The 72,089-nt window shown below is 32.7% G+C and overlaps 2 protein-coding genes and 1 long non-coding RNA gene across 3 annotated transcripts; 1 reads left to right on the top strand and 2 right to left on the bottom strand.

Annotated features, from left to right (window-relative positions):
- Nucleotides 1-38,424: 38,424 nt before the first annotated feature.
- On the bottom strand, nucleotides 38,425-39,401 carry LOC124897561. Its single transcript, XR_007054312.1, has 2 exons — nucleotides 39,001-39,401; nucleotides 38,425-38,919 (listed from the first exon to the last, which is right to left on the bottom strand). It is a non-coding gene; the product is annotated as an uncharacterized LOC124897561 (long non-coding RNA).
- A 4,623-nt stretch (nucleotides 39,402-44,024) lies between these two features.
- Nucleotides 44,025-45,544, top strand: LOC107869601. The gene is made up of 2 exons (XM_016716108.2): nucleotides 44,025-44,357; nucleotides 44,564-45,544. Exons 1-2 carry the CDS (start codon nucleotides 44,213-44,215, stop codon nucleotides 45,358-45,360), a joined length of 942 nt encoding a protein of 313 aa, XP_016571594.2. The 5' UTR covers nucleotides 44,025-44,212; the 3' UTR covers nucleotides 45,361-45,544.
- A 515-nt stretch (nucleotides 45,545-46,059) lies between these two features.
- On the bottom strand, nucleotides 46,060-51,946 carry LOC107869600 (early nodulin-like protein 3). The gene is made up of 4 exons (XM_016716106.2): nucleotides 51,556-51,946; nucleotides 51,349-51,464; nucleotides 50,523-50,918; nucleotides 46,060-46,410 (listed from the first exon to the last, which is right to left on the bottom strand). The coding sequence occupies exons 1-4, from the start codon at nucleotides 51,692-51,694 to the stop codon at nucleotides 46,348-46,350; spliced, it is 714 nt and encodes a 237-aa protein (XP_016571592.1). The 5' UTR covers nucleotides 51,695-51,946; the 3' UTR covers nucleotides 46,060-46,347.
- Nucleotides 51,947-72,089: the final 20,143 nt, after the last annotated feature.

The raw sequence follows: 72,089 nt of genomic DNA, 5'->3' as shown, positions 1-72,089 counted from the left end.
TATTACACATTTCCATTCATTTAACCACATTCCACATTAAGGCATGCATTATTGGTATTGTCATACCAACTACACTTGCAAAGTAAGAACAACATGCCAATACAATTCCCATTAGCTTGAAAGAAATAACTCCCTTTGTTCATTAATATACGGAGGGGGTCACCTACTCCCTTTGTTCATTAAATCATACCATTGTATTTCAAATACCTCTTTATATTATGCAATAGTTCAAGACTAGTTCAATTTCACAAATTCCTACAGTTCTCATAATTAAAACAAATTTCACAAGTTTGGAAAACTGTCAATTCCCTAGTTCATTCACCATACCCATGCACCCACAAGTTCAAAACATATTTAAAGCATGCAAATTATATATAAACCATGAGAAACATTATTCAATTTATAAACATTTAAAATACCCAACCTTTGTTTTAAAATCCATATAAACATCTCACGAATAATACTTTAAAATCGTGATTTTACAAAATTAACAATGAGGAAAAAGTAACATGCCTGTAATAGTAAGATGTACGAAGAGATATGACCCTTAATAGCTCTAATTTATCAACCTCTTAAAAACCCTAAGTGTTCTCGACCTTGAGGATTTAGGAGTATTTGAGAAGTTACTTAAACTGTTTTTGAGAGATAACGACACCTTAAAGAGGTTATAAGATGTGGGTTTCTATTTTGTTTAGAGGAAAAATGTCCAGAATACCCTCAACTTAAAAGCTGAAAAAGTGTCGCCTTTGACTATAAGTCAGCCCTTTGACTCGTAACCACTTCTAATGACTCGTCACCACAAGTCGTAACCAAGGCAGTACCACCAAGACACCCTACATTGTTATCCTTATGACTCATCCACATGAATTTAATGAGACCCTATGACTTATAGGGTCCAGTCGCAGTCAACACAGAACCTAAATTAGGACTTACACTGGACACCCTACGATTACACCTAACAACTCATAACATATCCTTATGACTCTTAGTGAGTCACTCATACTCAGAGCATAATTAATCCATAAACTTACTGATTTAGTTATGCCTTATCCCAATGACTCATCAGAATACCCTACGACTCATAGCGTCCAATCGTAACTACAACAGTGTGCTCAAAGCTCAAAAAAAAAAATTAAGGACCAAATTCTAGGGTGTTTCAGGTGCAAGGGGTGAATTGAGTATAAAATTAATGGGTTTTGCTTATTTATTGTTATTTTATCCTTGCGGGCCATTGATTCACTAAATCACTCGTGAAATTTATAGTTTTAGGTGAATTAAGGTAGACAAGCCTGAGAATGGGGAGGAAATAATCATGAACTTGGACTTAACGGTTGAGTGAGTAATAATTATCATATGACAGGTTATTTCATTAATTATGTGTTTATATGCATTTTCTAGACCGGGATCAAGCGAAAACTGTATGGAAGGACAAGGCTCTAGCTTAGTGGAATTATGCGAGCTTGGTTCGTAGTAGGTGATGGTATTGTAGTTTAATCTAATTTGTACTCTATGTGCATGTTAACTACTTCTTAGTGTGACTTGTTAGTACATGGAGTTTGGTGTTGCCAATGTAATGATCTTATTCTTGTTATATGATTTTGACCAACCTTACGGTTAAATGAGAAATGTTTTGATATTTTGAACATTCTCTCGGCTTATTAGTGGAATAAGATTGGCAGACACTTGTTTCTGGATTTTAGTACATGGACAAAATTTGGTCCCTTTAGGTCATGGCTATAGGATGCTTATTATACCCATAGCATGTATGTACGAGGTTCAGGTGTGTTTGACGGTTTTGTGAGTGAACCAAGGAATACATTTATATATTTAAGAGAAAATACACCATTTCACCCTTGAACTTATCCGCATAACTTACTTTACACCCTAAACTACACGGAAAATTATATACCCCCTTAATAACTTTCAAGTGAATTAAATACCACCCTAAATGCATAATACCACTCTCACAACGGACAGTGCATTACACGTGCTCACACATCAGCGCGACGTGAATACCACGCAAGAAAAATATTTTTAAAAAATAATTTCATATATACTTTAATACTAATATATATATATATATATATATATATATATATATATAATTTATATATAAATTTTAAAAAAATATTTTGTTCTTCACCCCCCTTCCCACCTCCATCTGCAACTGCCCCACTCACCCCCAACGTGTTTTCTTCTTCAATCCCCCCTCCCCCTCCCTCATCTGCAACAGCCTACCCACCCCCAAAATGTTTTTTCTTCAACCCCCCCTCCCTTCCCCTTGTCAGCAACCCCCTCTCCTACTCTCTTTCCCTCATCAGCAACCACACACCCACCCCCAATAAAAAATTTCCAATCTCACCCTATTTTCTTTCTTCTGCATTAATTCAGTTTTCATCAAACATACACCATTTTTTCTTCATCTATATCATTTTCGTCAAAGAGGTGAAGCATAGACGAGGCATCGATTCAATTGACATTTTGATAGATGAAGAAAAAAATACTTAAAATGCAATTTCTTAATTTCTGTATTTTAGCAATTAATAGAAAATAAATAAGTCAATGATGCACATCTTTTGTGATGAGTTGATGATGATGATGATTTTTTTTTATAATAGGATGTATCCATTTGAAGAAATTAAATAAAGGTGGGAAAAATGAAGTAATGAAAGTACTTAAAGATTTTTGTTTTTTGAATTTTTGGTAAACTTTGCTTTTTTTGTTGTTGAAAAAACATAGAGAATGGATTGTTAAGGTTTATAGAGATGTTATATGGAGTTTAGTAATGGTGATTTTCTTGAAAAAGAGATGATGGAAAATTTGATCGTTGAGGTAGTGAGAGGGAGAGGGGTTAGAACGGAATGGGGAAAGAGGGGGTGTTAACTTTATTTCTTTTTTTGATATATATATATATATATATATATATATATATATAGAGAGAGAGAGAGAGAGAGAGAGAATAAAGTGGGACCTATTTTTTTAAAAATAAAACTTACATGTTTTTTTCTTCTTTTTTTGTCTCGTCAGCCTTACGGGTTGAAATTAATTAAATATAAAGTTGTTAAGGGGGTATATAATTGCCTGTGTAGTTTTGGGTCAAAAGTAAGTTATACAGACAAGTTCAGGAGAAATGATGTATTTTCTCTATATTTAATTATTGCTAAACTTGTCTTGACCGGTTTTAACTTAGCATGATTTATTTGACTTGGTGGTAAATGAATTGGCTTGTTGCTTGTAATCCTAAACTGTTAATTAATACTTGTTATGCCAGGGTAGGTTAGAATGAGCATGAATTAACTTGTTGTACTATGCTTTAGTTATATGCTCATATTATTATCTTGGGTTGGCCAAATGACCGTATCAGTACACTGTTGTTTTCATGTTGCTCATACTACTCTACTCTTACTTTGTTGCGAGCAACGTATTCCAAAAGATCCTACCAGACCTAATTTGTGATTTCAGTGGGTGATTCAGATTTCAGGGTGAACAACACAAAATCTTTCTCTTATGACCTTGTCCTTTATTTTGAGTGTTGTTTTACGGATACAAAATCGTTCTTAACAGTATGAACCTCTACACTAAGTTCAAAAATAATTTCAAAGACAAGTTCAAATAATTTATGAACTATCAAAATGAAGTTTCAACTATTTTCTGGAAAATTAAAAAATCATAAGAAAGTGATGAAGACAGAAATGATAAAATCAAATTCCCTGTGTGTCCTTAAGGAATTTATTCCCTTCAAGTATCCAAGTTTATTGAATATATCCTCTCAGGGTATAATGATTCACTTTAGAAATTAGCAGTACCTCAAATTTGATGAATGTCAAACATACTCAACGATTTGTTAATCACACTAGATTTTTTAGAAATAAGATGTTTTTTACTTCAAATTTTTGTGCATTTATCTGAGAAAAAATTTAGTTACTTATAGCTAAAAGATACTGTTTCAAAAAAGAAGCAATGTTCTTGAGAAGACACAACTTTTTAAAATATCGCCGACGTATGAACCCTACCTATGCATGCAGGTACTCCATATACAACCGTATATGGAGTACGTTCGCCGGTGATAATCTATGCCCGCAGGTCATCCTTTCTGCTTTGAAACAGTGCTTTGAAGGGTCACATTTTTTCGAGGTGCATTGTGACATGTGTCCACATGTGCATCGTAAATGGAGAAAATATTTTTCATCAATTTATTTGTATTTAAAACTTCACTAATTTTCAAGTTTTAAATAAATTTTGTTAAAAAAATAGTCTCTCGATCGATCATTTGATAAATTAAAATTTGAAGCTAAAACTGATGCCAAGCTGAGAGAGCAACGGCCATGATGATGTGAGGATTGTCTTGTTCTTGCTTGACTATCCTCATGAAGTAATGTTTCTCTATATAAGCATAAAAACGTTCCTTTCCCACTAATGTGGGAGAACTTTACTTCCTTAACGTAAAAATACAATTCACTTTGTCGTCCATTTGTTCCCTCTATTCTATTCACATTTTCACTTGGAACTCAACAATCCCCCATATAAATGGGTAATATCAATTTTATAAAAACTTTACAGACAAGTATGTGATCTACAAGCAAGGACTAATTGCAACTGGATAAGTAGGTTTACCTTTGAACTTTCCATAGTGAACTTGCATCAGATGTACTTAGTCAATCGGTAGATATGATATTTTTGAACCCTCAAACTTTAATGCATACTTAATGAACAAAAGTTACACAATTAGCTTTTTACCAATTATGATTCTTACAATCTTATTTGTTTCAGTCATGAACACGACCTGATTTCATGAGAGCTTAGATAGTAGGCCTTTACTATCATTCTTCTTGAAACGGCTTCCATTTGACCCTCATATAGGTGATTCCTAAACATTTAATCCCATGTCAACCTTTGTGGATTTCTATGAATTCCTATCCCTAAGATCACATCGGCAACTTAAAAATCTTTCATATCGAACTTGCTCTTAAGCATTTATTTCATAGCATTTGTATAAGAAATATCTCAATTGATTATCAATATGTCATCCACATACAAACAAACAATGACTTTGTGATTTGGAGTATCTTTTATGTAAACAATTTATCACATTCATTTATTTTAAATCCATTTCTCAACATGGTTTGATAAAATTTTCATGCCACTATTTGGGTGCTTGCTTTAGTACATATAGTGACTTAACAAGTTTGCACATTTTTTTTTCTTATCAGAAATCACAAAACCCTCGAGTTGTTCCATGTAAGTTTCTTCTTCCAATTATCCATTTAAGAAAGTTGTTTTCACATTCATTGTATAGATTTCAAGACATATGCCAACGCTAATACAATCAACATCCATATGGACGCTATTCTTGTTACTGGCGAGTATGTGCCGAAATAATCAAGGCCTTTTCTTTGTCTAAAGTATTTCACAATAAGTCTTGCCTTATATTTTTCAATATTACCATAAACTTTCATTTTTCCTTTGAAGATCCATTTAGCACCAAAAGGTTTATTTTCAAGAGGAAGATTAACCAACTCCCATTGCCCAAGATTGAATCAATCTGACTATTGGTTGTCTCTTTTCAAAAGAATGAGTCCATAGACGTTACTATTAACCAACTAATTTTCAGTTTCAATTTTATATTACCTAAATATTTCTATTGTTTCATTCTTATGATTCAGCCAATAAACATAACAATATCTAGTGCAATCATCAATAAAATTTATAAAATATTTTTTCCCACCGCGAGATGGTGCTGACTTCATATTATAAATGTTTGTGTGGATTAAGTATAAGGGATTGAAATTTCTTTTCAATAGACTTATAAGGATGTTTAGCATGCTTAGATTCTATATATGTTTGGCATTTATTGCACTCAAAGTTAGGTAAAACTTCTAAACTAATCAGTTTTTGCAAGATTTTATAATTGACATGTCCTAAACGTTCATGCCAAAATTTATTTGACTCAAGTAAGTAAGAAGAAATAAAACTTTTATCCATATAAATCATTACATTGACCTTAAAAAGGCCCTTGGTAAGATAACCTTTACCTACATACACCTCTGACTAACTAATTACAACTTTGTTAGAAACAAATACACATTTAAATTTATTTTTAATCAGAAGTGAAATAAAAACTAAGTTATTTTACAACTCTGAAACATGAAGGACATTTTTTAGTAGCACCACCTTTTCCGATGTCATCTTCAAGAAAATCTTGTATGTTTCTTCAACCTTTGTCGTAGCGAAGTTCTTCATGAATATCTTTTCATCAGTTTGAGATAGAGCATATGATGTAAATAGTTCTTTATTGGAGCACAATGGAGGGTGCCACCTGAATCAATCAACCACTCTCTAAAATTTCCAATCAAATTGCACTTCAAAAGCATAACACACAGATTCTCCACATCATCTTTGGATTCAATCATATTTGCTTGATCTATTTTCATATCCTTTTTCAGAGTCCGACAATCTTCAGACTTGTTGCCAACTTTTTCACAATTAATGAAACTTTTTTTAAATTTTTTTAGAAAGATTGTCTTATTTTCTACATCATCTGATGTTTTCTTTATCTTCTTGATTTATAGGGGTTATCTTCCACAATGCTCTCCTTACTTATTGTAGAATTTTCACGAGACCACTTTTCTATTGTGTTGTTGTCCTCTTCAATCCTTAAACTCACAATATGGTCTTCAACAGGCATCTCCTGTGCTTATGCTTTAAATAGCTTTTGTGGTGTTGTATCCCTGTTATTGTATCTTATTTCTTGTTATATGATGATTTTATTTACTGTCATTGTGTCCTGAGCCGAGAGTCCATTGGAAACAACCTCTCTACTTCTTCGGAGGTAGTGGTATGGAGAACGTACATTCTACCCTCCCAAGATACCACTATGTGGGACTATACTGGGTTTGTTGTTGTTGTTGTTGTTGTGTCTACAAAGGTGGTAACATCTAGATTATAGCATCTACTTAAAAAGCCCCGCTCACAACCAAACCTGCATCAAAGGCTATGTGAGTATCAAGAACATACTTTATTTGTTCAATAAAGGTATTAACTAAGTTTATACCTTCAGTTAGAAGATCATAAACTATGACTTGCAACTCTTGGAATTGGGTAATTATAGTTTTACTGTCTACCATCTTAAAGTTCAGAAATCTTGAAATAATGAATTTCTCCATTCTAACATCTTCTGTTTTGTACTTCTTTTCTAAAGCATCTCAAAGTTCCTTTGAGGTTTTCATATTATTGTACATATTGTACAAGTCATCTTGTAGGCCACTTAGAATATAATCCTTACAAAAAATTTGTGTGCTTTTAAGCTTTCGTTACTAAGAAGCGTTCTTCTTTCGGAGTTTCTTCCAGTAGTTTAGGAACACTTTTCATGGTGAATCTTTGTAGACTCAATGTAGTCAAATTAAAGAACATCCTCTGTTTTCATCTTTTAAAATTCATACCAGAACATTGTTCTAGTTTATTTCGCCGGTGTCATGGCAGGAGCACCATTCGTACGACTTGAAGTAGCAATGTTCGTAGCTTCAATATTCGTGGTTTCATCATTGCCTGAATTACCTATAGTCATTTTTCTGTCACAAATAGACAAACACTTAGTATTTCAGAATACTAATAACGAAAATTTTAAAACTTTAAACCATTTGTTTCTAGTTTAATGATGAATTTTTTATTTTTTTCTAATTTCCAACTGAAGGAACTTTAACTTGTGATGAAGTTTTTATATATTCAAATCACTATTAAGTTCACACAGAGTAGAAATCTAAAAATTTTAATCTCCAAAAATTTAAATACAAATTATGTTATATTTTTTAAGAATGTTGTTTAATGGGTACAAAATCTATATTAACAATACGAACTTCTACACTAAGTTCAACAACAACAAAGAATTTCAAACAACTTCAAACATAAGTTAAAATAATTTATGAACTATCAAAGTGAAGTTCAACTATTTTCTTGAAAATAGAAAATCATAAGAAAAAGATTAAGACAGAAATGATAAAATCATGTCTATCAAATTTATGGTGTGTCCTTAAGCAATTTATTCTCCTCAAAATATATCCTCCAAGGATAGATGATTCACTTCAAAATAGTGGTATCTCAAATTTGTGGAACGGCAAACTCACTCAATAATTTGTTAATAACCCATAGTTCTTTAGAAGAAGAAGAAGATATTATTTACTTCAAAATTTTGTATCTTTACCTAAGAAAAAATTAGATATTTATAGCCAAAAGGTGGTGCTTCAGAAAAGAAGAAATGGTTCTTGAGAAGACAACTTTCTAAAAGGTTGCTGACCTGCGCACCCCACCTTCATGCACATGTGGCCCATATGTGCCTGCAGGTAACTTATTGTCCATGACCCAAAAGCTTCATCTCTTCTGCGGACCTCACCGACGTTTGCAGGTGATGACCTACGCCCGCAGTTCATCCTTTCTGCTTCAAAATAGCTCCTCAAAAGGTCACGGCCCTTGATGAGTGGTGATTTTACCACTTATTTGCACCAAATATTTGTGCACACTACCATGCTTTGTATAAGAAAATGAGACATCATTATGATTTAAATGCACTAATCACCACATTTTGAAGGTATATAGTTGAGAAGGTAAAAAAATATAGATCGAAGCTAAAAAGGGATCAAATGGAAGCATAAGGAGTGCAGCTGGAGACCTGGAGTTGTTCAGCCTCAGTTACCGTGATCGCGGTCCACAGGACGCGGTCGCGGTCAGTCAATATGGTCAGCATAATATGATCACAAAGCACAACCACGGTTATGTAGACGCGTCGCGGTCAAACCTGCACGATCATGGTTTAGCGGGAATGTGACCCAGGGCAGTTTTGAAAAATTGTATAGACGAATGCCAAATCATATATAGGCAAAAAACCTTTTTTCTTGGGGTATTGTTTACCTCATATATATTTTTGAATTAAAAGCAAGAAACCCTATTTGGGCAAGTGTGTAACTACATTTGGAGGCTTAATTTCTTAGTAATTTTGTGAAGAATGAATGTTTTGGATAATTCCCAAGGTATATCTTTTTTTCTTTCTTCATGAGAAGCTAAGTAATTTAATCTTGGGATTATGTTGAACTAAAGAGTAATTGCGTATGGGTGTTGTTGTGTTTGCATGATTTTTAGTTGTTGAGTATGGATTTCACCATTGCTTGGGTTAATGAGTTGGAATTTAATGGGTGAAAACCCCAAATCTTCAAATGGGTTTGATGGACGAAAACTCCAAACTCTAAAAAACCTTTATCATCCTTGAAAGAGGGATGGAGGTGAACTTAAGGTAACCCATAATATCTTTGAAAGAGGGTTATAGGGGGATAAAGTAATGGTGGACAATTAAGTCTATAGTTTACTACCTTTTGCAATCTTAGAAATAAGTGTGGTTGGAGTGTAAGCCATTTCAAGTGCATCATCCTAGAAATAGGGATGCTTGATTGAGGTTTTGGTTGATTATGAATTGCATACTTGTTAGATGCTCGAAAGGGCCAATGGGTGAAATCATTGTAGTTTTATTGAAAGATTGACTACAATGATTTTCAACCTAGCCTATCCTTTGATCAACAACTAAACTTCATGCTAAACTATCATTAACCTACACATAACTTTATATTACACATTTTATGCAACTTACAAGCAATATAGTGCACATAATATATAAACTTTCCACTAAGAACTGCTCTTTTAACTGACTAACTGGCGTCTTTGATTGACAACACAATTTTTGTTACACATTTTCTACAACCTACAAGCTACATAGTGCACATAATATATACACTTTTTATTGTGGACTGCTCTTTTAACTGACTGACTGACATCTTTGATTGACAACACAACTTTATATGACATATTTGTTACCTACAAGCTACACAATGCACATAATATATGCGCTTTCTACTGTACATTCCTCTTTTAAATGAATGACTACCGTCTTTGATTGACAACACAACATTATATGACACATTCTTCTACCTACAAGATACATAGTGCACATAATAGATGCACTTTCTACTTTACATTCCTCTTTCGGATAACTGACTGGCATCTTTGATTGACAACACAACTTTATGTGACACATTCTGCTACCTACAAGCTACATAGTGCACATAATATATGTGTTTTCTACTGTACATTCTTCTTTTGAATGAATGACTGACTGACATCTTTGATTGACAACACAGTTTTATATTACACATTTTGCAACCTAGTTGGACACATAGCGCACATAATATATGCGTTTTCTACTATGAACTGCTCTTTTGACTGACTGACGTCTTTGATTGACAACACAAATTTATTGGCTCAATTTATGTAAACTTCGTACCTTTGTTCTTTATATTATAAATAACACATTATAAATATAAACAAAAATATTACATCTTACAACATACTACACAAAGCGCCAAATAAAAAATTGATTTGATATTAAAAAAATGAAAAAATGAGAGAATTTAAAAAAATCCTGCAAAAGTATTTGAGTGCTATACTGATTTCTTAGGAAGAAAAATGATATGATCGTATTCGTCCATTAGAAAATAAATTTATTTCTAATTATTAGGATTTAAAAATTATTGGACACATCATTGTTGGAGAAACATACTCCTCTAAAGCTGAAGATTTTATTATTTGGGGAGAAACACTTCAGTGGAATCAACTATATTCTAAATGGTGTGATTATGTGGTGTTATGTTTATGGCATGGTTTGACTGATTCATGGGCAATGTCCACGATATTTCAGATATGTAAGTTCAGTAATGAAGCACAAGTTATTGAACACTTGAATAAGAAAGTACTTGAAGATCAGAGACTACATCGAGACTCTATCTCTCTGGTGTATCCAATTATTAATGAATGGATAGACCTTCAAAAATAATTATCCCATACATTAGATTTTGGAGTGCCATATTATTTTATAAATCAATTGAGTTTAGCTAAGCCAACACAATAAACTAGTTCAAATTGATTTTTAGATCCTAGTAACAAACACGAAGTCGCTGTAGCTTCAAACACTGACGAAAAAGATATGTAATTATTTACATTGTATGTTATGTTGCACTTTGGTGTCATACAAAAATTTTAAAATTTCATCTCACAATAAAATACATACACCATCCATTAACATACAAATACGTAATATAATAACATATAAGACATATTATTAAAATCATCTCGTAGAAGTACTAGCACCATCGGAGATATTTTCTTCTCGATATGCATTAGCATTACGCTCTCTCAATGAAAAATTGCGCTTATCATGTCCGGATTTTTTTCAATTGAAGTATTTTCGGGAGAAATTATTTTGTGAAACATCCATTTCATAGGAATACGTGTGCTGGACGTGACCTTTACTTTGCACAAAAAAATTTCATTTGTAATCATGAAAAATAGATTTCTGGCAAATAGTTCTTGTCACCAACTGAAATCAACTAGCCAGAGTAAGCTCTTTTGTACCAGGTCACAAAGAATTTTGATGCAATATAATCCCATGTAGGATTTTTAATAAATTCAAACACCCTAATGGAATGAGAACATGAAAAGTGGCTTGATTGTCATTGACCTCACGTACATGTTCTTTGCGTCTCATTAACAATTTGTTTATGATCATTTTTTTTATTATGGGAGTTGAATATTCTGATTTCAATTATGTTATCTGTCATAAGATAATTTTAAATACTGTGCGTCGATGTTTTTTTTCTGTATTCCTCAAATTCTTTAAATGAATTTCGCATCCATTTTGTTTGTCAACCAATAGTTGTTTTGCATATTTCGATCTTTGAACAAAATGATCCACAACCATGCTGTAAGATGTTTTTATCATTGCGGTCACTGGTAGGCCTCTAGCAGACTATAGGAGTCCATTGAATGACTGGGAGCTATTCATTGTGAGCATGCCCCATCTCCTCTCGTCATCCTTGTGCATGGTTCATTTTTCTAAGTCGAACGGTCCGTTGCAAATCTTTTTTTGACTTGAACAACATTTGGCTAGAAAGATAAAAATCATCATTTAGAAAATCAATCGATTCACGCCACACACCTATAGGGACAAAATCATTTTCATGCATATTCTTAAATATATCAGATTCTTCCTGAATATGATCAAGAAATAAAATTTCATTAGGATAAAAATGGGGTCTATTGTTAGACTGTGACATCAGTGTCGGCCTTTGCATTGATATCTATGGAATTGATTATTGTTGAGGATATGAGCTCATGGACATGGATCTTTATTCAGAATTGAACCTCACACCATTATCACTTGAAGACGATTCATAAGGGCATTCACCTCCATCAGCATTATTAGCAGCACTATCATCACTTTGTGATAATTCGTCATAATTTGCTTGGTCATCATTTTAATATCTTTTGAAACGACATGTTCATCTCGCGGTACATTATCTCTGTATTTTATAAAATTAAATATTTTTAATATATGTCAGCAATATAAATAAATATAATAACGATTATATTTCACCTACTGATAATAGTTGGCAGCACCAAAATTCAATGACAGAGGAATATTTAAAAATGTTCCAGCACTGTCCACCTATTCAAGGTGTGATGATTCACCACAATTATAATTTTGCCCCAAAAATTCATCATTATTCATCTCACGCAGAGTTAATCCCCTGAAAAATATAACAACAATATGGTATAACAAATAAACACAAAGCTGTTAAAATAAATATTACTAATAATAAAATGAATTCGTGGACATTAACCAATTGAAATTGAATACTTGACTTTGCACTTGGGAGAAATACTATAATATATTGTATTACCCTTATGGACAATTTCACCATTTAAAAAAAGTGCAACTTTGATATATTCACTATTCATTCTTTCAGACTCAAATGAATAAAAATTTAGCTGAATCATAAAAATCTTTGAAGATATTGAAGTAATGAAGATGATGTATGCTCTATACATATTCTCTTTATACAAAAATTTTAAAGATCTGTTGAAGAAATTGAACATTTGATATAGTGCACATATCAGATGTGTCATAATGGATAGTGCACAAAATAGTGCACTTGTACCATTCACGGAAAATTAATTCATTGTACACTTTTTTGCACTATCTATTAAAAATGGATAGTGCACAAAAAGAGTACACTTTGCACTATTCGTAGAAAAATAATTAATTGTATTTTTTTATGCACTATCCATAAAAAATAGTGCGAAGTGTACTTCTTTTTGTGCACTATTCATCATTTTATGGATTGTGCACAAAAAATGCACTTTGCACTATTCATGAAAAAATAAAATTAATAGTGCTATTATAAATGTATTTACATTATAGTGAATGTCTATCAAGATCTACTTTGATATCTATCAGGATTTGATGTATTTGTCTTTTAATGTGAAACTGGGAGCAAATTTCTCCTATAAATAGAAGGGCTTCCTTCATTGTAAATTCATCCCTCAAGAAAAAAAATAAGAATTAATCTCTCTATTCTCTCTACTCTTCTTCTTTATTCTTTCTTATTTTATAACACGTTGTCAGCACAAGACTCTGCCAAACAAGATGAGATTATAAATCTAAAGGTAATTTCAAGGTTAGCAATTTCTTATGTTATCTGTCTTTTGCTACTAATAATATAATTATTGTTGGATTTGAGGAAAAATAATTGGTTTGGAACCATTTATGTTTTAAATTTATTCCTCAAGAACAATATTATCAAAAGGGATGATAATATATTAGGTTTAAGTCCCATCAATTTATGCCTAAGACGTCTTTATATGGATAAGACGTTGAGATTGGATCTCAATACATGTATTGATGATATTATGATGGCTAAGGCAAAATAATGGGTATTTGATGAAAAGTCATGAAATATATCCCATTGATATGCTCTATTCCCTGAATTGGATGTGGTAGCAATAAATCATATGTATGCCTCAATTTGTTTTTGTAGTAGCTATCATAATTTGATACGCTTAAGGAATGATTATATTTCATTCTTGGGTAATGAGAAACTTATTAATGCAAACGTGCACTTGATTGTGATGGTATCACAACTCACCTCCGAATGAGGCAGAATAACTGAGAAGAGTTATTTCGAAATCTACTTCTAAGGTAGTAAATCTGAAATTTATTCAAGTAATAGTAAATCTGAAATTTACTAAAGAAAAAAGTACATGTCATGGTAAACTTGGAGTTTACTAGAATAAAAGTTCATAAATTGAAGTGAACGATTGTGACATCTCAAAGATGTGCATATTGAGTATTCGACATATATTGAAGAACTAGAAGATTCTTCTAGAATTGCTTATGTTGCTTGTTCTCATGATAATTTGGTTGGACCAACTAATGTTGGGATTGAATTCCTTAAATCTGAAAAGTATAAAAGGTGAATATGGACCCGTTCACCTGTCATGTGATCTATTAAGGTGCATCGATATAAGAGATCACATGTACATTTATTGTCAACCTGCCGTTTGATATTCATAAATGTTGTTTGCTCAGTAAAATTGAGTTAAGAGAATAACTTTCAGATTATGTAATCAAGACAGTTCATCTTGATGATGATGGTTTAGCATTGAATGCCTTCGATAAATAGCTAAACCATTACTAATGAGAACAAAGCTTCATGTGTTGGTTTGAAATATGATATGTTGCATACAATAGCACTTGTATGTATTAGACCAATAAATTATGATTATTTCTTCTCTCTTAATTAGTTCAAGGTCAGGAACCAACTATTCCATCTAATAATTTTTATGTGCGGTATACGATTAATGAATATACCAAGATGCACAAAGATGAAATCCTCAAATAAAATGGAGGATGTATATTAGTTTTCCCAACATAAGGGGAAGATTATATGCAGCTATGAAATATGTTAGGAATTATCATCAGATCCTCATTCAAAAGATAATTCAAGCTAAATGCCGAAAGCATCTCATATTAAAGCTGCAAATACTCCTATTTTGTGTTCCTAAAAGATAAAGTCCTATGCATGTGTGAAGCGTGGTAGAGTAATCGATTCCAAATGAAATAATCCTTAAAAAGGAAAAGGTGCAAATAATCATAATAAAAAGGCAATGAGCTCTTGAAGAGCTACGACATAACACTTCATGAAACCTTATGAGAGGTTCATGTACTTGAAAATAATGAAGTGATGAGATCTCAAAATGTTATGTCGCATTGTGAACCGATACTAAATGATATATCATCAATATCTTTGACACAATATTGACATAATATTGTGAAAGATTACGAGGATCTTAAGTCTACGTTAATTTAAGCATGCTGACATAGAAACATTTATCAAGTGAAATGAAAGGATGCATCTTGGTAAGTATAAAACTTATTTGATATGCAGTCCAGATATTTGAAGATGTCACTTATGAAATGTTGAATATTGTCACTTGACAAAACTTATGTGAAAAACTTTTAAGGATTCAAAATGCTTGAAGCATATAAAAGTTTTTGGGAAACTTATTTATAATCCTTATATTGTATAAGCTTATCGCTTGAAAATCATTAGAACTCTTGGAGAGTTTTCAAAGCAATAGATTATTTGCTGTAATTCGAAATTTATCGAATTGGATTGGTTATGAAGTACCATATCTTAGTGCAATTGATGCACTCATGTACCTCGCAAATACTACAAGGCCTATAACCTTTTCGGTTAATATGTTAGCAAGGTATATTTCTACTCCTACTAGGAGACATCAAAATGGGATAAGATACATGAGCTTATTTTAATCTAAAGATTGCAGTCCCGATCTTACTGGTCATGCTGATGTTGGGTACTCATCTAACCCGCATAAATCTTGGTCTCAAACATGCAATGTGTTTACATATAGGGATACTGCCATATCTTGGAGATATACAAAGAAGTCTACCATAGCCATCTCATTGAACCATGAGAGATTATAGTTATTCATGAAGCAAATAGACAATGTGTGTGGTTGAGGTCCACGATACACCGCATAAAGCTTGGTCTCAAATAGGCTATGTGTTCATATGTGGTGGTACTGTCATATCTTGGAGATATACAAAGCAGTCTATCGTAGCCACTTCATCGAATCATGCTGAGATAATAGCTATTCATGAAGCAAGCCGAGAATGTGTATGGTTGAGGTCTATGATACATCTCATTCGAGAAAAATGTGGTCTGAAATATGACAATCTACCCACAATTTTATACAGAGATAATTCAGCATACATAGCACATCTTAAGGAAGGATTCATAAATGGAAATGGAACGAAGCACATTTTACCAAAGCTTTTCTACATACATGAGCTACAAAAGAATGATGATATTAATGTGTAACAGATTCGTTCAACTGACAATGTGACTGATTTATTCACCAAATCTTCTCCAATTGCAACTTTCAAGAAGATGATGCACAAGATCGAGATGCAAAGGTTCAAGGATGTTCTCATTAGGGAAAGTTAATATGCGTTGTACTCTTTTTCCCTAACGAGGTTTTGTCCCACTGGATTTTCCTTATAAGGTTTTTAATGAGGCAGCCGATATGCGTATTGTTAGAAATGTGTACTCTCTTTCCTTCACTAGATTTTTTTTTTCCTACTGAATTTTTTCTAGTAAGGTTTTAACGAGGCACATTATCTATCTAGACATTCAAGGAGGAGTGTTATAAATGTATTTACATTATAGTGATTGTCTATCAAGATCTATCAAGATCTACTTGATATCTATTAGGATTTAAAGCATCTGTCTTTTACTCAGACTAGGAGTAAATTTCTCCTATAAATAGATAGATTTTGTTCATTGTATTCACAATCTTATGATCTCTCATCATTCAAGAGAAAAATAAGAATCACTCTCTCTATTCTCTCTACTCTTCTTCTTTATTCTTTCTTGTTTTATAACAAGTGTATTTTTATAGTGCTATCCATAAAAAAAAATGAGTAGTGCACTTTACACTATTCATAGAAAAATAATTAATAATGCACTTTTTTGTGCACTATCCATAAAATAAAAAAAAAGAAATGATGCACAAAAAGAAATGCATTTTGTACATTCACAGAAAATTAATTTATTGTACATTTTTTTATGCACCATCTGAAAAAAAAAAAAAAATGGATAGTGCACTATCTAATTTCCACGACGTTTGCCTCTACACTGTTGAAATAAAAAACATTGTGCACAAAGCCTAGTTGTGTCACTTTCCACTTTCATGACATAAATTGGTCATTCTTTTAAAAAGTAGGCATATTTTAGTTTCGTTCTCTAAATTATCTGATCTCAGTTTATGTACATAGTTTCTTATCCATTTCCTTTTAGATCAAGAGTCAGAGACTACAGATATTTGTCTCTGGATATTTCCTCTTTTAATATGAAGTGTTTTTGTCTTTGAACCATTAACATTTTGTTGTTTTTGTCATTATTATTTGACTGAGAATCATGCTACTAAAACATGTTAGTGTAAGATATCTATATTATTTTTAATATTGTTTAGACACACCAGATGTGAAACAAAGAGAAACAACTCTAATCAGGATTACTACCATAGATAATATAGTTACACCTAAGTACAAACTTGGGCATGTAATCCAAATCCCAACAAGAAGAATTCCAAATGTTTGGTTTGAATTTTTTTAAATGAAGACATCAATTGCTCATTCATTTGTCAACTTCAACGATCACTTTTTTACTTGGCAAATTTAACATCAAGGAAAAAGAGATTTAGTTGTAAAAATTGAATTAGTATTAACGTAATGAATTGACCAAACATAAAGAAACATTTTCATATTGTTATTATTAACGTTAGAGGCTTGTTGTGGCGGCGAGTTTCGTAGAGTCTATGAAAATAATGTTGAATAAAATGTATTAGTAATGTCAAAATTAGTTATATTGATATTAGTTTTATCGATTGTTAGTTTGTTGTATTAAAATGAATATGATCTATTAGGATAAGAATGACAATCCCGTATTGCTGTTGGCTTTACTATGTAAATAACATGTACTGAATAAGGTGTATATATAACTAATACATGTACATAGGTTAAAAAGATTATCATATAAAAGATTAAATAATACTAAAACTAATTAATAGTACATATATATTTTCTCTATTAACTTCGACCAAACAACCCCTTGGACAATGATATGATATACAGTTAAACCACTACCGCTTTAGAGTGACAGTGTTTGTGCGAAGGTTTCCTGGTTGCTATAGAGGTATTGTTATATATGTATACTGACATTCGATATTTATATTTAATTTAGCTATTATAAATAAAAATATACAAAATTAGAAAGTGAACATATATAAAAAAAAAGACAAATGTTAGTAGCCTTTTCATCGTGATGTTATGATATAATTGATGTGTACCATTTAAATATAATTTTTTCTTTATATTAGATATTCGTACTTGTAATTTACTGTGTGCATGACATTAATAATGATTACCGTAAATATTTTTGTACTTTATTTGATACATAATATATTTTTTTATAAAATATTATTACATAATATTTGAATATGCTATTATAGATAAGTAATTTTATAAACTGTATACCGCTATAATAAATGTCATTTTTTTTATAGGTGAAATGTTATTTTATAGAGAAGTAAAATATAAGATGAAAAATTAATTTTGGAAAAATCAAACTTGTTATAACGGATTTATGTTGTAATACTTATTGAATGTATGATGATTCAATCGAATGGGATAAGATATACAGAGGTATATATCAAATCACAATAAATGCAATTGTCATTTTCTAAACCTACCAAAAGTATATGAGAGGCCAAGATAAGAAAAGGTCCCACCCCTCCTGCAACCAGTTTTCATTATGCTTTAATTACCAAAAGTTGGTTTCTCTCTCTTTTAGTACTATGATGATGACAGCCTTTTCCTCTTTGATTCTTTATTTATTTATTATTAGTCATGATATCAGGAATCATCGAATATGAAAAATTCCACGTGATAAAACATACAGGAGAGATGAATTGAGTGTCTATTGATTTTTCAAAAAAAAAAATAAAAATTGTGGAATCAAGTGATTATTTTTAAACTTTAAGTTGATCATGAAACTAATTGATTCTAGGAATTCTTTTACATACGCAAGAACTTCAACAAGTGAGTGATAGCAATGATCTATACCATTGTTCAAATAGCGGAGCATGAAGAGAAAAATGATAACTCAGTTTTACTAGTTTCCTTCAATGTAGTTGTTGCAACTAGTTTTTTTAGAGTTAACTAAATTAATTTGCGGGACTAAATTTGATTAAACTAATTCTGTACTTTAAAAATACAATTTAGATCTTCATAAATTATATAAAAAGTACTAAAATGTACAATTCATTACTTATTAACACGGTGATAAAATATACTTTAAAATATTGACTCTTAAAAAGTATGTAAAACCTATAACAACTAGAATATTTTGAAACATTGGGGTACAAAATAAGCTTTTTTGACTTCTCAAAAGCTTGGCCAAACAAATCCGCCTTGAGTAGAACATCTCAGACTGCATAACCCAACTGAATTCCATCAGAAAATTGATTGATGGCCCAAGAGCATACAAGAGTCAGTTAAATCCAACACAAAGCACATCACATGGATTTGGAAGCCAATGTCCAAGTCTGAGCTAACCTAATGGATCATATATAACTGACCTATATAGTCTTATCATTGATTGATCTTCATCATATAACTTCTAAGTTGGGGGCCTGTCACTTCATTCTTCAGTTTGTTACATCCACAAGTTTAGAAAATATCAATATAGTAGTATTCAACAGTTGGTGTTAAAGAAAGTATGAACCCATTGCATGCCCAATTAAGGAAAAATGTACAAGCTAAGGCCAAGATATTGGCCACAACTGTCTTGGATATCTTGATGAGAAATTGGCATGCATATTCCGGTCGGATAAAAGATTGGCACAAATAGGTCTTTTTTTTTTTTTTTTTTTTTAGAGAAAGCAACACTCTATAACACTTTTTAAAACAAATAGCTCAATATTAAAAACTTTTCAAAAAGTGATCAGTTTGATATACTATTTCCGCTTTATAGTCATTTCCTAATTTAGGTCATTTTGGCCTATATAATTCATATACAGTCCATATACAATACTGATACATTATTCAACTTGGCAATTCGGTCCTTTTAAAAATATTTTAATTTTTTTTTGCTATAAATTTTTTAACTGGTTAAATATTCTGTTTTTTTTATTGTTTAGAAATAATAATTAAATTATATAAAAACGATGTATTGTAAAATAGAATATATATCTATATAAGATATATGTATAGAAATTGTATAGTTCTATCAAATATGTATATGTATAATATATATATATATATATATAAAATATATAGAAAGTGTATGAAAATTATATAATTGTTGTATAAACCGTGTAAAAAAAATGTATAGTTAATTGTATAAATTGTGTATCAAAACTGTATAATTTTCGTATAGAATATTTATATGTATAAGATTTGTATAGAAATTGTATAAAAGGTGTGTAAAAATGGTATAGAACAAGACAGTAAATTGAAATGGTTAGAAAGTGGAATTTAAATTCCATGGTCATTTTCCTGGAAATAGTTTAATTTAAAGTGTCGTTTTTATCCTTTCCCTTTTTTTTTTTAGTGGGTGAGTGGGTTAGCTGGGTAGGAAGAGAGGAGGTGGGGTGGGGTGTATATTGTGTCCCAATTTGTCTTAAAATTGGCATCCTATAGTCACCCTCAATCAGCCCCATCAATTATTGAAAATATTGTTTTGAGTTTGAAGAAAGACTTGAAAATACTATTAAGGATGATTGAAGTTTGATTTGAAAATTTTTAATTTGCCTAATCGTGATCTGTTTCCACCGAGTGATATCAAACTTGTTTGAAACTCTTAAAGGAGCGTGAATATCAATTTTAGAGTTGTTTGGAGACAATATGAGGATCTGAGCTAATTCTCAAATTGAAAACTCTGAGGTTAAAGATAATTTCATTTGTGTATTGTGGGTGATAAAATTTTATTAAATTTAAATTCGTACAAAATTTGGATTATATTAAATTCAAAATATATTAGTCCTAAATAAATATTATGAATTAATATAATTGAATTAATTATTTAAGTTCAAACACGTGGATTTAAATAAGGTCCAATATTTATTGGGCTAGCCCATTAATTTGGTTTACAAATGATGAGCCATTTTGCAAAGCTCAAAATGTTATCTTATTCTAGAGGCCCAAAATGAACGTCATGTGTCAAATGACGTGGCAAGCCAAGTCAAGTGAAGGACCAATAGGACCATGCCACATGTCAAAATGATGCAGTAGGCCTAGTGAAATCAAAAACCCATAAAAGGCGCCACGTCACTTGAATTTGATTGGTCAAAAGAAGTCCATCTTCATCATGACGCTTTCCTTTTCACAACTTTAAATAGGGGTCTCATAATTCAAAAAAAGGTCCAACAACTCTAACAAGAAGCAAGAGAAAGCTCGTGGATCAAACACCACAATTTTTCTGCAAAGCTCAAGCAAGATTCAAGATCAAGACCGCAAGATTCTAGAACAAGCCAAAAGCCCTTGAATTCAAGCACAAGTCAAGATCAAATTCGTCAAATCCACAAATCAAGTTCAAATTCAAGATCAAGCCCGAAGCCCTTGAATTTAAATTTGAAAAGGCGAATCAAAAGATTCATAGAAATTGTAACACTCACATATTGAAATCAATAAAACGATTGTTGCAATATTTTTCTTGTCTCAATTATTTATTTTGGTATCAAAATTTTATTGTCCAACAAATTTTGGCACGCCCAGTGCGACCATCTCTACCTCTCATCTCAGCTTTTCCAACATCAAAGTTCAACAATACTAAAATGACTTCCAAGAAGGTCAATTCTCAATCATCTGCTTCCAAGGCTGTTGATTCAAAATTTCTGTTGAAGTAAAAAGCATCCTTGGTGTTACTTTTGGAAGCTTTGGATCTATCACGGGGAGCAAGGCGAACAAGCTAGGACAAAAAACATATCAAGTGTCAAGTGTCATCCACGCCAACTCCAATTTTTGGATCTTCAACCCTAAAAGAAGCGAGATCCCACGCAATTACTTCAGAAGGAGGAAGTGATGTGCCAGAGTCACTTAAGAAAACTCTAGCTCTGCTTGAGCACTCTGGTTCTAAATACTCTGGATCAAAGAATGATGGTTGTTCAACCAATACGTCATCTTCATTTACATCGCGTCAGCTGAGCATTTTGAAAATCAACTTACATGATAATCTATGCTACTCTCTAACATCTTCAGTAATTATGCAAGCAATAGTGCTTGATGCCTCATCTGTGGAGGAGCAGGTTGCAAACCTGATAGGGCGATTGAAGGCCTCACTAAGTATGTGCAGAATCAAAACGCTTGAATTGATAAATTGGCGGACAGAATGGATGGCTTAATAGACAGAGAGTCTAGCCATGCACTTGGAAAAGCTCCAAAGGGTCACGAGATATAATATCCTGGAAAACAAACACCATCAGCTAAGGAGGTACAAGTCTCTTCTGAGAGAATGATCCCAATTGATCAGTTGAAATAATTTATTGAAGGGACCCTCAAAGATAAGTATGATGTTGTCACGAAGTCTTCCCTGACATATGTCAAGCCTTACACTGCAAGAATAGATAGCCACAAAATGTCTGCCGGCTATCAACCCCTCAAATTTCAACAATTTGAGGACAAAAGGAACCAAAATAATATGTCACATACTTTGTTGAGACATGTAATAATGTTGAAACTTACGGTGACTATCTTATGAAATAATTTATTTGTTCCCTAAAGGAAAATGCCTTTGATTGGTATATGGGCCTCGAGCCTAACTCCATCGATAGTTGGGAGCAACTAGAGAATGAGTTCCTAAATTACTTTTATAGCACAAGACACACAGTGAGCATGGTAGAACTCACGAATACTCAAAAAAGAGTATAAGCCAGCCATTGACTTCATCAATCTATGGAGAAATGTGAGTCTAAACTATAAAGACAGACTTAGTGAAAACTCAGTAATAGATATGTGCATCCAAGGAGTGCACTGGGAGATTCACTACATCTTTTAAGACATTAAGCCTAAATCCTTTGAATAGTTAACTACTCGTGCTCACGACATGGAGTTGAGCATGTCTTCTGCGGGAAAGGGAGTAGCGCCTATCCATGACCCTCGAAGGAGAATGGGTAAGAAGGAACCCAAAAGATGGGGCAAGTATGTCCCTAAAAATGACAACAAGGAATTTATGAATGTTGACATGTCTCATGTGAAGGTCACCACGAAGATAAGTAAGAAGCAAAGCGTGAAGACGACTTCTCGAGCACGTCCAAATTAGAACTTAACTTTGAAGGAGATTTGAGAAAAAGAATATCCCTTCCTTAATTATGATGTTTCTGAAATTTTTAATGAACTCTTTGAGCATAAGCTCATTGAACTCCCAAAGATGAAGCGGCTCGGCAAAGCTGGAAGGACCAATGACCCATATTATTGTAAGTATCATAGGCTTGTGAGTTACCCTCTGAAAAAGTATTGTCTTTAAGGACAAAGTCATGCAATTGGCAAATGCAAAGAAGATATTCTTCGATGATAAGACTGGTAGTTCTCATCAAATCTTTATCACTTTTAGCTCATTCGATCCAGTTCAAATATGCATTAAGGAATATAATAAGGAACCATTAGAAAATGATAAGTCTTTGGTCGACGAAGATGATGTTGAAGGTTGGAATCTGGAAACTAGGTGCAGACGCAACAAAATGAGTCTATGAAAGAAGTCATCTGAGCATCCAAATAGAAGGAGGATGGTGAAGAAATCGATAAAAAAAGGTTGGTTGAGCTTCCAAAGAAAACGAGGGTAATAGAGATTCACCGCCAAAAACCACAGCGTCCGGTGAATTTTAAAGAATACTTACCAAGTTGGTTTCGTACAAAAATGTCTCAATTCAACCTTGAGGCATCTTGTTTTAATATTGGCAAGAAGGAGGCAAAGGGTGAGAACCTACCCACGGAAGTTCCACCATATTCTGAAAAGCCTACTGAAACTCTTAGCCAAGAGGCACATGTATGTGATACAAAAATTACATTTACAACTAACGATCTTCTGCTTGGTAAAACCCTACACAACTATTCCTTGTACATGGTGGGTCAAGTTCTAGGAAAGAAGATCAATAGAATTTTGATAGACGAGGGATTCTGAATCAATATTCTGCCTATTCACACTATGAAGGAACTTGGCATCGCTACTGATGAACTTTTTTAAAGTCGTTTGATGATCTAGGGCTTCATCCAAGAGGGTTAGAGGGTCATGGGATCGATTAAGTTAGAAATTCATATGGATAATTTGCGGTCAAATGCTTTGATGCATGTGATTGATGTCAAGACTTTATATAATATATTGCTTGGTAGGCCGTAGGTACACGAGAACAAAATTATCTCATCATCTTACTATTAGTGCTTAAAGTATCTCGAAGGTGCAGTGAAAAGAAAGGTAATTGTTGATGATAAGCCATTCACAGAAGCTAAGTCACACTTTTACGATACGAAATTCTACTTAAAGAATTATGTTGTGAATGAGAAAAAGGTTGAAGATGTCACCAAAACCAAGTGTGATGATATTGCATCTAAGAAGGTCACAGTAACTGTCGAAAAAGTCGCCACCAATAAGCCTCTCTTCACTTCGAATAAAGAAAGCATTGCATCTATGAAAAAGAAGGCAACGCCTGTTCTTCGCTATGTAAAAGGATCATTCATCCGATACTAGAGATAATGTGCTAGGAGGAAGTTAAATCTACCTATCAAGCGGATTGGCGTAATGAAACCATCCTCAAGGATACTGACGCAATGAAGTCCTAGGATACATGCATCCACCTCTAATTCGCATCTCCATAAAAAGGGCGGTTAATAACTATATCACTGTAGAAGAGGAGTCTACTGCATCCAACAAAAGGCCTTTTGTCTTTGACCAACTGGGAAAACCAACTACAAGAACTTCTATTTTAAAAGGTTGGGTCCACTAAATACCAATAAAAGCAGCAAGCATCGAAGTAAATATCTAAACACGGAAAAACACTCTTTAACTAAGATTCAGAAAGATCTCCAAAGTTTGATTCCTTCTAGAATGAGGCGACAGGTGAAACTGGTGGTTTCATACATTGAGGTATTAAAATATAAGGCTCGCACTGTAGTTTATACCAACAAGCATAAGGAAGATAAAGAAAGTGTTGGCTTCTCATATCCTGTTACAACCCAAAATGAAAATAATGTGTCATCTCAAATTAAGGTTGATGAAGAGATGGGAGATACTTTCTGGTGTTATTACATATCCATCAATGACGATGATCCTCAAGAAGATGAATATAACGGAGATGCTCCATCACAAATTAAAGAAGGAGTGAAAGCCACAACAGATCCTTTAAAAAAAGTTAATCTTCGAACCAATGAAGACCCAAGACCAACTTACCTGAGTTCATTTCTAGAAAAGGAGGAGCAATCGCTTATATAGATATACTCAAAGAATATGTGGATGTTTTCTCTTAGAGTTATAAGGAAATGACTGGATTAGATCCAATAGAAGTAGTCCATCAGTTGACAGTCAAGAATGGTACTCGTCCTGTTAAGCAAACCCAAAGACGCTTTAGGCCAGAGTTAGTTCCATCGATAAAAAATGAGGTCAACAAACTCATCGAAGCTAGCTTTATTCGTGAAGTTAAATACCCCACGTGGATTTCAAGTATTGTTTTGGTACGAAAGAAGAATGGCCAAATTTGAGTATGTCAACTTTCAGAATCTCAATAACGTCTGTCTTAAAGATGATTTTCCAATCCCCATACAGAAATTGATGATTGATGAAACCACTGGTTATGAGGCAATGTCCTTTATGGATGGTTCATCCAACAATAATCAAATCTGTATGACACCAAAAGACAAAGAGCTCACTGCATTCCATATGCCCAAAGGTATTTATTGCTACAAGGTGATGCCTTTTGGTTTAAATAACGTTGGTCCCACTTATAAAAGGGCTATGCAGAATATCTTTGATGACCTACTTCATAAAAATGTTAACTGGTATGCAGATGGATTAGTGGTGAAGTCAAGAAAGAGGAACAATCATTTAAAAGACCTAAGAATGGTATTCGAGTTGCTGTGAAAATATCAACTAAGGATGAATCAATTGAAATGCACCTTTGGAGTTACTTTTGGAAAGTTCCTTGGCTTCATTGTACGACACTGAGAAATTAAAATTGATCGAGCCAAGGTCAATGCGAATTTGAAAATGCCCGAGTCTCAAAATATTCATGAATTAAAAAGCCTTCAAGGAAGGCTAGCACATTTAAAGAGGTTCATCTTAAACTTGGCCAGAAAATGCCAACCATTTAGTTGTCTCATGAATAAGGACACTCCCTTCGAATAAGACCAAGCTTGTAGTAAGGCCTTCAAAATCATCTAATCATACTTGAAAAAGTCTTTGATTCTTGCGGCACCTATAACTAAGAAACCATTAATACTCTACATCGCGGCAGAAGACAGGTCAGTTGGAGCATTACTGGATCAATAAAATAGTGAAGGCAAAGAAAATACTATTTACTATCTGAGCAGAATGATGACACCAAATGAGCTAAAGTATTCTCCAATTAAAAAGTTGTGTTTGGAATTGGCCTTCTCAATTCAAAAGATGAAATAGTACTTTCAAGCTCATGTTGCCCGTCTTGTGTCTAGGGCAAATCCCATCTAGTTTGTAATATAGAAACCGATCCTTTGTGACCGACTTGAAAGATGGTACCTTCAATTTGAGATTATGTATATTCCCCAAAAGGCTGTAAAGAGACAAGTATTGGCTAACTTCTTGGCAGACCACCTAATACCTGATAACTGGGAACTGAGCGATGAACTTCCTGATGAAGATAAAATGGTTATTGAAGCAAAACCCCCATGGAAGATGTACTTTGACGATGCCGCATATCAAGATGGAGCTGGTGTTGGTGTGGTGTTCGTCACTCAACAAGGAGAGGTCATCCCATATTTTTCTACCCTAACAAACTGTTTCTCTAATAATATTAATGAATATCAAGTGTTAATACTTGGACTTGAGATGGTCGTTGACATAAAATAACTGTAATTACAAGTCTTTGGTGACTCCCAATTGGTGATCAAGTAGCTTTTGGGAAGCTATGAAGTCAAAAAGCCTGAGCTACCACCATATCATGATTATGTGCAGAAGTTGATGGGGTGGTTTGGAGAAGTAACCCTCCAGCATGTGCCAAGGAAAGAAAATACGCAAGTTGATGCCCTAGCTTCTTTGCCTAGGCCCACAAGAGTATAAACTATGTACGGATAAAAAAAATATCTGCTGGGTTAAAAACCTCGAAAGAGGCGGTCTATCCAAAAGTTAGGATGCAAATATATATATATATATATATATTAAAAAACACTTACCTAGAACTACGTTGTAACTTGATTCTCTTTACTGAGGTATGTAGGCGCTTGAAATTTCATTCTGAGTTTAGTTACATGAGTGTCAAAAAAATACATGTCCTCGCTTGATCCGCCATATGAAAGTTAAGCATTCTTACATCTCAATTAAGTTTTGGACTTTTCCAAATACTTGTGGCTCAATGGAAGCAACCCATCAAAACGAAAGAAAGCTCTTTTATAGCATTTGGAATACCCAAAGCCTACAACTAGGAGCGAAAATCTACCAATCCTGTAGTTTGAATTCAAAAAACATATCAAGTCAACATGCTGAAATCTCCAAATCTACTGAAGACATCAAATCTACAAGGTCTGCAAGTAGATATCGTCAAATTTACCAAGTCTGCAGGTTGAAGTTTCTAAATTCACCAAATTTGAAAGTTGAGCTGCCCAAGTCTCCAAGTTTTCAAGTAGAAGTTGACAAAATATCCAAATCTTCAAATTAAGACCTCTTAAATTCCCATGCCTTAAGGTGGACAAGATTTGTCCCTTTGCACCTTAAGCAGGCTTCTCACGGATTTATCCTCAAAACGATCTAAAAATTTTCATGCCTTAAGATGGACAAGATTTGTCACTGTTGCACCTTAAGTTGGTCTTTCATGGGTTAATCCTAAAAAGGAGCTCAAAATTTTCGTGCCTTAAGGTGTACAAGGTTCATCCTTTTGAACCTTAAGCTGGTCTCTTTCATGGAATTATTCCTATAAGGATCTTAAAGTTTTCATTCCTTAAGGTGGACAATATATACCCCTTTGCACTTTCCACTGACCATTGAAAAGGGGCCTATACTAAAGAAGACCATTGCTTAAGTGCATCGGTAAAAGGGCCCATACTTAAAGAAGACTATTGCATAAGTGCATTAGCAAAAGGGCCCATACTTAAAAACATCATTGCATAAGTGCGTCGCTAAAAGGACCCATACTTAAAGAAGGACATTGCATAAGTTGTAATACCCCGTATTTTTGTGCTAGACTTTGAAACGTCATTCTTACATGTTTTAACTCTATTTCTTTTGAATTCACATGTCATGATCTTTATCCTAGTGTGTGAAGTGATTTCAAAGTAAAAAAATATTCATAAGAATCACTTATAACAAAGTTGAGCTAAGAGCTTTTGATTCCCCCAAAGTTCGGTATTCGATTCTACAAGGATCTACTTTGAATGTATATAACTTTTTATATACGTAGAAATTTGCAGCTCAAGACCAAATTTTTATATAGTTGTCTCATGAATAAGGACACTCCCTTCAAATGGGACCAAGCTTATAGTAAGGCCTTTAAAAGCATCAAATCATACTTGATGAACAGTTTTGTTCTTGCGGCACCTATACGTAGGAAACCATTGATAATCTACATCGTGGCACAAGAGAGGTCAGTTGGAGCATTACTGGATCAAGAAAATAGTGAAGGCAAAGAAAACACTCTTTACTATCAGAGCAGATTGATGACACCAAATGAGCTAAAGTATTCTCCAATTAAAAAGTTGTGTTTTGAATTGGCCTGCTCAATTCAAAAGATGAAATAGTACTTTCAAGCTCATGTTTTCCGTCTTGTGTCTAGGGAAAATTCCATCAAGTTTGTAATGTAGAAACCAGTCCTTAGTGACTGACTTGCAAGATGGTACCTTTAATTTTAATAATTTGATATTATGTATATTTTCCAAAAGGCTGTAAAGGGACAAGTATTGGCTGACTTCTTAGCAGACCACCTGATACCTGATGACTAGGAACTAAGCGATGAACTTCCTGATGAAGATGAAATAGTTATTGAAGTCATATCCCCGTGGAAGATGTACTTTGATGGTGCTGCATATCGAGATTGAGCTAGTGCTTGTGTGGTGTTCGTTACTCAACAAGGAGAGGTCATCCCATACTCTTTTACCCTAACAAACCGTTGCTCTAATAATACTGATGAATATCAAGAGTTAATACTTGAACTTGAGATGGTAGTTGACATAAAACAACTGTAATTACAAGTCTTTGGTGACTCCCAATTGGTAATTAAGCAGCTTTTGGGAAGCTATGAAGTCAGAAATCCTGAGCTACGACCATATTATGATTATGTGCAGAAGTTGATGGGGTGGTTTAGAGAAGTAACCCTCCAGCATGTGTTAAGGAAAGAAAATAAGCAAGCTGAAGCCCTAGCTGCTTTAGCCTCAACCCTAACTCTTTCAAATCATACAGGAGTTACTATCCACCAAGAATGGGTGGTACCGCCATCGAAGGAGGATGAGAATGTAACAAATAAGATTGAATACCTCGTCGCCATGTCTGAAGCTGTAAAGAAAAATTGGCGACAACCTATCATTGACTATTTATGTTATGGGATATTTCCAAAAGATCAAAAGAAAAGGACTAACATCTGTCGTCATGCACCTCACTTACTTTACTAAAAGACATGCTATACAAAAGATCGTTTGAGAGAGTACTCTTGTGATGTCTAGGAGAGGAAGAAGAAATTTAAGCTTTGAAAGAAGCGCTCTCGGGAGTTTGTGGATTGCATCATCCTGGATCGAAGCTCTATTTTTATATTAAAAGGATGGGATACTATTGGCCAACGATGTTGAAAGATTGCTTGGACTATGATAGAAGATGCAAAGCTTGTCAACTCCATGAATATTTCATAAATCAACCTCCAGAAGTATTACATCCAACTGTAGCATGGTGGTCATTCAATTCTTAGAGAATGGATGTTGGTGGGCCACTACCAAATTCTTCTGGTGGACACTTTTACATCTTGGCCGCAACAAACTACTTCTCAAAATGGGCCAAAGTTGTTGCTCTCAAGGAAGAAAAGAAAGAAAATATTACAAACTTCATTCGAGTAAATATCATTTACTGCTTTGGAATTTCTAAATACATAATGACTGACAAAAGCAAGTCATTTGATAAAAAACTGATGAACAAGATTTGTGATCTCATTGGTTTCAAGCAGCGTAAGTTTTCTTTGTACCATGTTGCTGCCAATGGTCTAGCCGAAGCATTTTATAAGAATTTATGCAATCTGTTAAAGAAAGTCATCTTCAAGTCCAAACGAGATTGGCATGAACGAATGGAAGAAGCTTTGTGGACATATAGAATAACTTTTCGCACACCAATGCAAGCAACCCCATATTCACTTATTTTTAGAGTTGAAGCAGCCCTGCCACTTGAGCGTCAAATACCTTCTTTGAGATTGGCTATTCAAAAAGGACTTGCCAATAAATAAAATACAAAGTTTTGTCTTTTAGAATTAAAAGATCTTGACGAGAAGAGGCTGGAGGCTTAGCCAAATCTCGAATATTATCAAGACCGTCTATCTCATTGTTTCTCCAAAAAAGTCCGCTTGAGGTGCTTTCAAGTTGGAGATAAAGTTCTTGTAGTGATAAGTCCTATTATTTTGGAGGCAAATTCACCCTAAAGTTGGATGGACCAGATGTTGTATACGAGGCATATTCAAATGGTGCTTACAAGCTTGTTGGTGCATATGGTGTGAAAATTGGTCCTATCAACGTCAAGTTATTGAAGAAGTACCATCCTTGAAGGAAAATGTCACTCCTTAAGCCACAAGTATAAACTGCATGCACACTCCTGGCCCACAAGAGTATACATTATGTATGGATAAAAAATATATCTGCTAGGTTAAAAACCTCGAAGAAGGTGGTCTAAGCAAAAGTTAGGATGCAAATATATATATAAGAAAAAAATACTCACCCAGAACTACGTTGTAACTTGATCCTCCTTACTAAGGTATGTAGGCGCTTGAAATTTTATTCTGAGTTTAGTTACATGAGTTTCAAAAAATACCTGTCCCCGCTTGATCCTCCATATGAAAGTTAAGCCTTCTTAGATCTCAATTAAGTTTTGGACTTTTGCCAAATACTTGTGGCTCAATGGGGGCAACCTGTCAAAATGAAAGGGAGCTCCTTTATAGGATTTGGAATACCCAAAGCCTTCAACTAGGAGCACAAATCTACCAATCCTGTAGTTTGAATTCAAAAAACATATCAAGTCAATAAGCTGAAATCTCCAAATCTGCTGAAGACATCAAATCTACAAGGTCTGCAAGTTGATATCGTCAAATTTTCCAAGTCAGCAGGTTTAAGTTTCTAAATTCACCAAATTTGAAAGTTGAGTCGCCCAAGTCGCCAAGTTTGCAAGTAGAAGTTGACAAAATCTCCAAGCCTTCAAATTGAGGCCTCCTAAATTCCTATGCCTTAAGGTGGGCAAGATTTATCCCTTTTCTCCTTAAGCTGGCTTCTCACAGATTTATTCTTAAAAAGATCTGAAAATTTTCATGCCTTAAGATAGACATGATTTGTCGCCACTTCACCTTATGTTGGTCTTTCATTGGTTAATCCTAAAAAGGATCTCAAAACTTTCGTGTCTTAAGGTGGACAAGGTTTGTCCCTTTGAACCTTAAACTGGTCTCTTTCGTGGAATTATTTATATAAGGATCTTAAAGTTTTCATCCCTTAAGATGGACAAGATATGCCCCTTTTTCACTTTCCGTTGACCATTGAAAAGGGCCCATACTAATGAAGACCATTGCATAAGTGCATTGGTGAAAGAGCCCATACTTAAAGAAAACTATTGTAGAAGTGCGTCAGCAAAAGAACCCATACTTAAAAAATATCATTGCATAAGTACGTCGGTAAAAGGACCCATAATTAAAGAAGACCATTGCATAAGTTGTAATACCCCATATTTTTGCTCTATACTTTGAAGCGTCATTCTTACATGTGTTAACTCTATTTCTTTTGAATTCATATGTCATGATTTTTATCCTAGTGTGTGAAGTGATCTCGAGGTAAAAGATATTCATAAGAATCATTTAGAACAAAGTTGAGCGAAGAGCTTTTGATTTGCCTAAAGTTTGATATTCGATTCTACAAGGGTCTACTTTGAGCGTGAAGAACTTTTTATATACGTAGAATTTTACAGCTTAAGACCAACTTTTTATATAGTTGTCTCATGAATAAGGACACTCCCTTCGAATGGGACCAAGCTTGTAGTAAGGCCTTCAAAAGCATCAAATCATACTTGATGAAGCCTTTGGTTCTTGCGGCACCTATACCTAGGAAACCATTGACACTCTACATCGCGGCACAAGAGAGGTCAAGTTGAGCATTAATGGATCAAGAAAATAGTGAAGGCAAAGAAAACATTATTTACTATCTGAGTAGAATGATGACACCAAATGAGCTAAAGTATTCTCCAATGAAAACATTGTGTTGGGAATTGGCCTTCTCAATTCAAAAGATGAAATAGTAATTTCAAGCTCATGTTATTCGTCTTGTGTCTAGGGTAAATCCCATCAAGTTTGTAATGTAGAAACCAGTCCTTAGTGACAGACTTGCAAGATGGTACCTTCAATTTAAACAATTTGAGATTATGTACGTTCCCCAAAAGGCTATAAAGGGATAAGTATTGGCTGACTTATAGGGAAACAATCTGATACTTGATGACTGAGAATTGAGCGATGAACTTCCTGATGCAAATGAAATGGTTATTGAAGCCAGACCACTGTGGAAGATGTACTTTAATGGTGCCACATATCGAGATGGAGCTGGTGCTGGTGTGGTGTTCGTCACTCAACAAGGAGTGGTCATTCCATACTCTTTTACCCTAACAAAACATTGCTCTAATAATGTTGATGAATATCAAGCGTTAATACTTAGACTTGAGATGGTAGTTGACATAAAACAACTGTAATTACAAGTCATTGGTGACTCCCAATTGGTGATCAAGCAGCTTTTGAGAAGCTATGAAGTCAGAAAGCCTGAGCTACGACTATATCATGATTATGTGCAGAAGTTGATGGGGTGGTTTGGAGAAGTAACCCTCCAGCATGTGCCAAGGAAAGAAAATACACAAGCTGATGCCTTAACTGCTTTGGCCTCAACCCTAACTCTTTTAAATCAGACGGGACTTACTATCCAACAAGAATGGGTGGTACTGTCGTCAAAGGAGGATGAGGATGTAAAAAATAAGGTTGAATACCTGGTCGCCGTGTCTGAAGCTGCAAAGGAAGATTGGACACAACCTATCATTGACTATTTGTGTTATAGGATAATTTCAGAAGATCCAAGGAGAAGGACTGACATTTGTCATCGTGCACCTCGCTTACTTTGCTACAAAGACACGTTATACAGAAGATCGTTTAAGGGAGTACTCTTGCGATGTCTGGGAGAGGAAGAAGCAATTCAAGCTTCAAAAGAAGCGCACTCAGGATTTTATGGATCGCATCAGTCCTAATCGAAGCTCTATTTTCATATTAAAAAGATAGGATACTATTATCCAACGATGGTGAAAGCTTTCTTGGACTATTATAGAAGGTGAAAAGCTTGTCAACTCTATGCAAATTTCATACATCAACCTCCAGAAGTATTACATCCAATTGTAGCTTGGTGGTCATTCAATTCTTGGAGAATGGATGTTGTTGGGCCACTACCAAATTTTTCTGGTGGACACTTTTACATCTTTGACGCAATAAACTACTTCTCAAAATGGGCCAAAGTAGTTGCTCTCAAGAAAGAAAAGAAAGAAAATATTGCAAACTTCATCTGAGAAAATATCATCTACCACTTTGGAATTCCTCATTACATAATAACTGACACAGACAAGTTATTTGATAACAAACTGATGAACAAGATTTGTCATCTCATTGGTTTCAACCAGCTCAAGTTTTCTATGTACCATGTTGCTGCCAATGGTCTAGCCGAAGCATTTAATAAGACTTTATGCAATCTGCTAAAAAAGTCATCTTCAAGTTTAAATAATACTGGCATGAACGAATGGAAGAAGCTTTGTGGGCATATATAATAACTTTTCACACACCAACACAATCAACCCCATATTCACTTACTTTTGGAGTTGAAGCAGTCCTACCACTTGAGCGTCAAATACCTTCTTTGATATTGGCTATTCAAGAAGACTCGTCGATGAAGAAAATACTAAGTTGTGTCTTGCAGAATTAGAAGCTCTTAACGAGAAGAGGCTAGAGGCTTAACAAAATCTCAAATATTATCAAGACCGTCTATCTCATTCTTTCAACAAAAGAGTCCATTTGAGGTGTTTTCAAGTTGGAGATAAAGTTCTTGTAGTGATAATTCCCATTATTTTGGAGGCAAATTCACCCTAAAGTGGGATGGACCATATGTTGTATAAGAGGCATATTCAAATGGTGCTTACAAGCTTGTTGATGCATATGGTGTGGTAATTGGTCCTATCAACGCCAAGTTCTTGAAGAAGTACTATTCTTGAAGGAAGATGTCACTCCTTAAGGCACGAGTATAAAATACATGCACACTCCTGGCCCGCAAGAGTATAAACTGTGTACGGCTAAAAAAATGTCTACTAGGTTGAAAACCTCGAAAGAGGTTGTCTAGGCAAAAGTTAGGATGCAAATATATACATATACATATATATATATATTAAAAAACACTCACCCAGAACTACGTTGTAACTTAATCCTCTTTACTGAGGTATGTAGGTGCTTGAAATTTCATTCTGAGTTCAGTTACATGAGTGTCAAAAAAATACCTGTCCCCGTTTGATCCGCCATATGAAATTTAAGCCGTTTTACATCTCAATTAAGTTTTGGACTTTTGCCAAATACTTGTGGCTCAATGGGGGCAACCCGTCAAAAAGAAAAGAAGTTTTTTTATAGGATTTGGAAAAACCAAAGCCTATAACTAAGAGCGCAAATCTACAAAGTCTGTAGTTCGAATTCAAAAAATATATCAAATCAAAATGCTGAAATCTCCAAATCTGCTGAAGACATAAAATCTACAAGGTCTACAAGTTGATATCGTCAAATTTGCCAAGTCTGCAGGTTGAAGTTTCTAAATTCACTAAATTTGAAAGTTGAGCCACCCAAGTCGCCAAGTTTGCAGGTAGAAGTTGTCAAAATCTCCAAGTCTTTAAATTGAGGCCTCCTAAATTCTCATGTCTTAAGATGGACAAGATTTGTCCCTTTGCACCTTAAGCTGGCTTCTCACGAATTTATCCTTAAAAAGATCTAAAAAATTTCATGCCTTAAGATGGACATGATTTGTCACCGTTGCACCTTAAGTTGATCTTTCATGGGTTAATCCTCAAAAGGAACTCAAAATTTTTGTGCCTTAAGGTGGATAAGGTTTGTCCCTTTGAACCTTAAGCTGGTCTCTTTCGTGGAATTATTCCTATAAGGATCTTGAAGTTTTCATGCCTTAAGGTGGACAAGATATGACCCTTTGCACTTTCAGCTGACCATTGAAAAGGGCCCATAATAAAGAAGACCATTTCATAAGTGCGTCGGTCAAAGGGCCTATACTTAAAGAAGACTATTGCGTAAGTGCGTCAGCGAAAGGGCCCATACTTAAAAAACATCATTGCATAAGTGTATCGGTGAAAGGACCCATACTTAAAGAAGACCATTGCATAAGTTGTAACACCTCATATTTTTGTGCTAGACTTTGAAGCGTTGTTCTTAAATATGTTAACTCTATTTATTTTGAATTCACGTGTCATGATCTTTATCCTAGTGTGTGAAGTGATCTCGGGGTAAAAAATATTTATAAGAATCACTTAGAACAAAGTTGAGCTAAGAGCTTTTGATTCACCCAAAGTTTGGTATTCGATTATACAAGGGTCTATTTTGAACGTGTTTAACTTTTTATGTGCATAGAATTTTGTAACTCAAGAACCATCAAATTGTATATAATTGAGTTAGCTTTTCAACGATACCAATTTTGCATTAATTTGATACCCGAGAGAAAAGTTATAGTCATTTTTGTGAGAGAGGTAGTGAGGGCGTGTGATTAGCCCGTGACGCCCCCTATAGGGCACCGCAGTGGAGCCCGCAGTGCCCACTCCAGTGCACCGCACCAGAGAATACGACGTCCGCTCCATAGCTCACCCCTCAATTGTTTCCAATTTTTGTTCTCATTTATGCAAGGAAAAATTGTTTTTTTCTCTTTACCCAAGGGGTCCATATCACAGGATTAAGGGTCCCAAAAGGCAAAATTGGCCCCTTTATTCACAAATCCTCTCAAAATAAACCATTATCTCTCAAGAACAAACCTTAGCCTCTCCAAGATTCAAGTTCAAGCTTCAATAAATCACCATAAACCTTCACGAAATCTTCAATTAAAGTATGGTAGATGTTCATCCATAGGTCTCTTTTACCCATGGAGTCCAAGAACCCATTTTCGAGATTAAAGTTATGATTTTGACTTGTTATTATGAGTTATCTTCATGAAGTTATGATGAATTTTCATTATGAATTATGTTTACCAAGTATTTTGATAGAAAGAGCCCTTACACATTTTAAAGTTGAAGTATGTTTATCTATATCTTGGTAATTTGATTTCAAGTTATGATTTCAATTGTTTTCATGTGGAATACATTATAGTATGTTTTAAATATTGTGGTTTCCATATCATGTTCATGTGAGTTCAGAATAAAACCCTCAGTTTATGATTTGGTCATGTGATCATGCTATCTTATCATGTTTAAAAGCATCCCCATGTTAAAGACTCGGTTTCCTATGTTTGTTGAAATACTTAAGTGAATAATTGTGAACAATAATTTCCTTCGATGGCTTCAAAGCTTTCATGTGTCCTTGTTGTTATTGTTAGCGAGTCCTGGGGTTATGAATACCCAAAATTTAGCTGTTTACCTAGTTTTCAATACCCACAGAATGATTTCAAAATACACCATGAGCATTCTCTTTCAGTCAGTTATTATGATCAATTGTTAGTTCAGTTAAACTTAGTTCAGTTTAGTAATCAATGTCAGTTCAGTTGGGAGTAGAATTCCACACCGAGAGAACCTGGGATGGGGGATCATCCGTCAGTTAAGATTGGGTCCTTAGAAGCAATTCCTAAGTTCTAGAACTACGTAACCAGCACAGATTATTAGATGTCACCCGCCAGTTTAGGACTAACACTCTCAGGGATCACTCGTCATTTTAGGACTGATCTCAAGGGTCACCCGCTAGATTGGGATTGACTCCACAGCAATAGTTAGTACCTGTGGCATGGTACTAGCACCCTTCTAATTGGGTTCACAGGTTGGACCTCGATCAGCTCAAATTGGGGCATGTCGGTTAGATGATACCTTCTACAGTTTCAGTTTCAGTAATCAATACAGAATTCAATTAAGTTTTGCTTGACCATAGCATATAGTTTATCAGTATTCAGTTACCAAATTTCAGTATCTCAGTTTACAGAATATTCCAGAATCATGTTATATGTTTGGTCATACATACTCAAATTTTACAGTTTTCATGTATCTATGCAGCAGTTATCTCATGTTATTCAGCCAGTTAGTTATTGGTCTTGTTCAGTCAGATTTCAGTATTTCCACGCATGTCTGTTATTACTATTTTCATGTACAGTTATCCTAGGCATATCAGCCTAACCTCATCTATCATGCCATTACATTCAAAGTACTGACCGCATACTCATTTCTTGCGCTATGATATCTCATTCGTAGGTTCAGACGCTCAAGTATCTGATCACACTTAGACATTCTAGCGCATCAGCAGCAGCAGCAATGGTGAGTCCTTATAATTCAAGGACCGATTATGTTTATTTTAGTGTTTTCAGTTCAATAGTTAGTTGGGGTCTGTCCCATCAACTCTTATTCAGTCAGTTTTAGAGGCTCTCAGACACTTTAAACAGTCAGTCAGTTTGTCATTACTTTTATCAGTTTTCAGACAGTTATTTTCCTGCAATTTTTTCAGATTTACGATTCGGAAATGTTTTAGTATTTAAAATATTATGGCGTATTCTGTTATTCTGCACATGTGTATTTTGTTATTATTATTCAGTGCTCACAGCAGATACCAGCTCATGGGTTAGCTTGTGGTCACTTATGACCGTAAGCACCGTGTGGCGTCCAAGGTATTCTCCTGAGACGTTCTATAAGTGAATAGGTGAAAGAGTTCATATTTAAAGAAAACCATTGCATAAGTAAATCGGTGAAAAGGCCCATACTTAAAGAAGATCATTGCATAATTGGGGCCCATATTTAAAGAAGACCATTGCATAAGTGCATCGGTGAAAAGGCTCATACTTAAAGAAGATGATTGCATAATTGGGGCCCATATTTAAAGAAGACCATTGCATAAGTGCATCGGTGAAAAGGCTCATACTTAAAGAAGACCATTGCATAATTGCATTAGTGAAAGAGCTCATACTTAAAGAAGACCATTGCATAATTGCATCAGTGAAAGGACCCATACTTAAAGAAGACCATTGTATAAGAGCATCGGTGAAAGGGACCATACTTGAAGAAAAGTCACCATCTTGAAGTCAAATTGGTCAGTCTTAAAGTGTATGGAGGTGAAGTTAAACTCTCGCATCCAAAGCCGATTGTTGCATAGTCACCATCTTGAAGAAAAATTGGTCGAATCTTAGGATGACAGAGACGAAGTTAAACTCTCGCACCCTAAGACGATTATTGCGTTGCCACTATCTTGAAGTAAAATTGGTCGGATCTCAAGGTGACGGAGGAAACGTTAAACTCTCGCACCTTAAGTCGATGGCTGCATATTGTTATATGCATCAATTTGAAAAAAAGAGACAAAATAAACAAAAAAAAAAGAAAAAAGTGGAAAAGAAATTACCTCGATACTGCACCTCGCAGTTGTGACTTGCAAGCACTGCAATTGGTCTTACAAATAAAGAACACTGGGCTTATATAGACATCAAAGGGCGGCTAATTAAGACTTATTTTCGATATAGGATAGTTTTACAATCAGTGTTCTAATTGAACTTGGCTTATTTGAGGCAGTGATATTATCTATTTCTATAGGTCCGTTGATATTCTTGGTAAGCATATCAAAGTTTTCCAAATTCTCATCACCTTATCTAATGTAATTTTATGCCAGACAAGAAAAAGGGGATTTGTCTATGTACATAAACTACAAATCAAAGTGCAAATTGACGGTTGAAAGTGAATTGGTCTTCACTTTCTGGTCAATCCCACGTGGAACATTAAGTTGTATGTATTTGACTTCTTTTTTTAAAAGGGGAGAGAAATTTCTTTTTAAACAAAACAAAAAAAATAATTACTTTGGTAATTATAAATGTCCATCAAGAATGTGATGAGCAAAAGAATTTGTATACAAATTACAGAATATCTTTACTAATACTTCAAGTCTCGTCTCTAAAATATTAAATGTCTCGATAAGTCTTGAAATAGGGGCATTTATGAGCGATGAAATTTAATTAAATTTAAATCCGTACAAAATTTGAGTTATATTAAATTCAAAATACATTAGTCCTAAATAAATATTACGAATTAATATAATTGAATTAATTATTTAAGTCCAAACACATGAATTTAAATAAGGTCCAATATGTATTGGGTTAGTCCATTAATTTGAGCTACAAATGATGAGCCATTTTGCAAAGCCAAAAATGTTATCTTATTCTAGAGGACCAAAATGAACGTCATGTGTCAAATGATGTGGCATGCCAAGTCAAGTGAAGGAGCCAATAGGACCATGCCACATGTCAAAATGATGCAGCGGGCCTAGTGAAATCAAAAGCTCATAAAAGACGTCACGTCACTTAAATTTGATTGGTCAAAAGAAGTCCATCTTCATCATGACTCTTTCCTTTCTACAACTATAAACAGTGGTCTCATAATTCAAAAAAAAAAAAAAAGACCAACAACTCTAACAAGAAGCAAGAGAAATCTCGTGGATCAAACACCGCAATTTCTCCGCAAAGCTCAAGCAAGATTCAAGATCAAGACCGCAAGATTTAAAAACAAGCCCAAAAGCCTTTGAATTCAAGCACAAGTCAAGATCAACTCATCAAATCCGCAAATTAAATTCAAATTCAAGATCAAGCTCAAAGCCCTTGAATTGAATTTATATTTGAAAAGGCGAATCAGAGAATTCTTAAAGATTGTAACACTCACATATTCAAATTAATAAAACGATTGTTGCAATATTTTTCTTGTCCCAATTTATTTATTTTTTCCGACTCAAAATTTTATATCCCCTTATATCCTTGTATTCCCATGCATATCAATGTATATCCCCCTATATATCTGTTTATCTCATATACGTCTATGTATATCCATAAATATCTCTGCCTGATATATATTGATATACATGTTATTCGATGTGATATACATTATGTTATAGAGACGCTTTCTAGGTCTGGATTTTGGCTCCAAATTGGTCCAAATCATTTCATCTTTAAGTCGAGGCCCTTCTATATATACTTGGAAACAACAAAATAGATAATATAAAAATGGAAACATATAGATGGTCCCTTTAAATTATTCGTAACAATCACATAGACACTTTATCTTTTTTAATTATCAGATAGACACCTCTACTTATACAGATGTGTCTCGTGAACACCCTGATCCAATTGCTCACGTTCGCGATGCAAGATAAAGTTAAATCCAACACATGCACATCACATGAATTTGGAAGCCAATATCCAAGTTTGAACTACCTAATGGACCATTACTGATTCTAAAATCTTATCAATGACTAATCTTGGTATGAATTCGAAATTCTTTGGGAGGATCGGGTGGGCGGGGTGGGGTGGGGTGTTAGGGTTTTTGCCATGATTTTCTTTCTAAATTTAAGTGTTATTTTTTTTAGAAGAAAAATAAAAGTAATACCATAATTACTTTTACTTTTCCTGAAAGATAAATATAAAATCATTTCATATTTGGCAAACCTCTTTCTTGGAGAAAAGATTTTGAAACTATATAAATAGACGACCCTCTTCTCATACCTTAACACAATAGCTTCCACAATTTAGCCTTTAAAGAGTCTTTGTTTAGGGGAGATTTCTCCCAATAGGTTTAATTTTTTTAAAATTTTATTTTTAATATGTAGGTAGTTTGACCAAATTATATCAATAATTTTATGCTTTTTAATATGTTTTTCTTTGTCATCTGATTTATTATCTCATGGTTTGCAAACGTTAAGCTTCTGCATGACGCCCTCTCCATTTTGAACTCAATAAGTGGTATCAAAGTCTGTGGTTTAAAGGTCCAATGGTTTGGTGAAACGAAGTTGAAGACAAGTCAAGGCTATTTTATTCAATTTGTAATTAATTTGATGATAATCAGGATTTTTGTCGAACTGCATGTGGAGAACAAGTTTAAACCATATTTCCAGCATTCCTGTTGCTGCATCTTTAAAAATAAAAATAAAATGTTACTTTTAAACCAATTTTTAACCATGATATTTTAAAATTTATTTTTAACCATGGCAAGCAGCAATTATGAAGATTATATCAAGAACGAAATTCATGCATGTGATGTGAAGAAGGCGGATCAAGTGAAGAAAATCAAGTCAAAATGGGGAGATTTAATAGGGTCTTTGTCCTGATTTTCTTACCAAATTTAAAAGTTATTTTTTTTAGAAGGAAAATAAAAATAATACCATAATTACTTTTACTTTTTATGAAAAGAAAATATAAAACTTTTTCATATTTGGCAATATAAATAGACGACCCCTTTCTCATATAAATAGACGACCCCTTTCTCATACTTTAACACAATAGCTTTCACAATGTAGTCTTTAAAGAGTCTTAAATTTCTCCCAGTAGGTATAATTTTTTTTTAATTTTATTTATAATATGTAGGTAGCTTGACAAAATTAAAAATTGGAAGTGTGGGAGATATTAAAAGTTGATGTTGAAAATAAAGAATGCATCATCGCATTGCATGCCTAGTTTAGGAAAAGCCAAGAGTTCTTTTAGTTTTTTCACTCGGTATCTAATACAAGCATACATTAATTAGATTTGGACTAAAAAGATTTCATTTTAAGGCATAAAATGCTTTCTATCAAAAGGCCAGTTAATTCCTAAAAGTCGAACTGAAACCTTTAGCTAGCTAGTGGGCCAAGAGACTTTTCAGTGTGAAGAAGAATCTTTATTGGTTTTAAATGATTTTTTTTTGTTTTAGTAAATATATAAATCTCACACATTGATTGATCGTGTTAGGTAATTTATTTTCTTTTTATCACTCTCATTATTGCTTCAGTTATAGATATACTTCTAACGGACAGGCGAATTTCATCGTTCTCCATCATCATACACTTTTGAGGTAAGAATAATATTTGTTGTTTAGTGATGGACATAAATTTATTTATTGTCTATATTCTTTTGGTTCACTAGCATCTTAATTGCTTAAAGTATTTAGTTCATTATATATTGAATATATGTGACAACCATGTAACAAATGCATCACCTTTTATAATTTAACTATTAATCAGAGACATATATACACATTTCTTATTAATAATTGAGACATTAGTTTTGTACCAAGTATTTTGGGACATTTATTTTGTATCAAGCATGAATCAACGCATTAATTATGTATTAAGTATTTTGAGATAAACATGTAACGCATGTTCATTATCATGTTCATGTTCATTGGTTTATAAATAAAATCATCTTTTCATTATTTTTTTAATATTTAACAGTTGAAAATTAATTAAATATTTATAAGAAAACCTTTTCTTATTAGAAGTCATTTGAATTAATGACAACTAATATCTTTTTCATTAGTTTAAGAATTAAATCTACAAATAAATATGAAAACGTTAGAATAAGAAAATATAAAAAGTACCAAATTTTTAGAAGTTTTAAGTAAGTAATCAATGTTTTTATAAAGATTTATCTTAAAAAATAGAAAAAATTTAAATATAGAAAAAAAAATAACTGTAATACAAATATGGTTTAAATCGATACGTCTCTCTTAGCCTCTAGCAGCAAAGAAAAGAGGTACTACTTAACAAAGGCAAAAGTGACGATCCATTCACCACTTAAAACTTTTGGTGATAAAATATATATGAGCTTACAATAAAATATATGTTATATTTACATTATTATATTAATGTATGAAGGATCTTTGAAAAGTCATTTGAATTTTCTGCACTTCACTAAAAACTTTTTGTAATAAATAAAATCATCTAATATTAAATAATCAAAGATTACACATGTGAGACACGTATATTTAACTAGTAAGTATTAAGGGCGGATCCACCATTATAGTTGTGGATTAGGCAGAACTCAATAGTTTTGACTCAATATTGCATTTTTTTAAAAAAAATTATCAGGATAATATGTCTAAATAACATATTTAGAATCCAACAAAACAAAAAATATTGTGATCCAAAATCCATAAACTTAAAATCGAGAATTCATCTCTTATTAGCATGATGCCGAACAAAAAATAGAAGACCATTATTGGAAGATATATTCATATTTGGGGGGGTTAGAATGGAGTCTTTTTATTGTATTGTATTGTCAGTCGGCCTAGTAAACGTAATTTGAATAAAGTGTGCCTTGTAAAACAGTGAGACTTTTAGGTGCAAGCAGAATTCAGAATTATTCGTATGCACCTACATAAGCAATACTAAACTTTTGAGAAGTGTTACATGTGGAGTACAAATGAAGTCCTTGGAAAGGCAATGTGCACAAATATATGAACTCATAGAAGCCAAATTCTAATATCAACGCCTTTTCCTTTTTTGCTTGCCTATCCCACAAGATATTAATTTTCTTCAATCTTAACATTACTTTAAAATTTTATCAATAATTTCACGTGTTTAGACCATAAGTCCTCACAAATTAGGAATCAAACTTGACAAAACTTCGAAAACAAACTACATCTACATCTATCAAAAGCTATAGCCCTCCAATCAAAGCATAATGTGTTATGAAGCAAAGCATATGTTCTTTTTCTCTCATGTTTACGTTAGCAATTTAGCATATGCATTTGCATTATTTTGGACTTAACAAGTTTTGTTTCAACTTGCAAAATCAAAGTTCTTGTAGAAAAATTGCGAAAATATGGAGATGGAAATGGGACTCAAACTAACAAGAGCTGCTGATGAATTCTCCTCTACTGAATTCCAATTTGCAAAAGACAGAGCTGGCCCGCTTTTCCAGTCTACAGAAACAGACAAAATGTTCATCCTTACAGTCCATTTGAAAGGTCAATTTCTCTTTATCTAACACATGGTTGATTTCTCAGGTTACTCAACTAATAGATATTATCATCTTTTTCAACAAAGTAAGTCTTACTGAGATAATAATTATTAGTTGAGCAACCATCTGATAAATCAACTCATGTAACACGTTAGTTCTATTCATTTTCATGTTCATGTGTACTTACTTCTAATATGGAAAAACACTTTATAGGTTACATACAAAAAAACATAAAGATTGATATTAATGAGGAAGGAACAATAATCACGATAAGGGGTGAAAAGCCGATTCAGGAAACTGTCTTGGTAGGGTGGAAGTTGATCAAGAAAGATGTCGAAATCAGAAAATTTAGTAAGGCTTTCAAGATACCAGATGGGGTTATTTTGGATAAAATTAAAGCTAGATTTGATGAGGAAAAATCCATATTGACAGTTAAAATGCCAAAGAAAGTGAAAGGAATTCTTGGAACTGAATTTGTTGAAGTGAAGGAACATGAAGATTTACCAATTGTAGCTGACAAGATTTCTAAAAAGGTCACATTTAAAGAAGATACGGTTAAGCCGACATCCTCAATTGATCAAGAGTCTACTAAACAAGCAGAGGAAAATCAAGAAAAGGGGAATGACATTGTGCAATTACCATCCAGTATCCAAAAACCACGTGAAGTACTCGAAAAACACGTTGTTAAGGATGATATTCCTCAAATGGACAAGGACTCAACACCAAATGTCGACTCAAACATCAAGAACAACGACACAATTCAAGAAAAAAGAGAGCCTCAGGGAGATTTTGTAGGTCGCGATGAACCTGAATCTTTGAGTTCTAGAGTTGAGCCTAAAGATGATCAAACCAGTGAAAAAACAAGGAAAAAGGAAGATGATAATGTGCCCAAGAGGACTAATAAAATTTGTGTACCTATTGTTGCAGGCTCAGCTTTAATATTATCTCTTGTAGTGTTTGTCATTCATTTCATCAGAACTAAGAATCAGTCTGGGAAAAGAAAAGGTTAAAAAGCTAACAACATAGCATGGATGTTATTAGTTTTTAAAACTTTTCATTTTCTTTAACTTCTTTATTTGATTGTAAAAAATAGAGTTTGATGATTACTAGGTTCAATTTGTTGTGTTGTTATGAGTGTGTCCTTGATCCTTAAAAAGCCTATGGTTGTTATTAGCACTTTCTATAAAATTTTCATAAGATGTGTCCCTTTAATTTCTCAGGCTGCCTTGCAGAATGCAGTCCTGTTTTAGCTCCCAATAATCTCCTTTAGCTCACTACAATGTACTTAAAAAAACAGATGCCATGGACTTTTTAATTTGGTTATTATACATTAAATCCTGAAGAGTTGAACATTTGGGCATTTAGTCTCCAACCTCCTGAATATTATATCTTGTTTGTAGTCTTAAGAACAATTAGTACTAAGGGATCGTTTGGTTTGGAAATTATTATACCGGGATAACTAATTATCTCGGGATAAAATAAAAGAACATATTTTCCTTTGTTTGGTTGGAGGGATTAATCCAATCCGGGCTAACTTATCCCACCATTTTCTCCTTAGTGATGGGATAACTTATCCCATATACATGGTGGGAGAAGTTATCCCGGATAATCCCGGGATAAGAATTTTCAAACCAAACGACCCCTGAGTAGAATAGCAAAAAATTATTAATTTTATTTTGAGCATCTAAAATAACTATCTTTAATCATGACAAATAATAATAATTTGAGACGGGAATATAATATTTGATAACAAAAACAAAAAGGAGTAAAATGCTAAGGTGCCAAAACTAAAACTAAAAGAAGAAAAAGCTAATAAATCATAAGTACTAAAGTAGGATCAAAGGATAGCAATATTACACATGATATGTTACTACTCTATTGCTACTACTATTAATGATGATGATAATCAACCCCTTTCAGTGCTACTTTAGATTCAAAAAAATACTGCATCCCAAGAGTGGAATCTCTCTTTTTACATGTCTCTCCTTTTGCATTGTCTAAAGTAGAATTAATAATATTGCAAAGCACACAGCTGTTTGAATTGCTGAAAACCCTACCTCCTGCATTTACAAAAATTACAAGCCCCAAATCAGAAAACAATCAAATTAATTAAGTACTTAAAAGTATCAATGAGGAATATAATTAGAATTAATAATGAATCTAATCAACAGCACCATCATCAGCATCCAAACTCACTTTGTTGGGAAAAAGTTATCACTTGATCTCACTTTCCTTGCTATTAATCAATATCTAATTGATCCTTCTCTACTTTTGTTTGATAAAACGATTAATATATTTCTCCAAAAATGATCTTTTCTCCTTTGTTTCCCCGAAATGGCTTAATTTCTGTCCCCATTGAGCTATTTTATACTCCTTTTAAAAAAGAATGACCTATTTTGACTTGACACAAAGTTTAAGAAAATAAAGAAGACTTTTGAATCTTGTGGCCTTAAATGAAAGTTGTGTCAAATGTACCAAAATACTCTTTAATGTTGTGGTTCTACTATGTGCAAAGTTGAAATTAAAGTATTGCAAAAAAAAAAGAGGTTATTCTTTTTTAAACGGATTAAAAAGAAAAGCAGATTATTCTTTTTTAAACGGAGGGAGTAGGATACAACAGTAACATATTCAATATAACCTCGCGAGCAGAGTGTAGAAATGGTAGAGTATAGGCGACCTTACCTCTATCTCATAAGGATAGCGAAAATATTTTTGCGATTGACCAGATATTGTATAGTATATATTTTAATAACAACTTATTTGTATAAGACAGAAACACCAAACGTTAGTTATATTCTTGAGTAGATTTAGGATTTAAAACAACTGATTACTATCGTGACTATATCTTAAACGTTGTGGAATATAGCCTATAGGTCAATAATCAGGAATCAGAGATGTACTAATAATAGGGAAAAGTACATACATTGTCCATTAAGGGTAAAGTAATTATCTAAATTTGTCATATATCTTTTAATTGGTAGACTAGAATATTCACATACAAACATTTCTATACTACCATAATATTATCACAAGCCCAGTAACACTTATCAAGATAGTCCAACTTACTTATCAGCAGCCAACTAATATTCTATGGAATTATTTATTTATTTCTTGAGAAAAATATTGGTACTACCATGTACAAGGTTTTTTGTCTCTTCTTAAGCAAAAACTATTGAATACTACTTTGAGCTCCACAAGTAAAAATTCTATAATCGTTTAAATGTCTCTAACACCAGAAAATATGAAGTAGTTTCCTAAATAAAAATAAAAATAAAAATAGGAAATAAAGAAAATAAAAGACGGAAGAAGGTCTAAAATTTCCTGTTTTAATGTGTATATATTTGGACCGCAAAAATCAAATAAAGTAAGCACTTTCTTCCCTAAAAATCCCAAACCAACTTTACCACTATTCCTTTTGCTTTCTTTTTTACCTTTTACTTTTTTGACATGAAAACTCATACTTATATACAGCTTAACCAAATTCTTGATCTTATATCAAGAATTTTAAAATCCATTAAACTATTTAGGATCCTATTAAATCACTTGTACTAATTTATTTGACATTTTTTTAGTCTATTTCAAAAAAATTATCACAATTTTACAATAAAAAATATATTAACTTTAAAATTTCTTTTTTCTTAATAAATGATTTACAACTGTACATATAAGGTTTATTTTAAGCTGCACATTTCAAATCTTTTTCTTTTTTCCTTAAATTTCGTGACTCAAGTCAAACAGCATCATATAAATTTGGCAGAAAAAGTATTGAACAATACTTTTAATCAAACCGTATCACATAGGAAAGAGGATGATGTCCTTTCAATTTTATCCTGCTTTAAATGAGTATGTATGACCAAGAAACTACTTCCTTCGTTTTAAAATAGTTGATTCTTGTTAATTTGATGTTGTCTTTAAGAAAATATTTATTAGATGTTTATTTTATCAAATTAATTTTGTTAATTATGTGTTGAAAATATAAATTTGAGTATATATACTTTGTTTAGTCACTGAATGATAGAGATGGTATTGGAACAACATAATAAAGTTCTCTTAATTTCATAAATAGTAACTGAATTGAAACAAATACTTTTAAAAAGAAGATTAACTATTTTTAAATGAAAAAATAATTAAAAGAATTTAAATTTTTTTAAAGATATTTATTTAGAGCATGTAAGAACACACTTTATCTACAAGAACTAAATAGTTTCTTAGGGGTCGTTTGGTAGAGTGTATAAGAATAATATAAATTATGGTGTATTAGTAATGCATGTATTAACAATGTTTGTATTAGCTATACTTGCATTAGTTATGCTTGTATTTTTCTTATGCAGTGTTTGGTTCGATGTATTAAAAATAACATGAATTACATAATTTCAAAAAAAAAAAAATTACATAATACCTTCAATATATATGTTTAAAAGGATGCGAAATTTTTTTTGAGAGATAATAGTATCTTTAAGCATGTTAATGCATGCATTAGATTCATTGCATTACTAATGCCATGGATTTTGATGTATTAGTAATACACACCTCAATATACAACAGAGAGTATATCTAATGCAAGCATTAATTATACATAAGATAAAAAAAATATACCAAACAAGGTACTACTAATACACATTAAACTAATGCATGCATTAACTTTCTAATACATTCTACCAAACGACCCCCTTAGTTATGCTGGGATAACTTTGAAAACAAGTTATACCGGGATTAGTTATGTTGGGATAAGTTGTGATGAATAAGTTATACTGGGATTAGTTATGCTGGGATTATTTTTTATTGAATGTTTGGTTTGTTGTATTCAAAGTAATATGCATGGTATAATTTCTAGGAATAAATTAAATTAATATATATATATATATATATATATATATATATATATATATTTCTTTTCAAGCTTTAAATATTTATTCTTAAAAATAAAACTTTTATCTTATTTAGCTTAATTTTTTGTGTGTGTGCATTTCCATAATTATATCATGTGTATTTTAAAATAAAACTTTCATCTTATTTAGTTTTAATTTTTTTGTGTGTGCCTCCCATGATTATGCCATGTGTGTTTAAAAAAAATCTTACTACATCTTATTTAGTTTGAAATAAAAAATTTCAACTTAAGTTTTTTAAAGTAAAAGATGATTTGTTATTTATGTCACTTCATTTAAATAAATACCACTCATATAATATAGAATATTAAAATTCATTTTAATAGATATATAAAATATCAATTTTTAAGTGATTAAAAAAATATTTAATTTAAAATATGTAATTCAACAATGGAGTCGACATTTTTATTATTTTTTAGAGAAATTAAAATATATAAATAAACATAATAATTATTCAAATAAATTTAACGTATAATATATTCATAAATAAAATATTTCTTAAATGTGTATGAATCTCTAATATTTCTTGTTAAATTACTTATTTTTCTCTAAATTTCATAAAATATTGATAATCTCATTTTTTGTTAAAAAAATTCATCATAAAAAAATGTGAAAAAGAATTACTCTTATTTTTTATTATTTAGTATCATTAGTATTTGGAGAGTCAAATTATATTTTTTAAAAAATTAAATTTTCAAATATTTTTAGCTAAATGTAAAAATATTTTTTTATTTAATACTTAAGCATGTATTAAGTTAGAAAGGAAATATCAACATACTTTAATAACTTGTCCATAATTTTATAAAAATACTTTATAGTTTATTAAAAAAGTAAAGTAATACATATATACATACATACATATACATATATATATATATATATATATAATTGAGGGCAATTGTGTCTTATTCTAATTTTATCCAAAGGATAACTTAATATGGGATAATAATCCCACCATATCTATGAATAATTTATTTCGAGATTAATTATTAATCCCGAAATAAGTTATCTCAGATATTGATAACCAATCAAGTGAAATAAATATTTATCCTCGAATTATTTACATCCAAACCGCAAACCAAATGCCACCTTAGAGTGTTTCAAAGTTAAAAAGACCGCTTATTTAGAAACAAGGTAGTAGTAATTTAGTTAAAAAGATCGCTTATTCAGAAACCAAGGTAGTAGTAATTTTAGTGTGACATAAATTTGCCAGAGTATTACACATCACTCTTAGTCAAACAACAAGAACAAATAGAGGTATTTATGTGATTAATTAGATGAATCACCTGAATAATTGTATGGTGAGCAGAAGCAGAAGTTGGCAAAGGGCGGATAGTAGCAGAATCTACTTCACCAGTAGGCAAGGGAACTGCCGGATTACTATTAATAAACGGAATATCACCTCCTTTTTCCGGCACCATTGGCCCATTTGCAGGCAGAACAGCACTCGGTGCAGGGCTAGGGGAAGTACTTTCTCGTGGCTGAAATGGCCATGGGTATGCCGGAGAAGATGACACAATACCACCGGATATCACCGGTGGAGCTCCCACCGGCGAGGTGGCAGGAGTTGGTGCCGGAGCTGAAAATGATACCTTAATTGCTAGCTTTTGGTTCTTTAGACATGCTGCATTGGTTCCATTGTTGAATGAGAAGTAAAACATCCCTGGCCTTGATGGGTGCCACTGCAAAAAAAATTAGAAAGATCAAATCTTTTTAAACACCCTTTTGAATTTTAGCTGTGAATCTTGAAAATTTGGAAGAAATTGAAGTCATTTACAAGAAATTTCAGACTTTGCCTTACAAGCTTACACACAGTAAATTCATGCTTGATTCTTGAAATTATGCTGAAAATGAGAGAATTTTCTAACACCTTTTTCATTTTTAAATTTGAATTTGGGTATGTCGAAGAAATTAGTGGCATTTTCAAAAAGTTGAGACTTTAAAACACATACATGAAGTTAGAGTTTGGTTGTAGATTTTGAAGTAATTTTTGTAAATTTGTCTTCAACTATAATGTATGTTCAAATACAACTTTAAATTTTCAAATTTGAAGTTTCAACTTTAAAATCTATGGCCAAATGAGAGGGAACAGAAACAGAAAGAGAAACTTACAGTATAGGACTTGGAATCAGATTTAGTAAGAAGTGTAGCTTGAGTGAAATTGCAGACATTGAAGGCATTCTGGTTCTGGAAAATGTACAGATTGTACTCATACTTGTGCTTGAAAACTGAAAAAACCAAAAACAGAAACAAAGACTCCAAAGGTAAATGCAAGTAAAAATTTTGGTCAAGTGAAAAGCAATCAAGAAGACTACTTACTAATGGAATCACCAATTTGAACTGTTGGATTTTTCCACTCAGAAACTCCATCAACTGCTACAGTTGCACTATGAGAAAGCTGAAAGATTACACTTCCAACAATGAAGAAAAACGCACAAAACATAGAGACAATTCCCATAATGAAACTTAGTGCTGAATTCAAAGTGGTGGGGAGCAAAGAAAGAAAAGAGAATAGTAGTTAGTAACAATTTGGAGAAGGTTTTTGAGGCAATTTAATGGAGGAAAAAGAGAGTGATGCAGAAAGTGTAGTACACAAAGAAAGAGGAGAAAATGGAGAGGTGTTAAAGAGAGTTGTCAGTGTGTTGGGCTTTTCACGGGAATTGTTTTGAATGGTGTTCAGATGGGTGCTGTGAGTGAAAATTTGGGGGATGTATGAGTACAAGCTGTACATTTAATAGTGTCATAAGGCATAATAGGAATTCACAATTAATTTCTTATATTGTCATTAAATTATTTAAAATATCTCACCAAAGTCAATTTTATTTTTTCATAATAAAAATGGCATTGAATTATTACTTTATCTCTTATATTATCATTCTCATATTTTAAACTACTAAACTCACTTAATTTGCTTAACTAACATTTTCAATTCAATTTTAATTATAAATTTGGAAAAAGGCATCGTTTTCACCCTAAACTATACCCGAAAAGTCTAAGCCACACCTAACTTATACTAATGACCTATTACACACCTTAACTATAAAAAAGTGATATTATTACCTCCCCTCAACCCCCATTCTAATGTGCGTGTGTTACACTTATTTTAGGCGCGTCCAGCCTATTAAATAACAAAAGTAAACGGCTAAAAACATTGAGGGAAAAGTCATCGTCTCCACCCCAAACTATAGTCGAAGAGTTGAATCTACACCTAAACTATATAAGTGACCTATTACACACCTTAACTATAAAAAAGTGATACTTTTTATTGACGTGGTGCTGACGCGACAGCGCATGTAAAATACTACACCACATGTAAGTGGTGTTAGCCTGACAGGGTGTAAATAGTTTCATTTTTTTATAGTTAGTATAGTTTAGGTGTGGCTTCGACTTTTCGGGTATAGTTTGGGTGGAAACGATGTCTTTTCCCTAAATTTATTAAATATCAAACAACTTTCACATTTTTACTTATCAAACATGGCTGACCCCCATGCCATACCTTCAACCGCCGACCCACCAACGCTACCAGACCCACCGGACCTTATGGAAACAAACGACCCACCTCACACAGCTGATCTGGAACCGACGAAGCTGGGGATAACCTTCAAGGCAGCCCTACAAAGCAAAGAAGATTCCTTAAACGGACAATACCTGAAGTGCGATAACGGAAAGGCACCCCTAATGCCACTAGAAATAGGGGGCACAGTATTACTGAGCGCAGAAGACAAAGAAAGAATCCATACACCTTGACGCTTCTCAATAATCGTGAAACTATTCAAAAAAAGACTCACTCATAATTATTTGAGGACTAAATTAGTGGAGATGTGGAAACCAACAGAACCACTAACCTTAATAGACTTGGGAGACGATTTCTATATTGCCAAGTTCACCAATCCAGAAAATATGCAGAAAGCCCTCCACGGTGGCTCGTGGTTTGTTACAAGAAGTTTCCTCTCAGTCAGGCATTGGGAACTGAACTTCATTTTGGAGGAAGCCACCCAGTCACATACTGCAATCTGGATCAGACTGCCTCACTTCCCAACGGAATTCTATGACAAGAATATCTTAGAAAGAATTGGAAACAAACTAGGCACTCTGTTAAAAATCGATACATGTACTTCAACAACTCTAAGAGGCAGGTATGCTAGAATATACATCCAGGTGCCCTTAGATGAACCCGTCAAGACCTTTGTCAATGTGGATACACACAGACAAAGTATGATTTATGAAGGGGAGGTGTCTTATGCACGGGATGCGGAAGACTTGGCCATACTCAACACACCTGCCCCACGCAACCCTCCAAAGCTGCTGATGATCAGGATGAAATGACTCTCTCTAGCAGCAAGCCACTCCCCACAACAGAGGAATGGAAAACAGTCACAGTCCCCAAGAAGAAAGACACCACAAAGCCTCCCATCAGCACAGGTAAAGAATCAGCGAAAGGGGACCAAACCCAAGTAAAAATATATGATGTGAGTTCAGGTAAGTTTTTGCACTCCAACTCTTTCATAGCCATTGCTAATAATTTCAGCTTTGATAAAATTGAAACGATCCAAGAAAAACTTGAGCAAAGTTCCAGAAAAGAATTAAAAAATAATCAAAAAAAAAAAAAACTGTAGTGGGACAATAGGGCTCACCTTTCTCTGGTAAAACTGACACTTCTGACTTGCCTAAAGTCAGCCCTGGAATTCCCAAATGGGAATTTAGTTCCCAATCACTCTCCCCTTATTAACTCTATCTCTACCTCTTTAATGCTTGAGAGACCCAACGGGGTCCGTTACCCCACCCCTGGGGGAAACCCCATGAACGTCTCTACCTCTGCGTATTCTGGAAGGATTAATTCCATCGCCACTAGGGATAATCATCACCTTAGGACGATTGACATGACCAATGCAGTTATGTCAATTAACTCCTCCCCCAATCCTCTCGCCCTTTTGAAGCCCTTAAACTCCCAAAAGGGCATATTTTAGCTCCTTCAACCAACAATGGCAAACCCTCCTCCCAACAACAATCCTCCGTTCCTGAAGGAACCTCTCTTCTTCAAGACTGCACCGTACCCATCCAACCGGACACTAATATCGTAGGCGAAATTAGCATTAGCGGAGAAGAACATAACATACTGTGCCAATAGTCCTCTCCATCCAAGATCTAGCTTGGATGGCGCAAATAGTGAAAGAAGGAGTAGACCAAATAGCGGAGGGGCTGGGATACCAAGTATGGTGTCAAACTCTGTTGCAAGCTCAGAGATTGGAAACCCTGAATATGATGAACATCGGCGAGATGAACTCGCTCATGAACCACATGTTCAAAGCCTTCTTTTTTACCCAACAATCCCCTACCTCTCCGAGGCGAAAACATTAAACTTTGTACCTTGGAATCCAATGGGGGAACCCAACTCAGCCCCCCTATTCCAAACCTCCACTGTCGGGCGCAAACCCAAGAGAAATGATCACCTCAGTGCTAGACGAACTAAAGCAATCCAATGGAGAAATAGTGCAGCTCTTGGAGGATCTTGGGGAACTCGGGGTAGAAAACCTCACTCCAGACAAATCAATTTATAGCGAGTTCAACGAGCCCTCCAACACAGCTATTATTGCACCCTTTATTCTTACAATAAAGACTCTCAGCTTGACCCTGAGGAATGCTTCGGAGCAAGTTCCTTCTGTACTATCACTGATCCATCAAGTGAATTTAAGGAAGCAACCCTCGCAAAATAAGTGGAAGCAACCAATGACCCACCTCCCTCTATGCACAATTGATCTTATGAAGTTTATCATCTGGAATACTAGGAGAGCCAACAGTGTTTCCTTCAAGCGTCAATATGATGCCCTAATCAGGTCCCACAACCCTGCCATGATTGCCTTGTTGGAAACTAAAATGGTTGACCATAAACACCTCACTGAAACCCTCTACTTTGATGCTTACTTGGAGTCAAGTGCTGTGGAAAGAAAATGAGGTATAGTTGTAATGTGGAAAGGGGATTTACTCCATCTTCAGCACTTCTCCTCTTTACCCTAGGGCGTTTATGCTACCATTAAGGTTAGTAAAGATCTCCATCCGTTTCTTTTCTTCAAAATTTATGCTATTCCTAACCCCAATATGTGTTTAATATTTTGGGAAGAGTTACGCAAAATTGCTAATACTCTAAATGGGGATTGGCTCATGGGAGGGGATTTTGATAAAATTTTGAGGGCCAATGAAAAGATCGGGGGAGCCCCTATCAACAATACTAGAGCTAATAAATTTTAGAACTGTCTGAACCACTGTAACATAGTGGACCTTGGCTATAAGGGCTGTAAATACACCTGGACCAATAAAAGGTATCAAAATAGAGAAAGTTTTATCCAAGAAAGACTGGATAGATTTGTTGCTAATAACCAATGGGTAAACCACTACCCTGATACCTTGGTCACCCATCTTCCTAGGACTAAATCTAATCATTGCCTCTTTCTCTTATCTCTTTCCAAAAAGACTGAAAGACAGGCCAACAAACCCTTTAGATTTGAACTCATGTGGTGTAACAACCAAACTTTCCATGGATTAGTTGAAAGATGTTTTGCTGGACTCTCTTCCCTTCAGCAATCCATCTCTCAATTTCAAAGTGAGGCCAACTGAAATAAATATGTTTTTGGTAATCTTTTCAAAAGGATTAGAACAAGTCTAGCTAGACTGGATGGCATCCAAAAATCTCCCCATTACTACACCAGCTCCTACGTCCAAAGTCTAGAAAATGAGTTGATATGTTACTATGATGTCATGCTCAAATGTGAGGAGGATTTTTGAAAAATTGAATCCAGAATTTCTTGGTTGGCAGACGAAGATGCCAATACCTCTTTCTTCCACTCCTCTACCATTACTAGGAGGAGAAAGAATAGAATCTCAGAGCTCAGAGATGATGTGGGTAACCACATGGATGAGGAAACTGACATTCACGCTCTTATTTTTAATTATTTTAGGACTCTATTTACCTCCAGCCACCTACGCATCCCTAATAGTTACTTTATCCCTACCAACACCTCCCAGCTCAATATTCTCTCCAGGGAAGCTAAGCAACTACTGGATTCCCCACTTAGAGACTCAGAAGTCTTGATGACCCTCAAATTCTTCAAACCTCTGAAGGTCCCAGGCCCTAATGTAATTCATCCACTCTTTTACCGGAAGTCTTAGAACATTGTGAAAGAAAAAAACTATGAACTTCTGTAGGCAAGCCTTCTCCACTTATTTCATGCCTGAGGAATACAATACTACCCTCATCTGCCTCATTCCTAAATGCAATATGGCCACAAATCTTAGAAACTTTAGGCTCATTGGACTCTGCAATACTACTTACAAGTGTTTGACCAAAATCATTGTCAATGGGATCAAGCCTTACCTCCCTACCATCATAGGGCCTAGCCAGGAGCTTCTTATCCAATAAAAGAGCCTCTAACTATGTCATTATTATACAGGAGTACATTACCCATTTCAGTAAAATGAAAGAAAAACACTTCAATATGATATTGAAAAGTGAATTGGAGAAGGGTTTTGACAAAATTGAATGATCCTTCATCAAGGATACCCTGCTATTCTTTGACTTCCCTGAAAACCTCACCAAGATGATCATGTCTTGTGTCACTACCTCATTCATTTCAGTCCTAGTCAATGGTGCTAAGACCAATTTCTTCAAGCCGTAAAGGGATATTAAACTGGGTGATCCTATGTCCCCCTATCTCTTTATCCTTTGCATGGAGAGCCTTTCAAGGGGCATTGACTCTGAGGTTAGTGCTAAGAATTGGGGTCCCATCAGTATTACCAATGGAGGCCCCAAACTTTCCCACCTCTTTTTTGCTGATGACCTCACACTCCTAGCAAAATCTACTCATAGCAAATGCCTCACCATTGTCAATATTCTGAGGACATTTAGCTTGCTCTCTGGCCAAACCATCAATAATGCAAAATCCAAAGTTCTTTTCTCTAAAAACTGCACCTCTCAAAATGCTGATCTGTGCACTCAAACCATAAATATCCAAGTAAGCCAAACTTTTGGCAAGTACCTTGGATACCCCATTTTCTATAGTAAACTCAAGAATAGTGACTATTAGTTCATTCTGGATAACATGTAACAAAGATTGGCTGGATCAAAGACTAAATTCTTCAACATGGCTGGTAGAACTGTTCTCACCAAGTCCACACTCCGGAGTATTCCTACCCACATCATGCAATATATTAAAATTCCAAGCAAAATCCATGAACTCATTGATAAAACTCAAAGGAATTTTGTTTGGGGAAGCAGTGTTGAGAACAAAAAACTTTATCTCATCAATTGGGACACTCTTACTAGCCCAAAAGATAGTGGTGGCCTTGGGCTCCACAAGAGTGAAACCAGTAATAAAGCCATGCATGATAGCCTGGCCTGGAGGCTCTACTCCCAACCCACTAGTCTATGGGGTAGAATTATGTTGTCTAAATACAGTAGGAACAATAATATCCCTGGCTCTAGAACTTGGAAAAAATATTATTAGGGGATGGGCATATTGCTCTAGTGGCATAAGTTAGAGAGTTAACAACGACAGTAGAGTTAGGTTCCTCTTAGACAATTGGATGCCCCACCTAGGCACCATTAGCAGCCTTATCCATGGACCTCTCAACATCATTTCCATCCAGAACATCCATCAAAATGGTAACCAAGATTTCAGTAACCTATCTTTTGAGTTACCCATGCACTTAAAAGATGTCATCAAAAGTACTTTACTTTCTCAGAATTCCACAGAAGAGGACAAGCCCTTCTGGGCCCTAACCAGTAATGTTATTTTTAGCACTGAGATTATGTATACTCTCCTGAGCAACTCTGGAGATAGCATCCCAGTCCAAATAAATTACAAGCTGGCTTGGAAAGCCCATACCCCTAATAAAATCAAAACCTTTCTTTGGCTCCTCCTTTGTAACAGAGTTCCCACTAATGCATACCTCAACCACATTGGCATTTCCATTGAATCCCAATGGCAAACATGTCACCACCAGGAATAAATCATAAATCACATTTTTTTTCCAGTGCAACAATGCTGTCATCTTTTGGCAAAACCTACTCCATATACCCAGTTCAAGCCGACCCTGCTTTGGATGAACATGTCTGCATCTAATTGGGATATCATCTGGTAAAACCTCAAAGGTAAACCTTTCAATAATTGGCTCCCATGGTATACCCTTTTTCCTCATTGCCTTTGAGTCATTTGGCTGTGTAGAAATGACAATAATTTCAACAACAAATGCAACCATATCTTTACAGTTATGGCCATAACTCTTGCCACTGAGTTTAGTAACCTTCACCACTATTAGCACTAAATGGAACCCTCCTATCAATGGCCAGTTAAAGTTTAACATTGATGGTTTAACCCTTGCCAACCCTGGCAAAGGGGGAATAGAGGGCATCTTTAGAGACCATAATAGCCATTGGATTTTAGGCTTTAACATGCATCTCTCCCATATCACTCCTACCATGGCAGAGCTATCAGCTTTACGCCACGGTCTAGTCATTGCTAAAGCCAATAACCTCACTCTTTTTATCATTGAAACTGACTCTAGTGCCATATTAACGATGTTTTCTAATGATCACCCTTCTTACCATAATTTGATTGTTGAGTGCAGGTCTCTAATGGAAGAAACGCAGGTCGCAATGCCAATCAAGATCTCCAGAGAGCAAAATATAGTGGCGGACATACTAGCGAAGAAAGGAGCTAAAAGCCAAGTCATGGAATCACCACAACTGTTCTGGCAAATTCCCTCTTTTGTATCTGCTTATGTACAATCGGATTCTAGCGGAACGCTTGCTCATCGCAGAATTAAAAACGCTGCTATTAACTTACTTGGCCGGGATGTGACCCTTAACAATCTATTTTTGACTCCTTAAGCTGGAAGGAGTGTAACTTTATTTCCTCCCTAAATCATTAATGAATGAGAATGAACTATCTTTTACACTAAAAAAAAAACTAAAAATTGGTCTAGTATAAAAGTAATGAAATCCATCAAAATAAAATAGATTTTAAATAAAGACAATTATGTATATTGAAATGTCTACTTGTTTAGACACAAAATATTAGCTAATCTTTTTACTCATATATTTTAAGTTATTCGTCAATATACAAAATTAAGAAAAAATTATTTATTTATTTATTCTTATAATTAATTTATTTTAAAAGTATAAATATTATAAAGTTTCAAAAAAAATCTTGTATTATTAATTTTAGTATTGATTAAGACTAGAGTATATTAACAAATATTACAAGGTAAATTAGTAAATTATCTTTTTTATTTATATTTTTTATGTGACGCGCAAAGGTAAATGGATAAATACTATGTAATGGAGAGAGTGCCCGTTTAAAAATAAAATAAAAAAAAAAACAAAATCTAATATTTTTTTAACATCTCAGTATATATAATTTGTCATTATTTAAAATATATTTTATTTTGATAGATTTTATTACTTTTTTATAGATTCATATTTTGTTATGTATTGAGTGGTATAATTTAAAGAATTTTTCATTAAAAATGAATTTAAGATGTTAGCTAAGAAAGTTAAGCGCGTTTAGTAGCTTAAAACGTTAGAATGATTATACAAGAGATAAAGTAATAGTTTAATGATATTTTTGTCATAAAAAAAAACTAAGGTGACTTTGAGGGGAATATTATCAATAGTTCAATGACGATATAAGGAATTAACTCTAGAAATTTAAATTCGTTCTCAAGAGATAACTAAACACTAAAATTGATTATGTGTATCTAAACAAACACCTCAACTTCTTTTCACTATGTTAGTTGAATACTTCATCTTACAAAATAATTATTTACACAAAATTTATATGTTACTTCAATATTGAGTATCCATGAGACATAGCGAGAACGAGTTAGAGTGTCTAATTGTTATTAAGATCAAGTTGAAGTATTTAGATGTGGACTCTCAAAGTTGAAGTGCTTACTTATCAGCTGAGACTAAGTTTAAATGTTTGTTTATGCATTATGCATCTAGTGTTAAATACCCCCTAAAACTAATAATAAATATTAGTTTCAATCTGTTTATCTGATTTGATTTGATATAGAATTTAAGAAAGTAAAAAAGAAAATCTTATGATCTTAAGCTAATGATGTAGAATGTATCAATATCATTTAATATTATAACCTTAAATATGTCAAGCGGAAAGTTAGAATTACTAAGTTGTTCAAGAAAAGAGAATTTAAAAAAAAAAAAAAGACTAAAAATTAAAGTAAGACAAACAAACTAAAACAGATGGAGTAGCAATAACAATAATTTAATCAATTTAATCTTATGAAGTGAGGTTTGGAGAGGATACTGTAGTTTTATCATCAAATTACTATCTTGTAGTTATCGTTCATAATGCTTTGTTATGCTTTCATCTTTTGACTTTTTTTATGCGCTGGTTTTCTTAAATCGATGATCTACAGAAAGCAACTCCTCTTTTTTTTTTATGTAGGAATAAAGTTTGTTTATACTTTATCTTTTTAAATTTTAGATCGTAAAATTATATTGAACATGTTGTTATTATTATAATACTAGTACCGGTACTATGAGTAACAATCATTTTTTTTTAAAAAGTTTTTACAGTAGAAGCTGTAATGATTTTGTCTGCGGAAAATTATTAATTTAACAAACGGAAAGGTGCTTTATTTTAAGGAAAAGAGGAACATGGAATTATGATGATTTTGGGTAGATGGTGATGAGTTATGAGTGATGATGGGGACTATTATTTCAAAATGATTAGCTTTTTTTTGTGATTCTGAATTTATTACTCTATTATTGTTATTTTTCTTTTCTATAGAGTCCTGGGGAACCCAATCCTCATTTGTTTAAGACTTCGAGCACATTCTTTAAAATTTATGATAATATGTTGAGTCTTTGATTGTGCAATTCTAGGTTTATTTTACCTTTTACTCGGTTGTGGGTTGTCACTTGTTAATGCTTTGAAGCAATTGCTTATTACTAGTGCTAAAAGTAAATTTTTTTGGCAGAAGCATTCACGATGTTGAGGTCCCAATGGTGTCAATAAGAAAATATTGCCGTATGATCGAAGAGTGATTAATTCTTCACAGACCTGCGTTTGGACTACCGTCATAATTCATGAAGGAACAATTGATAATTGAAGCGTGTTGGTGAAAGTTCAAGTTAAAAAAAAAAAAAAACTAATTGTTAAGATGTGAAATTTGCCAAAACAATAATAGTTGATAGTATATGTTTTTGCATTATTCCTATTTAATTTGACGGGACAAAAAATATATCTACATCCAGTTCTGTAGTGTACTCTTTTCTTGCAACTTAATTTTACTAAAAACATTTTCCACCAACTAAGTTCAAATAACCAATATTTTATCCAAAATAATGCCCCAGTATTATTAGTATTCTCAAATTCAATTGCTTAACTTGAAGGAATACAACAACAACATACTCAGTGTATTCCCACCTAGTGAGGTCTGAGGAGGTTAGAGTGTACGCAAATCATATCACTACCTCAAGAGATGTTGTTTTCTTTATAGGATGGGCCTTTAGGCCGATCCGGATTGGATATGAAAATCGTTTGAAATTTTGGTTTTAGGATTGAAGAATTTACAATTTAAATTCATTTCAAAGAAGCTTGGACTGGATTGGACTTTCTAAGTTTGGTTTTGGATCAATTGGTTTAAGCTTGAACAATTGTTCCCTTCGTTTAATTCATGTGGCCTTTTTTGCATTTTGAGATTTAAATAAGTTTATTTTTTATCTTAATTTTTTTATATATATTTTAATATTTTGAAATGTCAAATATTATGATTTATAGTACTCCAAATAATTTCCAAATACATAAATTTTATTTCAAAAATAAATAAATAAAAATTTTATGTCCAAATTTACGATCAAACTTCTACTATTTGACTCTTAAAAAATAAAAAGTATCACATAAATTAGGACAGAAGAAATATCAATTCCCCTAAAAGTAGTTTTTCTTAGAATGTATAACTCTCTACAATTAACAAAGATTGAGTCACTCTACCACTCATATTGGACTTAATAACTATATTTCTTGGACTCTTTAAAAATGTTTATCGATTCTATTCTCCAAAAGTACTATAATTTTGAAAAATTCGACAACATTGCTGCATCGATAGTGAAAAGTTAGTGCAACTTAACTTAATAATATAATGGTTAGGGTCATAGGGTACAAACCTATATAGGTAGGGGTGAATATAAAGTAAAAAAAAATTGAATTTTCAGATATTTGAAAATCCACAGTCTTAAATCTGATATCCAAGCCAAAATTCATTTATATTTTTAAAATCAAATTCAAAATCCAATCCATAATTTAAATGTGTAAACCAAATAACAATTACAGTGACAAACAAAGTATAGTCCCACAAATTCAAATCAGATATTAAAAAATTTGACTTTCGATTTGTAATTTTGGTTGGCCCAAACTATTCCCACCTCTATTTCTTTCCATTAACCTAAGTTTATGGGATTAACTAAAAACATGATATATAAATAAATTATATTCCATGTAGTAGCTAGGTCAAAAAATCAGGTCAAACGTAAATCTAGAGCACAGTGAAAAAGTATAGTATAGTACTACTAATTCACTAGAACACATGGCTGGATTATAAGATATTAAAGTCCAGAAAAGAAAATCCAACCCTCTATTTGCCACACGCATGAGACACTACCACTAGTTCTAAAACATCATCCACAATGGCTGACTATCGTCAATTTCTAGTAATGGTCCACTAATCATATATTATTCTTTTCATTAGAGTAAATTCCTTAAAATATCACTAAAGTTTTAGAAATTTATCACTAATATCACTTATAATTTTTTTGGGATAATAAGATCATTAAACTCTATAATTATTTTAAAAATAAAAAATTAACAGAAAAATTAAAAATTTAACAGCATGACCCATTTGACTATATTTGACCCAACACTTAATTATTCATAACTCATGATCCATTATGTGCCTCACAGATTCATCGATGTCTTATGCTAGTTTTTCTGACATTCTTAGCACCACATCGCCACTTTGTGATGCTGGATTAGTTGACGTTCATGGTTCGATATCAGACATCTCAAACATTTTCACCATCTTCTCATGCTATGAACATTGACAAGTTAAAATTAGTGAGTATTCAACTAATGTTGTTTTCTTTATCATTTGGTGCAACAAGAAATGCGTTAAAAGGGAATACCTGTCTTGCTATTTGAGTTATTTGTTGCAAATCTCCTGCTACATCAGTAGTGATTTCTGGTTCACCAAAGTTATAAGAAGTTCAGCTTCGTCTACTCCTTTTGGACCAGGATCTTAATTTCTTTTACTCTCTGAGTGTAAAGATGTTGTCTTTTTCGTTCAATCAACTCAACTTTACAATTTGTTGCAACTTCTTCCAACGATTTCTCTTTCTGTTAACATCAACTTTATGCTACAACAATCATAAGTAATTTAAATGTTAATTTTATAACTTTTTCTCTTCTCTCTGTAGAGTCAATTTTTAATTGGTATTATAGCTTTTGTATTGTCCCTCTGGCTCCATCAACGAAAAGTGGAGGAATACACATTCTTTTATATACTTCAAAGTTCGAATAGCTAGATGATTATGTTGGAACTAAAAGTCATTGAGAATAATATTTCAACTTTTTGCAAACAGTCAAGACCATTGTTGTGCCGCTGAAACTATATTTTCAGTCAAAGTCTTGCATTTGACTTTAACGTCATGTTGCAGGATTTAGCAAAGTTATCTCAGAAATTTGAGAAAAATGTTTTATATTTCATCAAGAAGTTCGAAAAATTAATAACAGATAAGAAGGATATTGAGGGATTGCCTGCCACATCTCTTGGTTTGACTGCACAGACAACAGTGTCTTAAGGTATGTTGAAGCTTTATTTGTGGATGTTTGACAACTGAATTGACATTAGTTACTTTTTCTCTTATGTGTTCTTTTCGCTGTCTGTAACTGATCACAGAGACATGAGGTTAAATGGGTCATGAGTTATGGGTTATAAATAATTACATGTTGGGTTAAATATAGTCAAATGAGTCATTCTGTTAAGTTTTTAACTTTTCTATTAGTTTTTTATTTTTTAAAATAATTATAGAATTTAATAATATTATTATCCTAAAAAAATCATAAGTAACAGTAGTGGGAATTTACTCTTTTCATGATACTAACTTTGTTTACTAAAAAGTGTTTTCGATTTAACTAATAAACAAAGGGGGTTGTAATTTTTGTGGACCTAAAACATTAAAAGAATAAAAAGTCAATTAAGTATATACCAAGACAAATAACTACAAGACGAAAACAGGCACTGCTCCTAGGACCTTTGAACTCTCCAATTTCTTTTGGGAGGAGAACAGAAACAGAAATATACGTACTTTAATTTGTATGCTCGATGGAGGAAGACAAGTGATGCACAATATAGTCTTCTTTTGTTAATTAATTTGTATTATACTCCTACTACAATTTAAAGAAACATAAATTTTAGGTTTCATATAATAAATTCTTTCGGTTCAATTTTTTTTGAATTTTACACAGTAAAAGTTTTACTACATCGAACTGCTCTTTTATAGATTTTAGGTTTAATGGATTGACCGCTCCATAAACAATTTGGCAGTAAACTTAAATTATTTAAACCTCAAGCTACAACTTGTTCAATTATACACTTGGGCTGCTGTCCAAGATGAACGATTGACTTCCATTTTTTAACGATTCACATCTGGTGATAAAATTCCGATTAGTTATCAAGAGAAATTTGTTTCATTTAGTCACTTCTGACTCAAAACTTTGGAAGTTTGTGCGTATATTTTGAACACCTAAATATTGTTAACCACTTAAAATATATCATCTTCTTTAATTATATTCATTTTCGTTCGGATATTGTAAAACCTTAGACATGGGCGAATTTTAAAGGGTATATAAAATGGGGCACATGAATCTATGACCTCTCTGTAAACAAGATATTTTATGTATATATTTCTAAAATTAGTCCTTCTAGTCTAAAATAAATAAATTGTTGAACTATTTTTAATGCCAAAATAAATGAATAGTTCATTCTTCAAGATACATGTTGGAAATTTCTTTCAATTTTAACCTTTTATTTAATAAGGTTAAAAACTTTACATTTTCTAGGAGAATAATTTAAGAATAAATTAAAAGGGTAGCAGTGAAAAATAACCTACAAATTTATATTTTAAAAAATTCTTTTAAGGGATAAATCATATCTCAACAATTCATTTATTTTGAACTAGGGAAAGTATAATATTATCTTCCGGCAACTATACTAGAAGAATATTTAATAGTGCACTTCATTGAATGTGAGTTTTTTGAGAGGACAAGAGATCTCATTTATTTTTTTTATTTTTTTGTTTTTGTGTTACATCAATTTTTAGAAATTTTGGATTAGTCTCTAACCTCAGACATGTTCTAATTTTATTAATGTGCATTATTAAAAGAGAAACAAATTATGTGATTAATTTATCTAAGTAATGACGTGTGAGAATATGTGCAGAAACTTTTGAAAATGTGTAACATAAATATTTATCATGTGTTTAAATATTTAATGAAAATGTATTCTAATTTGAATATTTAAATAAATTTTATTTACAAATTATGATGTATCCATCCTAGATTTTATTTGAGAGAAAAAACAGAAATTATAGAGAACAAGACAAGGGAGTGCGAGAATACGCATGCAATTTAGTAAGATTTAGCACACTGCAAACATCGCTTGTCCTCTGTTGTTTGGTGTGTGTATTTGCTGCTCTTCGTTTTGGTTTTGGGCTATAAAAGCCCTTGTCTTCAGTGCGTGAGGCATTAAATTTGGCATTAATTACTAGGAAAATATTCTTTTGTAATTCCTCAGGATATTTTTACTTATTTATATTCGATTTGATAATATAAAAATAAAAGAGTAACATAATTAATGCTAAGAATACAATAGAAAAAAATAAGAAAAAGTTTTTTTGGCCACAATTTGGTCAAAAGTTATGTTCATACTATGAACTAGTTAACTTTTAGACATTTTTATCATTTTACTTTAAAAGTTAAATATATTCTTCTTTCTTATTTCCAATACAATTGAAAAGGATAATATAGTCTTTTATTTTTGTGGTCAAATATTTGTGGCCATTTAGCACTATAAAATTTTTTCTTAATATGTCAAAAATGATAAGTACGTAAAAGTAAAAATCCAATTAGGAAATTAGTGACAAGTAAAAGCAAACGAATGGAGTAATAAAGATAAAATAGACAAAAAATGGTAAATTATCTTTTGATTTTTTCAAACAGGACAAGTAAAACTGAACAACTATTTTTAGTATATTGAACAAATAAAAATGAACAAAGTGAATATTATGTAATTTTTACTCTTTTTTTTTTAAATACTTAAATTTAAATTATTTAATTTAGTATAAATATGCTAGAGTGCGGGTAAATTTTTACGTAAATCACCACATATCTCAATATGTTCAATTACTAAGTTCGACATGAACAACTAGTTCAGTACGTAGTTAAAAATAGTAAATTTTAATTAATATTTACAAATATTAGTTTGACCAACTTTCTCAAACTATTTTTTCCCACTTCAAATGCTCTTTTATTTTTTTCAATTTCATGAACTATCATAAAATTTGACTTCAATCTGATCTAACTGAAGAGCAATCTCAGTTCGCGAAGAAAACAAGACATTCCAAGTTTCCCTCAATATCATAATTTAGTTAAAAATATTGGAAGTTGATCTAGGCAAGTCATATTAAACTTCATACAAATTTTTGGGATATTTATCATTTACAAGATTACACTTCAAACAAAAACGTCCTAAGTCAAACACAATTTCAATCCCGTGCATTTGAATTCGTGTCCAAAATAAGTAAATTTGCACACAAAAACACTACTAAAAAAAAAGTTTTTCTAACCACAAACAACCGACCACAGCTTGTGGCCGTAATAAAAGCGACTACATGTGATCGGTTATTTTAAATTTTTAAAAAAAATAAATATAAAAAAAGCGACCACATGTGGTCGCTTTTATATTTTAAAATTCCAAAATAATCATTTCAAGAATTTTTATATTAATTATTATTTATTTAAAACAAAATTAAAAAGCGACCACTTGTGCTAGTTTTTGAAAAAAATAAAAAATAAAATTATTTAAGAAACCGACCACTAGTGATCGCTTTTTGATAAAAAAAAATGAAAAAATAAATTGAGACAACTTGTGGTCGGTTTCTTTAAAAATTAAACAAAAATATTTATATAAAAGCGACCACCTGTGGCCACTTTTCTATTTAAAATTTTTTAAAAAGCGACCACTTGTGGTCGCTTTTATTTTAAAAATTTAATTAAAAACTATTTTTAAAAAGCGACCACTTCTAGTCGATTTTGTTTTCAAAATTAAATTAAAAATATTTTATAAAACCGACCACAATTGGTTGCTTTTGGAATTAAAAAAAATAAAAATAAAATTATTTAAGAAACTGACCACTAGTGATCACTGTTAAGTGAAAAAGTAAATTGAGACCACTTGTGGTCGGTTTTCTTTAAAAAATTAAATAAAAATATTTATATAAAACCAACTACTTGTGGTCGCTTTTCTATTAATATATATATATATATATTAAAAGAGACCACTTGTAGTCGCTTTTTAGTAAAAAATAATTGCAAAACAATCACTTGAGGTCACTTTTGATTAAAAAAATATATTTAATTATTATAGTAAAATCAAATATATTATTTTTTTAAATTACACTGATCACACATAGTCGATAATCGATATAATAATAATAAAAATCAATTAAACTTAGATTTTGTGAAAAAAATTATACTAAGAAGTATATCAAATAAAATAAATAAATTACATTAAACATAATTTTTATCTTTTACTTATGTTTCAATATATAAAATAAATACTTGTTGTAGTATATACGTTAAATTACGTTAAACATAATCTCTGTATAATGAATATGTTTATATCATACAGTTGAGGTAATAATATTATGCTACTATTGAAGTTATAATAATGTAACGTACGTATATATATATATATATATATATATATATATGATGTAGTGATCGATGAACGATGTAGTTAAAAACTTGCAAATCTATCCAAACATATTGAATACCTTGATTTGAAACAATTGAAGTAATAATATACTATACGTTGAAGTTATATTAATGTAAGCTAATCAAATTAATCAATAACTCATCAAAGTATGTAGATGAAATACGTCGCATTATATTATAGGATAATATACTCATGTACGTATGTGATGTATATAGTACGTATTTAAAACTTGATAGTCGATTTTGTGTATATGTGTATGTATGTATAGGTATATATATATATGTATATATATATATTATGCAGTGATGTACATGGTGCGTAGTTTGAAATTTACATTTATATATATGTATGTATATCTCTTGTGTAGTGATGTACATAATACGTAGTCAAAATAAAAGCTAACAAAATATATCCAGTTATATATTTAATATACTGATATCAAGCGATCAAGCGATCAAGGTGATATATAGTATAGTGTTAAAGGTATAATAACATAAGATAAACTAACCGATGTATATTATGGGGTAATAAAATCATGTATGTGATCGATGTATGTAGTACGTATTTGGAAGCATGATAGCCAATCGAATATATGTATATATCTGTATATCTCGTGTAGTGACGTATGCAGTAATCAAAAGTTAGATAACTGAATCTAATTAACTAATAATCCAACAGATTAACATAGTGTATTATGAGGTATATTTATAATTTATTGCCGGTAATTTTTATATAATATTTTCTATGTGACATACGTAATTTATTTGTAAGAATAACAATTTTTATAATATTTTTTAATTTATTATTACTATGAATTTATTATTATATTTAAACAGCCGTCCAAGTTAATTCAATTATCTTCTCAATTTTATTTAAATTCTAACCAACCTTATATCTAATTGATGTCAATTTTAACCTATTTTGAATTCAATTTGGTTCATTTTTAAGTCAATTTTCAACTTTCTTTTTAATTTTAATCACAACCATCGATGTCATGGGATTGACGAGTGAGATTAAATCTTATTTTTCATATAAAAAACACCCAAATACCAAGACCCTAATCTAAATCTAAAAAACAATTGCCACATGTCTTCTCTTTGCTTTCTCTGATCGCCTTCATCATCCGTTTACAATCTCTATTTTACCTCTCGATGCTCCTTTTAGGCTGCTATTTTATTAAAAAATATTAATTTTTAATATTAATATTTTATGTATTATTTTGATATAAAATAATAACGAGTTGTCACATCAATGATTTTAAAATATAAACTAATTATTTTATTACTTTTTATTATCATTTTTTCTGATTTATCTATTCAAATATAATATTTTATTATTTTTCGTAAGCATGCACACTCACAATTATTTTACAAAATACATTATCTATTACTATTATTATTATTATTATTATTATTATTATCATTATCGATAATTTTAAAATAAATATTCATAATTTATAGGTGTCTATTTTATTTTGAATTATTATTATCGTTGATTTTAGTTACGTGATTTATTCATAGCTAATCTGAGAATAATTATATTATTTAATTTTTATGATTATACTATTTATTTTTACATTATTGGTATATTTATTAAATCATTTAATCTCAGTCGTTGATCAAAGTTGATTCAACGACTGAGATCAATTCTGCTCCTTCTTTCCTTTTAAACCAACAACAAACCCTAATCTCCCTCATTCCAACAAAACAACCGCATCTCTCTCTACAATCTCTCTTCGCTGCTCCACTATCACCACTACTCCACCACCGGCGAGTCCATCACCGCTCTCTCCTCAATCGCCTATACCACCACCACTCCACCAAGATGCCGCCTCTCAACTTTACCAGCCAAACAAAACCATCCCTCACCGGCGAAATCCGCCATTGCCGGTGAGGATTCCACCAGTCAACAACCGCCTTCCACCGGCGAAATCACCATCGGGAGCAACTCATCGGCAAACTCCCTTATACGGCACTGCCACCGACGAATTCCTTCTCCGTCATCTGAATTTCTTATTTCATCTCTTTACTGGTAATTACTTGTAAACTCCCTCAGGTAACATCCATAGACATGTACAAGTGTCATTCTTCTCATCATCTTTTACTTCACCTTTTTGTTTCTTCATTGTGTATTTACTGTTTCTGCTTTTTCATTTTTTAGAGCTGATTTATGTTAGGGATTAATTCCTTTTAAAACTGATTTGCTTAAGGGTTAAGTTTGTTCAATTTGATGTTGCTTACTCATTTTGGTATGTGATTGATGAGTATTCTTTTTGTGGACCGACTAAAAAAAGTGAGTCAAGAGTATTATTTAGAGGTTTTGAGTTGGATTGTTGGAGTGTGCAAATCAATTAGTATAAAGCCTATTTGGCCTTGACAATTATTAGCTATGATTACGAGTCATTTGATCATGAATTGTTTTCACCTTATTTAAAAAAATTATCTCATTTTTATTCAAAAAATTGTAAATGCGCTATAAAAATACTGAATATGACTTAGCGAGTTGTATTTGAGATTTAGAAAATAATTTAATACTTATTTTCACGATTTTCATTTTTACTTTTTTTCACTTGTAAACGTATTAAATTAAGTGTATGAGTGATACATAATAAGTATGATATTAATAATACAAGAGTTATTAATAAATGATTAAGTTTGAAATGATTTAGTCACTTGAAATGTGAATTAGAGAGCTGAAAATGGTCAAGTGTAGTGTTTTAAAATGTGTAGTAGTGACTTCAAATTAATCAAGTGTAGTCACTTGAGAACATGTGTTTTGAATTTACTAAAGTGTGGTCACTTGAGAAGTGAATTAGTAAGTCGAAAATATATAAATGTAGTTACTTGAAAGGTGAACTTGTATTTTGAATATAGTTAACTGTGGTCACTAGAGAAGTGAATAAGTGACTTGAAAATGTTTAAGTGTAGGTACTTGAAATGTGAACTCGTGTTTCGATTTTAGTTAAGTATGGTCACTTGAGAAGTGAATAAGTGACTTGAAAATGTTTAAGTGTAGGTACTTGAAATGTGGACTTGTGTTTTGAATTTAGTTAAGTGTGGTCACTTGAGAAGTGAATAAGTGACTTGAAAATGTTGAAGTGTAGGTGTTGACACCCAATTTTGACCTCCCGATATCACTTTTAGGTTGTTGTTTTATCAAATTTATTTGATTTTAATTATCAATATTTTTTACACATCATTTTTATATTAAATACATTCTGACGTATCGCATTCACAATTTAGAAAAATGCATAAATTATTTTATTATCTTTTAGCATCATTTTTTTTAATTTTATACGACATTTATGTAATTTTATTAATTAAATTATTTTTCGCGTAATTGTGCACACTCACATTTTTTGCAAATACCTTGTCTAGTTTTTCATTATTGAATACTATTTATTCTTACTATTATTTTTTATTTAGTATTATTTATTGACATTTTTATTTATTATTATTTATTATTATTATTATTATTATTTATTATGTATTATTTATTATTTAATTCTTTCACATGATTAATTCTCACATATTATTGGCAACATGGAAATTGATGAATCTGGTTTACCACGTATTTTGAGCATCAAAGTCATTTTCATCACATTCTGGATATTCGTATTGATTCTCACATATTAACATGTTAAAATAGACATGAATACATCTTACCATATTTGACATCAAACATATTACTAAATTATTTGACGTCAAGCACATTAGTACATTATTTGACACCAAGCATGTCAGCATATTAATATATTCGGTAGCATGTTAAATATTAGGCAT

The sequence above is a fragment of the Capsicum annuum genome, chromosome 4, assembly GCF_002878395.1.
Source record: "Capsicum annuum cultivar UCD-10X-F1 chromosome 4, UCD10Xv1.1, whole genome shotgun sequence".
Classification (NCBI taxonomy): domain Eukaryota; kingdom Viridiplantae; phylum Streptophyta; class Magnoliopsida; order Solanales; family Solanaceae; genus Capsicum; species Capsicum annuum.
This window is presented reverse-complemented; position numbering and strand designations above follow the sequence as displayed.

Excerpts from the sequence above, each read along its gene's own strand:
- LOC107869601 (XM_016716108.2), top strand. The coding sequence starts at position 44,213 with ATGGAGATGGAAATGGGACTCAAACTAACAAGAGCTGCTGATGAATTC. Across the intron at positions 44,358-44,563 it reads CCTTACAGTCCATTTGAAAG|GTTACATACAAAAAAACATA; the intron begins GTCAATTTCTCT and ends AACACTTTATAG.
- LOC107869600 (XM_016716106.2), bottom strand. The coding sequence starts at position 51,694 with ATGGGAATTGTCTCTATGTTTTGTGCGTTTTTCTTCATTGTTGGAAGT. Across the intron at positions 50,919-51,348 it reads CTGATTCCAAGTCCTATACT|TGGCACCCATCAAGGCCAGG; the intron begins GTAAGTTTCTCT and ends TTTTTTTTGCAG. Across the intron at positions 46,411-50,522 it reads CTCACCATACAATTATTCAG|GAGGTAGGGTTTTCAGCAAT; the intron begins GTGATTCATCTA and ends TTGTAAATGCAG.